Genomic DNA, 72,089 nt, shown 5'->3' with positions numbered 1-72,089 from the left:
AGCATGCAAAAGTGGAAGGAACACAAGAAAATGGGAATTGCAGAAGCTGGTAGCAACGCGCACGCATGGACGACACTTACGCGCGACCAGTGCAACAGACAAGTGACACGCACGCGTGGATGACGCGTACGCGTGACAAAGCGTCACGTGCTGCAGATATCAGAATTCACTAGGGGCGATTTCTGGGCTACTATGGACCCAATTTCAGGCCCGAAAATACTGGTTAGAGGCTGCAGAGTAGAGCTGGAAGGGGGAATCAATCATTCATTCATACTTTCATTCACACATTAGTTAGGTTTAGATATAGTTTTCTAGAGAGAGAGGCTCTCACCTCTCTCTAGGTTTTAGGTTTTTAGGTTTAGCTTTTCTCAAATTCAAATTTCTACCTTGCTTTTATTTAGTTTTCTTCTACTTTTATTTATTCTAGTACCTTAGTTTGTCTACTTCTATCATTGATTCCTTTATGTTGCCAATTTAGCTTATGAATTCTTCTTGTTTCCTTTAATCCTTATTAATGCAAGTTATGTTTTCATGTTTATGATTACTTCTTTCTCCATTTGTTATTATTGTTCCTATTGCAATTGTTGGTCTTAGATTTTGCTATGTCTTATTACTTTTCTATGCTTTTATTTTGTGTCTTCCAAGTGTTTGATAAAATGCTTGGTTGGATTTTAAATTATATTTTTGTATTCTCAGCTTGGATTGAGTATTTAGAGACTCTTGAGTTATCAAAATTCTTTTGTTGATTGGTGATTGAGACTTGCTGGTTGGCTTAGACTTCACTAAATCTAGTCTTTGATTAGGACTTGTGAACTTAAGTTGACTTTGCTCACTTGACTTTCCTTCATTGTTAGAGATTAACTAAGTGAAAGCAAAAGGCAATTACCATCACAATTGATGATGATAATGAGGATAGGAATTCCAATTCTCAATCCTTGCTATGACTTTTCTTAATTGTTAGTTTACTTCCTTGTTGTTTACATTTCTTGTCTCTTATTCCAAAACTCCAAAAATACTTTTCTATAACCAATAATAAACTACACTTCCCTGCAATTCCTTGAGAGACGACCCGAGATTTAAATACTTCGGTTAATTTTATTGGGTTTGCTTAAGTGACATACAATTTAAACATTGACCGAGGATAATTTGTTGGTTTAGAACTATACTTGCAATGCGATAATTTTTGTAAAAATCTTTACCGACAATTTTTCTCCGTCAGGCTTGAGGCAGGCGTTTCCAAAGGAGGAGCACATACTTGAAGTGAAACTCTAAGGAAAACAAAAATGAAAAAGTTGATATGGAGTAAGCATTCAGGTACAAATGATTAACTCAATGAATAGAACATTGAAAGTGAATTGGAAAACACACATGTCCAGTGGTTCTGATTGAGAATGAGTCTGTTTCCAAAGAATAATCATTTGTCCTTTAGGATTATCATCTATTATTCCTTCCTGAACAGGAGCTAGTTCATTCAATGATTCTTCTTGTTCTCTGAACCTGAAATATACCGAAACTATTTCACAACTACACCTCAATCATTCAATAAAAACACAACTTCTGTTGTATAAGAACTTACATAGTTATAATTTTTTCTTCTTTTTTTTCTTTCCTTTTTTCCTTGCATGAAATCCAGGGTCTTTTTTTCCAAAAAAAATTATATGAAATCAGAAGCAGAATATGGTAGCACAAGAATTAAAGAAATGGTAAGAGAAAAAAAATTACATGTTATCAATTGGTTGATTTACATTGCTCTAATAGCTTGTCTATGTTTGAAACACAGCATCATTTTCACTTGCCAACTTTACATGTGGCAATCTAAGGATAAAATAACAATTATTTAGGAAAACTAAAGTAATTACATAAGGTTTTAGGAAATTTTATCAAAGAAAGAATTTCAGACATTGAATCTTACGTTTGCGAAGAATCATAGTGAGCTTCTGTGGAGTGGAGCCCAGTTTCTGGAATATCAGTGATTTTTTTCTGCATCTTGGAAAAGAAAACAATTATTAGGCAAAAAAATATAATAAAATTGGAAAAATAACCCAAAAAGTACCACATACTTTTGTGCAGGCTTATCATTTATTTTCTTCAATCTTGTTTTTTCTTATTTCTTGCATTTTTTCACTTCTGTCGGTACATGCAAAAGATTTTGTTAATAAATAAAATTTTGATAAAAAAAAACATAGCATTACAATGATAGTTTCTGAATCTTACTCATTATGTGATTCAGTTTTTCTTAGGGAGGATGAGTCCTCAGTAAAATTGAACACAATCCTGAAAAAGCAAATAATCCTCAGGCAAATGAACACAATAAAATTGCCTAAATACACCAAAAGGAAACACTTACTTTTTTGCAGACTTTTGATTTTTTTTCTTCAATCTTCTTTTTCTTATTTCCTTGCTTTCTTCACTTCCGACAATACATGTAAAAAATTCTGTTAATAAATAAAATTTTGACGAAAAAATAAATATAGCATTACAATGATATTTTTTTAATCTTACTCATCCTCAGATTCAATTTCTTCTTCGGAAGATGAATCCTCAATAACGTGTTTCCTTTTTTGGATTGCATCCTAGAAAAGAAACCAATCATCAAGCAAATAAACACAATAAAATTGATAAAATACACCGAAAAATAATACGTACTTCTTTGCAGGGTTGTGAATTTTTTTCTTCAATCTTTTTTTCTCTTATTTCCTCACTTTCTTCACTTCTAGCAATACATTTAAAAAATTATGTTAATAAATAAAATTTTGACAAAAAGGAAAAACATAGTATTTCAATGATAGTTTCTGAATCTTACTCATCATCAGATTCACTTTCTTTTTCGGAAAATGAATCCTCAGTAACGTGCTTTCTTTTTTGCGATTCCATCCTGAAAAAGGAAACAATCATCAAGAAAATAAACACAATAAAATGGTCAAAAATACACCGAAAAAGAATACTTACTTCTATGTTATTTTTGGTGTCTCCTCCGAATCATCTTCAGAATTAGAATCGGATTCAGCAACACTTTTACTTTCCAAAGCAATAGTCTTCTTCTTTTCCTTCTTTTCTTCCTTCCTTTTTACTTCTTTTTTATTTTAGTTATCTTCTGAGCTATTCTCTTTTTATGATTTCCTAAAACAGAAAAAATATTTGTTTACACAATATTTTAATAACAAATACACCAAAATTAAGAAGGCATTCTGTTGAGTTACTATGTCATCCTTGATCTCAGCTTGTATTGTTTCAACCAGCAACTCCCTGGTCCAATATTGGACCCACAGTGGTCCAGGAATTGCATCCATCGATCTATTTTTTGTGTCAATTCGTAAAAATATACAATCATTAGAGCAAAAAGGCAGCTATTAACAACATATTTCTTTTTCAATGTGTGCTCTCTGATGTCCTTTATGACAAAGTTGAGCACATAATCACCCCAATTCCATTCACGTATTGTGTCCACGTGAAGAATGGGTAGCATATAAACTGGAGAAAGTTTGCTTACCGTTATCGGCAACAAGAAGGACATCTGAATGTAGAGAATGAATGTCCTCTTGAATTTCAGCCGATTTTCCTCTCCATCATAGAGGTTGATAATTGCAACAAAGTCTTGCCTTGGAAGCTTCTAACAACTTCCGTATTCTCCTCACTAAGTTCTTAAAAGTTGATTTTGGCTAGATAGCGTGGTTCTACAGAAGCAGCAAAAAATATTTCAATAACATAGAAATAATTTGATAATACACCGAAATTTGATTTTCACAATACATTATAAAATGAATTTTTATCAGATACACTCAAGCGAAGGACAGCTATTATATTTTCTGGGATGATGTTGATTATACCATACTGTGTGTCCAGTTTGTTACGGGAGAGATCAAATGAATATGGCAATTCTTTCAAAAGCTTATGTGGCACATTCATAGCAGGGATATGCACCAAACCACCAAATCTCAGTTCTTGAACAATGACTTTCTTGTTATTGTTCATGTTGTGAAAATTATCATGAGTGGATCTTGTAAAACATCTCAAATAATGATTTTTCTGTAAATAAATCAGAATCATATAAACTATATTTATACAAAATAAATTGAGTCGTTCAAACATATATATGCTTACATTATATTTTGGTACTTCTTTTTTTTCGCCATTTTTTTGTAAGGAATAAAAAAATAGTTAATAGGTAACAAGAGCACCAAGTGCACCTCAATTCACATGAAATACACCGAAAGACAAACAAAATACACTCAAATTCAAACCAAAATATACCGCTATTATTTTTTTATTACATCATATAATGTGAGTTCAAAAAGGCATCAAATAAAATGATACTAGAAACACTAGAAAAAAAGTTCTATAGTTTGTTACAACAAATTGATGAACAAAATTCTTGATAAATGGACAAAAACAGTTGCAAATCACTTAAATATGTATAAAATAATATCAGAAGCACAATAACAATATTCTATTGTCTAGTTATAGTATAAGGAGGACAACAGCAACAAGTACACCTCATTTCACATGAAATACACCGAAACACAAACTAGAATACACCGCTATTATTTTTTTATTACATCATACAATGTGAGTTCAAAAAGACATGCATAAAATGATACTAGAAACACTAGAATAAAATTCTATGAGTTGTTACAACAAATCGATGAACAAAATTCCTGATAAATGGACAAAAACAGTTGCAAATCAGTACTCAAATATGTACAAAATAACATCAGAAGCACAACAACAATATTCTCTTAGCTAGTTACAGCATAAAGAGTACAACAGCAATAAGTACACCTCAATTCACACGAAATACACCGAAAGACATACAAAATACATCGAAACACAGACCAAAATACACCGCTATTATTTTTTTGTTACATCATATAATGTGAGTTCAAAAAGACATCCAACTCAATGAAACATGTATAAAATGATGTTAGAAGCATTCAAACATGCACAAAAACAAATTCAAATGCCTGAAACACATGCAAATACAAGTTAAACTATACGACAAACACTACGTAACATTTTTACACCGACCTAACACATTTATCACCAAATGAAGAGTATAATGAGAACAGTAATACGTACTTCAAGGCAAGAACATGAAATGATTGTACCAAAAAAACAGAATTATGACTATGTAGTGTTTTGCGATCGAAATGAGAAAGAGAAAAGTGAGAAAACTAGACGATTAGTGAACAGTACCTTCAATAATCTTTCGTGTTTTCTTTCTGTTTTTATTGTTGATGATTTGAATTTAGCTTTGAAATTTCCTTGACTTTTTTGCAACGATTTTGAGAGATTTTTAAGAGATTTTGAGCCTAGTTTAAATTTTGAGCGTTGTGATTTTGATCCTGGGTGAAGAACCATTTTTCATAATGACATTTGCGCTATTCAATAGTTGGGAGAAGCGCGTGTTTTGAGGCACTCTAATCTCTGAGGTTGGTTTTTGTTGGACTTGGGCCAACTTGGTTGGCCTTGTTTAGCAAAAAAGTTTGTATTTGTAACAGTATTGTATATTTTAAAGAATATTAAGGCAGACAAAAAAGAGTTTTTAACCGATCTTCTAAGAGTGTATTTGATTTGTGTTTTATTTTCAATTTTTATTTTTTATTTTTTTATTTTCAAAATTTTGTAAAAAACAAAAAAAATCAGTAAAATCTTATTTTTTATTTTCACCTTTTTTTTTTCTTTAAAATTTTGAAAACAAAAACACTAAATGAAAATACAAACTATACACACTCTTTTTGTTTTCATATCTTCTATATGCTTAGATGATATTTCAAAATTGTAATAGTTTATATTTTATGTCTTAGTTCAGATTATATACTTGTGAAGCTGATAATAGTTTATGTTGAACTAATAACATCTTTGAACTAACTCACGTAGGATAGGTATTCGAACTGAGTTATTAAATTTTTAGATTTCTCAACATCCCTTTGTAAACAATGAGTGTCTTTCTGCTTCATATATTTTGTTGTAAGCTAATCTAGTAATAATTTCTAGTACTGAAAAGACTTTTAGAAAAAATGTATAAGATTCTTAGGTTAATGAAGAACCAATTTGAATTAGTTCATATACATGAAAAAGTTCAGGAAAATAATGTCTAATATTTTTAAATTGGTGAAATATCTAACTTGAATCTTATCTAAGAAAATAATGAAAATATCTAAAATTCTTAGATTGAATTACAATTAATCTAAGTCAAAATTTAACCGGAAAAACCTAGAACAGATAACAGATGCTTCAAACACCATATTTACTTTAATGCATGACAACATTATCCTACGATCATGAACCTTAACAAGGTGGCCGTGATAACCAGAGGCGTTGGTGCTAATTAATGTTATTATGCATGGAACAAAATACTAGGACTAAGCATAATTCTTACATAAGAGGTAAATTACCCTTTAAATAATAATTTCTTCAAAATTAATCGAACTGTTCGTATTCTATCAGATCACCATGTATCACAATCCTAATAATCTGGATGCTATGCAGATTATATTACACAAGTTTCCATACGAGATCAGGCCTCTAGCTAGAAGTTAGAGAACACTACGCTCTTCCCTCCTGTTATTTTCTCTCTTCTCTTTCACCCCAAAATACAAGTTTGACTAACGTCTCATAATCATTGCAAAGCCTAGAAAGCTGATGACAGCGGAATCCAAAAGCTCCAGCCATCTTGAAAAAGTTCCAGGTCAAGACTTGCACATATTGGGAATTGTTAATCAGGTGCAAATTGTTCTGGTCAACTCATTCACCTTCGAGTTCCGCGCCGAACTCCGCCAGCCGCTGGGTTTCTGCATCCAGATCCCGGATGGTGGCATGGTTAATCATACCGTCATCCTCGCAGGCATGTATCTGTCTACCACCAAACCTGGTAATAAAAAATATGAAGGAAACGAAGTAAAAGATGATATCCACAAGGAAAAAGGGTAAACAAAGATGCAATGAGAAATTAAGGGGAAATAAAAAGTTAAGCTTATGATAAATGGAGGAGTTAGGGTTCCAATACTGATCAACAGAACAATAACACAAGAACAGTAGGACGGGTTCAGACAATGACAAAATGAAAATGAGTTCTGTAACCTAAAAACATATAACTAGGTTTCTCAGAGAAAGATAGAAGTGCTTTGCATATAACTAGGTCTAGATTAATTAGTTTTTCTTGAGATGGAAAATCTATGAAGAATAGTACAGCAATTGAATATGACAAGGTAGTAATATAGATTTACTGGAACACTTAATAGATTGAATATTAGTTCTGTATTTTGCCTTTCATTGGCTCACAAGTAACTTATTAAAGTTGACTTTTGAAAAATAACTTTCTAAAACCCATAACACCTATATTTGGTAAATCAAACTAAAAATAACTTTCAATAAGCACAAACAACAATAATTGTGTTTGGTAAAATAGTTTCTAAAATAAAATTACTATAATAGACATAAATAGAAGAATTTTGATCATAACTAGAATTTGACATCAATAATTTAATTAAGGGCAAATATGAATATCTATTAATATATGAAGTTATATTAAACTTTTTAATTTTGATAAACACAAACCAACTTCGAAAAGCACCTCTTTAAGTGCATTCAAAAGCACCCGCAACTTTCCAAAACTACATGCATAAGCACATAATCTTTTTTATTTACCAATCATAAAATGAGGTGCTTGTGCTTTTAGAAAACAAAAGCACTTCTCCAGAGTTTTACTAAACCAAGCATAGTTAAGGATAAGGTCCTTGAGGGAGACGATCATTTAACAAGAATGAGAGATGATCAACTAACAAAACTTGTGGTGCCTAGGTAGACCATTCCTACTTATGTGACAGCATGACATAGTAAGTAGTTACAACAATGAAGATGATGGACTGGCAGTAAAATCAAATAATATAAAAATGTCTAAATTACCATCTTCCATTCATCAATTCTATGCACTTCTGAGCATCCTTTCGATCCTTGAATTTTACCAAAACAACACCCTGTGGATGATTCTCACATACCTGCAGGTAAAATCAGTATGGGACACGAAGTACAGAGGCAAATTAGACAACTGTATGGGTACAAGTAACAGAACTTCTTTTTTTTGGGGGGGGGATCCAGACAAGTATAAAGTATATAAAATAATAAATTTATAAAATATGAAAATACAGACAAGCTTAGATCAATTACCTTGACTGAGTCCAGAGGACCAAGCTTCGTACACTCGTCTTTAACATCTTCTTCTAGTTCTGAACGCAAATTTTCATCAGCCTGCATAGATTACACAATATCAGCAAAATGTCCAGTATGAGAAACAGCAGAACCAAATTGTAATCCAGATTGGTCAAATTGTAATTAACACTAACAAAAGCAGGAAATCCTGCTGTAAATTATAGCCCCCTATCATTAAAATAATTAATTGATACATAACATAAAATACTACTATCAAACTTTCTAGAAAAACAGAAAACTTGAAAAGAAGTTTATTTAATAATTTCTATTGTCAAAAATTATGGACAGGTAAGCTCACTTGTACAGCAATGTTCTAGTATGCTAATTGCACAAAGAATAAAAGTAAAATGAACTAATGTTTACCCTCATTTCAGCTGGAGTAAACATATAACGAAGGATAACGGTTGCTGGAATTAAAACTTTTCCATCATCACGACCACCTGAGCAATTCAATAAAAACACATGCATCATAAATAAGAAAATGAAGCCTGAAATTGAATTTATAAACTTGAATTGACAAAAAAGTAATAGGAATGCTTCTGGAAAAAATATCTTTTAAATCAATCTCACAATTTGCAATGCATACACTGGAAGACTTAAAAGACTGCAATGTTGATATTATACATTGACATAGTTCACAGTGTGCTGCTTAAGCTCATGGTTGGTAACTAAGATTATAACATAAAAATAGCCACTTTACAATCATAAGCAGCTTTTCAAAGCTTTTGATTATAAGCAGAACACATTCCTTTCAAAGGGTTTTCAAGTTGGACATTCAAATACAAGTTACTTGTAAGTTAATACACCCACATACAAATTGACTTAAAATCAGGAAAGGGAAATTAGGCTAAAATGAAGTTGAACTGGGAAGCACGGAAACCAAATTTCTGAAACATCAACTGAAAGTACTGGGTAAGTAAGCATACCCCATCCAAGCATTTTGTCTTCAACCTTTTTCAATTTCTTCTTCTTTTTATTGTCTACTTGCTTGCTTATAAACTTCTCTCCTGCATATTTAACATAAAGCTCCATCAAGCAACAATAGACACAATAAATAACTAAACTTTTTTATTTGAGACATGCATTTACCACAGCTATGAATGAATTATTATCAGAAAGTGCCGTCTGAAGTACTCAAAATTTAAATGATGCCTTACCTTTTTGCTCAAATTTAGCCTGGCTGACTGACATAGGAATCTTGTCACCAGGACGAAGAGGTGTTCCATCCAAAATTTGGAGTGCTAGAGCAACTGAGGGTTCCTAGTATAGACAAATAAAATTGAAAACCCTTGCATATTTACAAGTAAAAGTCACACACAGAATCCAATCTTGAAAAGAAAATCACATGCCGAACAATAAGGGAAAAAAATTACCTTGAGATAGGTAACCAGGGCGTCTCCCTTTTTCCTTCCTGTCTCTTTATCAACATAAAGCTTCACACGAGGCCTTTTAGTTTCTGGGTCCTATTGTGAACATAATCATGCATTCATATTCACAGACTGTCACCCATCATTTTATTTCTTAGTTTGAATTTTTTAAAGAATGGCCTCTCATAGGATAAATGTCATATTTAACATGCTCTGCTCTTCCAAGTGCCGAAATGCTAATCCTACTGGCATTATATAGTCACTGTACCATTTGTATAATGTCAATAGAGTTTTTGTCATATTCATGTAACAACCTCTTTTAAGATAGTGATAGCCATAAATTGTAGTAAAATTCTAACAGTTTTACCATTTAGTAGACAGTAGATAACATTTAATGAAATTGTACCTCTCTTATAATTCCACACTTGGAAAATACCTCCACGACCTACAATACATTAACCATGTTATTTCTTGCAACAATAATATTCTTAGGAAAATTAGGACCATAGTTAAGGGCTTAAGGCTTACTTCATCAGTGGTAACATCCTCCGGTAATCCAGTGATGTAAACATGCGTATTAATCTTTAGCTCAAACCAACTGTCTGGAGGTTTATTAGCTTCCTGAAACACACAGAGTTCAATTGACATTAGGAACTCATTTGTCTCCAAAAGTGTTCCAAAGAAAATTGACTTTGGGTGAAAACATATGCAATAGAGAGAGCAGAAGCACCTTCTTCTCGGCTGGCTTATCTGAAAGCTTCCTCTTTCCATCTGTTACAACATTAGTGTTGTTTGGATCTTCCTTTAAGGGCTCGGAAGGAGCAGTCAATTTTGAAGTATCTTCAAGCTTTTCGGAGGCATCAGAACCAGTTACTGTTGGAAACACTTCCTCTTCTTCCAAGAAGGTCATCTCTTCAACACCATATGGTTCATTGCTGACAGAAGCATGCTCCTATCACATAACAATAGTATTTAATCCACCAAAAAGGACGAATAGAAGAAATTAGTAGAAAGGAGGATAAGGCATTAACACAAAGAAACCAAAAATGAAAAACTAAACCCTTTCTGGATAAACTGTGCAATAAATAAATAATTGTTGTCCCCTTTGAATCTAGGATAACACAACATCTAGCATACGTTCATTAACAATACAACTCCCGACTCAACAAGCCTTGCTTGCATGGCACAAAGGGAAAAAAATAGCATTCTGTTATACAGAAATCATTTCTTCAGCTTAAACATGCAATGCAACACTCTCAGCACTATAATTAAAAAAGAAAATGAAAAACTTCATGTCATCTCTTTCGCCTAGCCTAGTCTAACCATATAATACAACACAAACAAAAATAATCTTTTTCAGTGCTACTCTTCCGAAAGAAAAGTAAATGTACTTTTCTTTTTAGTGAACATCTTAAGCCCTAATAATTACTATCTGTCAGGGAAATGATTGGAAAGACCCTAACAATTTACTAGAAAGCACAAACAAAAACATAAAATGCCATGCACCTACCTGGGGAACCCAGACTCTAAGATTCTTGTCCCACTTGTACGTTGTCCCGTCATCATCAGTAAACTCTTCTTCACCCTCAGGTGGCGTTGAAGGTCTCTCAGGATCTGCTCCTCCTACACCTTCTACTTGTGCCTCTGCCTCCTTGATCTCATTTTGAAATTTCTCAAACTCATCAACATCATTGGTGGACACTACACAACAATATCAATCTCTAAGATCCAAGAAAAATAACAGCAAAATAGAAAAGCCAAAATCCAACAGAAAGAGAAGGAAAGCTATACCTGCAGTTGAATAAGCAGGTCCCTGCTGGTTAATTTCTGCCCACAACTCAGGAATTGAGGACAACGGCTGCCATTCAGTTCTTCCTTCAGACCACACAAGTGTGTCTTTCAAGAGGTATCCATTTAAGTAGTGTTCTGTTCAAGCCAAGTACATAAGTTTCAACATGGTTAAGTTCTATTCACTTATTACTTTATCCGAAACTCATCCATGAAATCTTTTCATGCTTTAACCCCCCCCCCCCCAAAAAAAAACAAAAACAACACCAAACATAGCCTAAGAGTAAACCTCCCTCAAATTTCTCTCCGACCAAAATAATCTCCAACACATTAGTCCCTGAAAAATGAAAAAGCATAGTTCCTAAAGTTCAATTTAGTCCTTAACCCTCAGAGATATTAGTTCCTAAAAAAGGATTAGTATGATCAAATTTTAGCCGCATTTCAACGAGAATCATAGTGTACAACGTAACGCTGCATTCGCCGCCCAATATCAATAAAATTTTAGGGAACAACCAAACACAGCAAATCAATACAGTTATGCTATTCCAACATGGCCATTCAGACACCAAAATCAACATGCGGCAAAAAGTGAACTCCAGTTGTACATTAATCCAGTGTTGAATCCATATATTGCCTATTCCGAAGGTTAAAGTAAAAAATATATCAAACTAAAATGACATTCCTGAAATCAAAACAAGCTAAGAAATAAATAAAGAACTCACGGAGCAGCTCAGAGCGAGCGTAAGGGCCAAACTGTTGTTGATTATCAGCCGCAACATACCATCCCACTTCAGCAGTACCACCATCTTCACCTTCCCAAACCAGATTCAATGAATTATTATTTGCATAAACCAAAATCAAAATATTGTAACAAAGAAAAAGGATATAATTCGTTAAACTAGATAAAGTAATCTTCTTTTTCTTATATCTATCTATTGCGAAAAGAAGTTACTGGAATAGAGGGTATACCTTGTTGCTGTTGCGGCGGAGGTTGATGCTGTTGGAGGTTGCCGCGGTCGTAGCCGTTTTGAGACGACATCGTTTTGGAGAGTGCGAGTTTTCTCGGGGTTTCTGGGTTTCAATGTTTTGCAGTGGGTTTCTGAGTGTGATTTCTTTCTTCTTTTCTAGTTTCTAGAGAAAAAACTTAAAAAATAATAATAAAGAAAGAAGGAATACCAATTCGTTCAAGGCAAAATGGAAAATGGACATGAAAGCCATAGAACCGAACCCGTAGCTAAACCGATCAGATTTTTCGCTCAACCGGTTGGTTAGAGTTGACTCGGATGATGATTCGGTCATGCTTAAATAATTATTGATTTAATTACTTTGCGGATCCTATAATTTTATCGAATTTTTAATTAATTTTTTTTTAATTAGGTCTCTATATATTTTTTTTTTTTAATTTAGTTCATGTTAACGTTAAACAAAAAAAAAATGTTAGTGAATTATGAAATTACTTGTATACTCCCAGAAACTCAATTAAAAAAAATATAAGGATCTAATTGAAAATTCGGTAAAATTATAAATATTCAATGAAAGATAATTCCTATAATCCCTATTTAATGATTCTATGACATGAAAGATATTTTTATAATCTCTTTTATTTTGTCATTGTCATTCTTTTTTTTATTTATATACAAATTGTACCAAAAATACATTTTTTTTATTTTTTTTTACTTTTAAAATACCTTATCTTAAAAATATACAAAAAAAATAATGGATAAAATAAAACAGAAATAGTAGTAATATGTATATATAAAATTCAGTTTCCATCACTCAAGTATTTATTATGATTAACATAATGAAAGAACTTGCATATGGCATATGGTAACAAGAACCATTATTAAAGTAATAACTAAAAATGTTAACAAAAACTGATTTTTATATAGTTTCTCAAATAAAAGAATCAATTTGACTGACAAAAACCAAAACTGAAGGCATGAATTTTTCCTATGTTCATACTAAAATAAGCAATACATATTTTTTCAAGTATCAACAAAAGACAAGACATATAAGACGACAGTCTGAATTTTTTACGCACATTCTTAGATTAAACCCTGTCACCGACTAGCAATTTTCTGATGTTCACTCCTCTTTCCATCAGAAAGAAATCTCTAAAAACTGCTTACTCTAGCATAAACTGATATTTTATCTCCCTTGAATATGATCTTTGCCATTACAACTCATGCCAAGTGACGCATCAGAAAGAATTAATTTTTTCTTTCTTTCATAATAAGTGCTTATTTTATTTTGTTTTTGTATTTTTTATCAAATTAATTTTTATTTTTAAATATTAATCATTTATTAATTAATCTATATTTTTATTATATTTTTACAAGTATTTATTAAAAAATATAAATTATAAAAATAGATGAAAAATATATTACAAATTTACAATTAATAAAAAAAATTTTAAATGGCCCCTAACAATTATCTCGAAAAACACGAGGTCCTTAATTAAAAAATTATTCTTTTCATCCCGTGAATTTTATTTCTGTGAGACTATTTAGCCTTTCTTTTAATATTTTTTTTCATATTAACGGAATAAGCCTACATAGCATGTTAAACTGTTGATTTATCTGTTAAGAACCAACTAGGATTGACAAATTCTTTTTTGTTAGGAGTCTCGTTGTTTTTGAAGGGTAATTGTTAGTTTTTGGTTATCTTTTTCAAATACATTAACTAAATTAGGAGTGTTAGGGGATAGCAAATTTTGTGATTTGTAGCCTTCAATTAACTATCATTAGTATTTTTAATAGTGTGAGATTACATCTAATGGTGTGAAATTACTCACTTTTCTTTTGTTGATTATGTACTAGCCAAATTTTAATAAAAGTGTTAGCCTCCTAGACTTTAACTAAATTACTATGTAAAACTAAGAAATATTAATAATTGTTAAATTATTTTTACTTATAAAAACTAAATAGAAAGTATATTAGTGATCGATTAACGAGTCACATAAGCATGTTTTGGTGAGAGATTATTAATAGAGAGGCTAACCAGTTTCACGAAGTTAATTATTAGAGGTCGAAATGAAAATTTTTTCTTGGAAACCTCGTAGTTCTTCAAAAAAATTATCAGGAGTTAGGATACATATTCACCCTTAATAAAAAGATATTTTATTTTTTCTTTTAAATTTGTAAACATACTTTAATTTTAATTATGTAATATAATTAAGAAAAACATGTATACCAAAATATATTTTAGCTCGATGATTTGTCTTTATACCAAAATATGATTTGTCTTTATACCAAAGCCCAAATAATTAAAACTCTTAATCCAACAAAGATAGCCCATATTAGAAAAGATCAGTTCAAGAGTTACATCGGTGTCTACCAACCTATTCGGGACATGGATACTACAGCTTGTGCCCACCTCGACTTAAGGGAACTAGTGTAAAACCCGCGCGTAGCGCAGGTTAAATATTGATCTATTATAAAAATTTATTATTATATATCTATTAATAATTATTACTTTTAACATAAAAAATTATTTGTGTATAAAAATTCATTATACAGTATATAAAAATATTTTATTTTATGCTTTCTAGAGACTAAATAAAAATAATTTATATTGTAATCATACAAAGAACAATTACCAATTAAGGAATATTTAGTTATATTATTAAATCCCTAGTATATAGTCTACATTACATACAAATTTTGTACTTAATCTATTTTATTGTATTTATGTATAATTTCTTAACAAAAACATTAATATATATTTATTAAAAGACTTAATTTACAAAAAGATTATATAATTAATCTTTTTTATTATATTAATGTTTAACTTAGCTATTACACCCTATTGTATGGCCCATGCCTCGAACATGTCATGTTGATTCTGTAATATGTTTAAATGGTGATTTAATCCTTTATTAGTTGAGATAGAGTAAGCTTTTTAATCCTTTATTCACTAATTTCAAACATTGAATATTGCATGCAAAATTGTCATTATACATAAATTTATCTATTACTATTGATTGTAATTTGATTGCAAAATTCGCAATATACTTCCTCTTTTCACACTGTCTATTTAATACTTTGAATTTATTCTATTATTTCATACATTATTTTTATTATATACAAACAAATATTGTCATTGTTTGACATTCATATTTGCATTTTTACAATTTTTTTCCGACACTTTAATATGGCATAGTTTAATTACTATTTTATCTTTGGTGGATAACTGCAAAATACAAAATATAATTCTGTGTATAATTTTTAATTTGAATTGTTTTTATTTTAATTAAATGTGCTGCTAATGTTCTTAATTGATTTTTATTTTCCTGGTTTTTTTCTAAGGAGGTGAATAGAAATTTAAAATAAAGAAATCAATTCCAACTTGATTTGTACTTAAAAGTTGAAATAAATAATCTCACTTTCAAAAATAAGATTGCTATTATAGAACTTTTTTTTTATAACTTGTACTATTAAAGAAGTTTTTATAACTATTTTAAATAAAGAACATATTATTAATGTTTAAATAAAGAAAAACGATCAATGTAAATGATAGTTATTTTTACTAATATATTAGATACATGTGTAAAATAATTTTATACTGATGATGTATTAAAATTAAATTCTAAAAAAATAGATTATAAATTTATCAATATTAAAGAAGTTCATATAAAATATTTTAAATTTGTGTTCATATCTTTATTACTCTTATTTATAACTTTTATCCAATAAAAGAAAAATAAATATACATGAGAGAATTTTCAACCACTTATACATGATGTTTCACAAATATGATCATACATAATACCATTCTCAAGTCTCAATCAATTTGTATATTTATAAAATATACAATTTTTATGAGCCAACTATCTTATAGAATTTGAATTGTACTGGAGTTGTTATTAATGAATATTTTTAACATAGCTATGTGGTAATTTTTTATTTACAATGATATAGAAGTGAACTTAAAAAAAAATATACTTTGCTCAAATTCTTCACTTTTTCTTATTCCTTGTTTCTCTTTTATTTTCTTTTTTATTTGATATTTCAATGTTCTTTATTTTTCTTCTTTTTTTTTACATATGCATATACCAAAAGATCAAAGGTCTTTTATGTTGAGTTTTGAACCTTTGACCTCTTCGTAAATTATTCCTAAATTCATAGAATTACATGCTTGAAAAAATGGTATAATAAAATTTTCTAAACCAACTATTGGTCAATTATCTTTGCGATCAATATAAAGTAATGGCTATCACTTTTGTTTTTTTAACAGAATTATGATTTTGCTCCCAAAGAAGAAGAAGAATAACATCATATTTAAAGCCTGGATACCCATTAAAAAAAGTATAAAAAAAAAAGTAAAATCAAAGCCAAAACTCACTGGTACATAGTTTGATAGATATCATACTTGTAAAATATGATAAACTGTACCCAATAAGGTCAACAAAAATATGTCAAAAATAAAAGCGAAGGTGGATTATGATCTAACTTAATTTGACCCTCAATAAACAAATTTGATCTAACTTAATTAGGACTAAAGTTTAGTTTAATACTACTACAGAATTATCAAAACTAATTTGATCCTGAATAAATTTTGATTTCCTCCTCTCGACCCACAAAATTCTTAAACACTAATCTTTAATTAAAAAAAAATTGAGAGTCAACTTACAATGTACTCATTCTAAAAGATTGATAATTTATTACTGATAAATTTTTGGTTGATTACTTTGAAACACCTCTTGTGAATTTCCTTTTGCTTTTTTCACTTTAATAATTGTCCAGCTCAGAATATCAACATCAATAATATCTTTAACATGAGAGTGGATCTCTAATCTTTCAGAAGTTGAAGCATGGTAAACCTTATTAGCTGCCACAAAAAGACTGTAGAAGAGAAAAGAGGAGTTGATTATCCTAAGATATAGATGGACACGAATAAACAAAATAATAACAAAGCAACAGTATCACATGAATACCCTCAACCACTCCTCTAGCCAGTGGTTATATACTTCAGTTGGCAAATTAAAAAAAAAAAGCAACTGCAAAATTAATGCATTTATTCACCAAGATATTCAAGGAATGAAAGTAAAGACAGGATCGAAGTAGCTTTTACAAATATCTCGAAAAAAAATTAATTGAGAAAAAATAGTAAACTAAGTGTCACATTTTTTTCTAATTAATTTCAATAAGCATTATTCTCTATGTTCAGATTAAGTTTCAGTTTTTGTTTACAAATTTTTTACTTTCATCTTTACTAAGTGTAATTTAAAGGAAAACAATAAGAACATATATGATATACAGCATGACATACATATATGTAGTACAAACTTTTATAGTGGTGTTAGAAGTAGGACCAGCAGCGACTTCTGTTTTATGTATTATATTTTAATTTTTTTCCCACAAAATTCTATTTATCGGCTTCTTTCCATTCTATTTCGTCCATCTCATTCATGCTTATAGAATGATGCTCCTTGTTTTGTTTTAAAACTAATGAAGGTCCTCCCCTACTTTGATTGACCATATAGTCCATAATATAACATTTAGGGATTTAAACTGAGAAAGTTTTTGAAAGGACAGAAGAAGAATTTGTTCTAGTGTATCAGGTATATAGCAAGTAATAAAAAATCCTAAAATATCTTCTGGAGGATACACTAAATGTCAACAAAAAAAAGTTTGTTCACTTTCATACAACTTAGGCACCTTTACTTGGTATTACTACTAAACAAAGACATAGTGTTGACACTTAAATTTATGCAAGCCTCCAAAAGATGCCAAGATTTGTGGATAATAGAGTTCTAAGCAACATCTAGTAATAATTAAAAAAAAAAAGCATTCCTTAACTTACCTGAGCAAATCTTAAATCCTAGTCCATAATGATGACTTTTGTAAATCTATTTCTTAAATCTGTCATAAAGGGATTTTCACATGAAAATTCCAAAGCTGCAACATTTCCATACTGATCACAAAGTAACTGGACTTATGCATGTCAACTCAATTTGATTAAAAAAATATCATTAGAATATGATCAATCAGATTAAAGTTCAGCGGCTTGTCTCTGGGAGGCAACTTTCATTATAAATATACTTCACCTTAGACTTGCCTGAAGAATGTCCCTACCTCATCATCAATTGGCATTTTGATTAAAAAAAAAAGCCAAAACCCAGGAAAAATCTCAATGGACATACCTGCATTATACTCAAAACCTCAATTTCATCACCAACTTTTATGATTCCTTGCTCAACCCGCACTATGGCAACTGTTCTTCGTACCTACAACAAAAATAAATTATAAGAAAGTTGAGATAACATTCTGTATATCATATCTTAAATAAAAATATAACTTTTCAATATTCGAGAGCAAGCCAAAGCAAAATTATATAAACTTTCAAAAAATATATAAACAGAGTTGGGAGGCCATGAAAATTTAAATCTAGAGCAGCACAAACAACATCACAGTTTGTAGGTTGAGTCTAATACTCAATATAAGAAGCAAGAAGAAAATACAAACTATTAATCTAAAGAATTCAAAGTTGTCAATTAAGAGTGAAAATACCATAAATCTTTTTAAACTCATGTCAAGTATATTTTTGAGGGACCAAATTTCTAATCTGATGTTTAAGTAACTTAGTAATCCGCTTAAAGTGAAAAGTGCACAAAATCCATAATCTATTTGTTAGTCCTAAATTTAATTTCTGGTGCTTCTAATAACGATGGGATCAAGATATTATTATTATCTTTGCATTCCATGCAGCTTTCCACTCAGGAAGATGAGTCTGAAAGAAAGAAACACAAATATTAGTCACGGAAGGCTATTTGAAAACTAATTTGAACCAAATGATTTATTAGCACAAACGGAATTGGACTTAATTACGCAAAATTGAAAAATTCACGCATTTGTTTGGTTCTGTTCTCAATTATGTTAGATAAATAGTGAAAATAAAAAAAAAGAATATATTTCAATCTTTTCTTCACATAAACCAAGTCTCTACTTTTAAAGTAAAGTCAACAAAAGATTTCATATTTTCTTTTGTTATATCATGCGTTGTTTTAATTCTTCATATATTGTTCTTTAGAAAATAAATTACTAAATAAGAACAAAATATAAAATCAATAATGAAAGATAGAAAATGAAACCAAATACCAATCCTATCCTAAAGTACTGAAAATAGAAAAAAAAAGGGGGGGGGAGGGGAGGGACCAAGTAGATCTCATTGGTTCACATAAATTACTTTTGAATAGTACATAACATGCAAAATGAACATCGTTATACTAAATTATTTTTTAGGTTCTAAGGTAATTTATATCCCAAAAAGTTTTTTTAAAGTGTTACCCTGCTTAGCTTAATGAAAATGCTTATTGACACATCTTGCTACATGTGTTTTTCTACTAGTCACGCTCATCAACAACCTATAACAAAATATAATCAGTTAAACGCAGCTATAGGTAATAACCAAAGTTTTGTTGCAGCAAGATTTGCAATATGCTGAAAAGTTCAAATAATACAAAAAAAAAAAAAACATAGCACATACTTTTATTAATCCTAATTTGTGATTTAAAGAAATTCTAATTTGTGATAAAAAATACATGAGCAACTTTGAACTTATGAAGAACAACCCCTCTTTCAATTCTACAATCAGTATCTTCATATGCTCTCTCCATTAATCCGTACCTGACCCTTCCCCATGCTTCCCATGTCCAAAGCCAATGGTTCATTTCCAACCGGTGCATCAGAATAAACCTGAATATTCATTTATCATGGTATTGGTAAGCTTATATATAGTTGTTAAAATTCAAATTCCTAATCCATATTAAAACAAAACTATTGTTATGTTGTGCCATTTCAATTAGCTAGAGAATATATCTGATAAAGTGTTTTGATGAAATCAAGTTTTAGTGGGTTCAATTTGAAAATTTATACACCCTATATAAAAACAACTATCACTAGATATAATAGTATATGATGGTACATACATGCACCAAAAATAAGATTACTGAGAATGCCAAAGAGCACTTATAACATAAGCAAAAAGAAGGGAACTTTACCAAGTTGGAGCATAATGAATGCCATGAGTGATATTCTCATATGTTGATATGCAGTTCTTAGTTGCTGGATACAAAGCTAATGATGAAGGATTTTTCTGCTCTCTAAGATAATGGAGATTTTGTTTCACTGCACAAAAAGACCCACCTCAATTCTCATCACTCAAACATGCAATAATGGAAAATATGAAATCTTATTAAGATATTCCAAATCTAGATTAAAATAATGCTATAAAAAATAAAAACTTTCAATGGTGATATAAGAAAACAGGAAAAAAAAGGCTAAACCACAATCTTTAAATTTTCGAAAGAATCTACAAATAGATCAAAGTATTGTTTGGAGGGAAAAGCCTCAGAACCAAAGCTGTAGGTCTGTAACAAATTAGTTAAGAGTACCACAAAAAAAGAGCAAATTCCAATGTGCTCATCTGTGATATCCGTTGAAGACGTCAGATATCTAGCGGTCCTTATTACTCCCTTGCCACTCAAGGCTACCAATGTTTCTGCCCTGGAAAAAATGAACCTGACTTTCTATTAAATGAAGATGAAAGTGAATGATTCTTGGTCAATGATTCCTGGCCATAACCTTTGTCTTTGGTGCGACTACCTGCAAATGCATATTATCAAACGACCATAAGCACAATGTACATATTAGTATATCTAAATACCTAAACTTCCAAGTTACCATTTGATAGTTCATGTCTTCAGGGCTAAATTCAGTTTAATTTACAATGATTCAACTTCAGAATAGTAGTAATACTACTTAGCATAATCAAGCAATAAAACTCAAAACACTTCCAAAGAGCATAAAAGTTTTTCAGAAAACCAAAAGTACAATAAATAAACACTTCCATGATGAAGCAAGATAAGCAAAAAAAAAATATTTATCTAAGACAATTCAATAAAATGAGGAATGAAAAATAGTGCCGTTGGATAATTTTGAGTATTTTATTTAGAGAACCATAAAGCATTTTATCTGTGATCCTAAGTGTTAATTGTACAGAGTTATCTTTATTTTAACTATTAGATCAAATAAATATTTAGTGTTAATTGTATAGAGTTATCTTTATTTTAACTTAAAGCAACAGTATTAAGGATGATTTATTTTAACTATTTAGTGTTAATTATAGAGTTATCTTTATTTTAATCATAAAGCAACAATGTTAAGGATGATTTTTTTTAAGCAACAGTGTTATTATGAACTAAGATTCTTCTTCACACAAACAAAAGCATAATGCATCAGTAAATATGAAAGAACCTATCTCTTTAGGACTTTGAGTACTTATTTTTAAAAGTTCACATATAAGAATAGGTTAGTTTTGAAATTTACTAAAAGCTTAAATACAATAATAAAAGAAGTAAGAAAATACCTAACATTATAAATTCTCTTTCCTCAAGGATTTTTCAGTCCTTTTCAAAACTGACAACTTTCTAACCTTAGCTTTAGGTGTCAAAGCAGCAACATTCTTATTCTTCTATAAGAACATCATAACAATCCTTGTTAAGCCTCAGGAGATGCTTTTGGTGCTAAAACACTCCCTCCTCCGCTTATACTTCCTGCCAAAATTAATTATCTGATCAACTATGAGGAAAAAAAAAAGAAAAATAGAAGTAGATTAAACAAAAAAAAACATCATTTTTAACAAATAATTCAGATTCCAACATGCTAGCATATGCAAGATGAATCTGATGAAAATCTTGGAGCTGTACAGCCTTAGCAATTTTTTTTATGGTTTTTCTTGTCCTATTTTTTCTTTCTTTCTTTATGCCAGTGAACATTTCATAAGGAGAAAAGGAAAATTAGATCCATTTACCAAAGGTAAGAAACCGAAAAGAATACTCAATATATATCATAATATATAGTGATCAAATAAAAGAACATACTTCTCCTTATTAACCATCTCCGAATCATAACAACTGATTATAGTGTTTTAATAACACTTTTACTTTAGGTTCATTATCAGTTCATGATTAAAAGCTTCCTCATACAACTTCAAATAAATATTAGCACAAAATAAAAAGGAAAGTAATTACTCTGAGTAAATTTATCAAAACAAAAAATGCACACTGTGTTTCACTTGATAATAAAAGAGATTTCTACCAAAAAGTGTAATTAAGGATCCAGCAAAGATTAAAGATAACACAACTACACAGCTTAGAATTTTAAGATAACACAACTACACAACTTACGATTTTAAGAACTCAGAGGAAAATAAGAGAGATCCTGATCTCAGGCTTCAATCCCACAGAAGACGTTCATACCAGTACCACAAAAGGTCATTCTTCCCCTTGTTGTTTGTTTTTGCTAGAGAGACCAAAAATCACACAAAAATTCATTACAAACATATAATCTAAATTACAATTAGAAAAGTTGTAAACTTTTTACAACACAAACAACAATTCCAGGAAACCAAAAAGGAAAAGATAGGAAGCAAACATGAATTTTAAGTACCTCATTCCTGATTAAATCGAAACCACTCTCGTTGATCTCAGGGTCCAAATCCCCTACGTACAACAGCGTCATAATGATCACATTCACAGCACCTGCTGCCCGGCTGCGAAGGAGCAGTTGTGATGCAGTTCTGCAGTGGATGCGGGTTTGTCGGCACCCTCTTCTCCTTCTCCCTCTATCGTGTTTTCTTCTCTGCTTCGTTCCATCTCTAATGCTTCTCATTTGTTTAATTTTTGATTTTTTTAGTGAAAAATGTGAACAAACAAACATATATATGAGGATGAGAGAGAAAGAATGATTTTGGAAGTGATAAACAGCTGGAAGCCTCAAACAAAAGCTAGAACAAAATTGTTTGAATTTGAACTTCATTAAACTCCCGCCTAATATTCTTCTCTGTTACAGAAGTTTTATTTTTTAGTATTTCATCAATTTTTGTTGCATTACCACTTGTCAAACATTGAGTCTATACACTTGTCGTTGTATGAGATTCAACACTTGTCGAGCACTGATCGTGCCACTTGTCGAGTAAATAACCTGCTACTATTCTCTTATTATATATTAATAGATTAAGCACTCATTTTCTTCAGTTAAATATTTATTAAGTGATGACTTAATCATTACCTTCTACCATAAATACTCTAGTAAAATCAGGTATTCTTCAATCCCAATTTACTTAAACCTGCCTGAAATTTTTGCTGACTTAAGTATCAGAGTCCTTTGCAAGTACCCCCACCATCGTTTTCGAAGCTAATGTGAAGCTCTCTTGGATACCTTCACCACCACCTCCAACCTCATCCATTTCAGGTACACCTTGTAACATTAGCGTGATTATTAGGGACCTAGAGTTCAACCTTTAACAATAGCAGACGACTCACACCAAAATGAATGCAATGCATTTGATTCATGATCACAAAATAGCGATCATAACAATAATGATTGTGCTCTTTCTATCCCTAACAACTCTTTTAAGGATAATGAAGTGGTTTAATAGCCTTTCCTTCAAGTTAGTAACATACTTTGATGATTTGGCAAAGAATTTTTTTTAACTCATTTTTTCATTCAGAAAGACAAAACAAAGCACATTCTGAGTTTTCTTGGGATAAAACAAGAAGCAGGACAATATCTAAGGGCTTGCATGGAAAGATTTAACAAGACATGCTTGAAGATTTAGAGTCTACTAACACAAGCAACCATCATGAGGCTCATTAATGGCCTTAGGGATGGACCTTTCTCACAGTCAATTTCGAAGAGACATCTGACTTCCTTATACAAGGTGCAAGAAAGGGATGAAATACATAAACATAGAAGGAGATTGCTCAAATTAGGAGGCCTTACGAAGGTCGGGAGAATAACTATCAATCTAAAGACAAAGACAAAGACTAGAAGAAAAAAGAGGGAGAAAATCCTGACAGACCAAGAAGATATAATTCTTACACTTCATTAAATGTATTCTTAGTAGATGTTTATCAGGAAACAACACTTAGAAAATTTCCCTACCTCGGCTAATTAGGAACAAGAAAGGAGAAAGTCGGATGGAATACTATAGGTACCATCAGATCTATAGCCACTCCATTAATGAGTGCTGTGATATGAAAAATGTGATTAAAAAATTAGTTAGATAAGATCAGCTAGATAAATACATTATTAGTAAGACATCGGACAATAAAAGATAGCGAAAGCATGAAGATAATGAAAAATCAATAGATCCCACAAGAACCCGAGAACGACATGTCCACATCATTGGAGGAGGTAGCATTACAAAGTCATCTAAAAATAGACATCTAAAAGAAGTCTATCAAGATAGTAACGGAAAATTAGACCGTTTTCAAAACCGCCACAAAATTGATGGAATTGCGGTGGTTTTGGGCTGCAATTTGGCATCGGCTACAAAAACTGCCTAAGATAGCGGCGGTTTAGATATGAACCAGCTACAAATTAGTTTAATGAATTCACTAAAGTCGCGCTTGAGTTCCAGCGAGAGTGAGTTCTCATCTTCTCTTTCACGTGAACACGAGTGAGGAAAGGTGCAAACCACACCTCTACGAATCCTCACTGCTGTGTAGCTCCTCTCTGTCAATTCCAGGTTTTATGTCCTTCCCCTTGCTGTGTCCATCACCGATTTGCTCGTCCTTCCTCTAACACTAGTCCCGTTCTTAGGTTTTCCCAGGCTTATTTGTTCAGATTAATGTTATCAAAAAATCCCTCTTTCAATTTGGTTCATTTTTCTTTCTCCATTAATTGATTTTAATTCCATCCCCTTTTTTCTTCTTGATTTGGTTTTAGTTTACTCTTTCATTTTGTTTTTGTTCTTGTCAAGAACACATGACAAAAAAGGGTAAAGCAAAATCCAGTCCAGCAAGACGCACCGGTACCATTGTGAAGACTTGCCGCTGCAATGCACTGCACCTCCATTCTGCTGGGTCTTTCTTATCTGGTACGTGTATTCTTTGTTTCTTTCGCCTTTACTTTTTCAATTTGGGATAGAATCAACTTTCTTCAATTTGGATTCATTCTGAAGTGTTATGCATTGTTGATTGATTTGTGGAAATAGCATCATGGATTCCATATTATCAATTCCTTGTTTTGGATACTTACTTTCTTTAAATTCATTTACATGGTTAAGGGAAGAAAAAGAAAACAATACATAAAAGAAAACAAAACAGAGCCAAAAAACATAACTAAACAAGGATGGACGAAACTTGTTAAGGAAGTTAAACTAAAAAAAGTTAATTAGGTTCAAAAACCATTCTTGAGTTTTATGTGTATACAAAGTCACTGTAGGGTGTCATTGTATGCAGAATATTACTCATAATTCTGTTCATTCAGTTTCATGCAACTCTTGCTCTTATAATACTTCACGACATTAATCACAACAAAACCAAATAAAATGAATTAAAATAAGCTAATCCTAACCTATTGTAATAAACTCTAAAATAGTGTTGGAGCTAATAATTTAGTGAAAATGTCTATTATTTGTTCTTTAGTCAAACTGATAAAAGCTTCACTTATACACAAATAGTTCTCTCTCTATTATATCTTAGTGATTTCTCTCTATCATGCTATTTTATTGGAAAATTTTAACATATAAAGTTTGATATGTATATAAAAGTCATTTAATTAAAATTCCTTTAGATTGTCACTTCTTATACATTTAAGAGATGTTTAAGACTATGAAAATACAAATTGGATTATATTCTAAATGAGCTAGTTTACGAATTTCAACTTTTAATTTTATTAACAATATATATATATATATCCATTGGTCCATATATCCATTCATGCACGGACTACACAAGTATTCATTGCTTGTGTTGTTGTTGTTAAGTGTTTTGGTGCTTGTGGATGGTGGATTGTTTTATATTTTATTTTATTAATAATATAATAAGTATAGTAGTTAATGGAGAGCAAAGGAGAAAACATGACCAATTTTCTTTTCTAGTAAGACACATCTCACCCTCAAAATAAAAGATTATAAAATCAAATGAACTTTTTTTTTATTTTTCACAAGTTCTTGTCTCAATCAAAGTAAAGTGGCAGATTTGGTCATTAAAATAAATTACATAATGGATAATATGGATATTCCTATCTCTTTCATGCATGAACCACACTTAATTGCAGTAGGATAACATTATTCTTTGTTTTCAAACTATAAAAGGACATTATAAAATATAAGCAATTTGAATATTTACTTTTTCTAGTTTTATGTCTATTATATGCTTTATTATATAAAGCAAAATCTCTATATCTTCAATTGTCATTGTGATTGTGCTAACATAAAAGCATGAATAAATAATTATGTTCTTGTTAAGAATTTGAATGTACTTGTTGATCTACTTATACTACTATTTTGATTTATTATGTGCCTTGTAGTGAAGTTTTTAGTTAGAAAGCTTACATTTAGTAATATATACATATAAATGTGCACCCGAATCTGTTCATTTATTTTTTGTGGTTCTAAAAATAGAAGAAGATGATGACACAAAATTCTGGTAGATATTCAGGTAGTAGATCAACATGTATAAGAACATACTTCTGTTTTAATTTTTTCGATTCTTTTTGGAAAAGGAGAAGAAGGAATTAAATATTATCATTCATGGGGTGGGATAAGGAGATTAGATAGAACATATAATAATTTTATTTTTATCTAATTTAGCAGTTGTTAAACAAACTGGTGGTGCTTGACGAATTATAATCGACTCCTGCTTTCCATATCCTCCCTCTGTTAAACAAACTGTTAAGCAAAATCTCTATACTTTTGATCAAGCAATTCAGGTAAAATTCTGATGTTTGTGTTGAATAATAATATAATATATTGTGTACATATCTTCCTTTTGTTTTGCTTCTTTTTGTATTATAATGAATAAAGAATACATTTAAGAGGCATTGATGGGAGAACTTGCTTTTAGTTTTTATTATATATTAAAATTCAAGGGTTGCATTGAAAATAGCTTCTACATTGAGGTTCAAATTGGCATTATATACTCAACTATATATAAGGCAAATATTGTATGGCTGTATGGGTGACTCCCAATAAAGAGAAAAGAAAAGAAAAGAAAAGATATTGTATGAAGTGAACATGTGTTTCATCATTTAGCTTCTTGTTTTTTGATTTATTTTCTGAAGTTTATAAATTTTTCCTAGTATACTTCATGTGATGTGCAACATGTAACACTCTTACTATCAGAATGTCACACTTTCGGCTGTGTCACCCTAATAGTGAGAAGTATTATGACGATTTTCATATATTTAATAATAAAATAGGAGCCTTTGACTCAAAACCGTATCACTTTTTTTTTGAAAAACCGAAAATACTTTTTCTCAATCAAACATGCATATATAACCCAATTCAAATCACAATCCTCGTATATATACATATACATACAAATCTTCTTCTACAAGTAACTTACAAATATACATGCATACAAATCATTATAACTCCTATCTCTCTTACAAATATAATAATAAAGGCGAGGGAAAATTATAACTGTATATACAATAATATAGAATACAATCTGATGCTCGAAAGAAACTCCTTAAACTCTTCGTCCGTCCTGAAAAGGAAAATCTATAGGGAGTGAGAACATCGTTTTCGCTGGTTCTCAGTAGAGGATTTTTAAGAATTGTCATAAGAGGATACGTATAGAGAAAACTGATTTCAATTGCAGTGATTATCGTTTGTTTTATGAATCTATTCAAACATCAACATATAAATAAATCCGAAAATCTAACTGCATATCTTGAATTTATAAAAATTCCATTCTTGATAAAACACATAACATTCAATATATACCAAAGGATCAATCAATCCAAACTCACCAATCATGGCCTCCGGCCCAAACATAACTAATCACGGCCTCCGGCCCAAACATAACTAATTACGGCCTCCGGTCTAACATAAACACAATCTTGGCCTTTGGCCTAAAACATAAACTGTCACGGCCTCTGACCCAAAGCATAATCAAACCAACACTCCGACCACCATAGTCTGAACCAACAGTCACATTCACAAGTAATAAAATTCAAACACAATCAAGAGCAATTACAGCAAGTATGGCAATTAGCAGTTAAACAGAAATATTCACATAGGCAAACCAAATACAATATGCACACCCAACAATATCACATAGATGCATATGATGCATGCCTGTCCTACTGGTCATGAGCTCACGTGTCGATTATTTTGCTAGAATCCAACACATCCGGTAGCTAACCCGGACATTATCCTCTCTGCTATTTACTTGCTATATGTAACACGCTAATTTTCCTAAGCCTTACCTCATGCCGTAAAGCAAAGGATAACAAAGTGCCACGACAGTTCTACTTATACAATATATATATATATATATATATATATATATATATATAGAGAGAGAGAGAGAGAGAGAGAGAAGGAAATAATAATAATAATAATAATACGAGAAGCCTGATGAAGAACTACAGCTCAAAACAGAATCAGAAAAGCACAAAGCGTTTACACGATAACCCAAAGCATAATGGTACAGGATATTAGAAAAGACATAATACAATAATAATCAAGATAGCTATATGTAAGTATGATAGTCATAATATCTCTAGCCATAACCCGTAGAGTTTAGGCCGACTAGTTACATACAGACGATATAGAATTTTTAAGTTAAAACAACTTATACAACTTATCTCTCAAAGTCAAGCCTCTAAGGCAACAAAGATATAAAAGTGAGAGTATATCTTTGACAAAGTAAACCAAAATGCAAAAGAGAGCAAAAAATCCTCTACTCCGTCACCATCTCGCAACTCATCGAGGTGGGTCACGACCTGCATCTGAAAAAAACAACAAAATGTGATATGGGAACCAGATGTTCTCAGTATGGTAACAGTGCCCAATATATAAGATATAAGGTTCTAGGATGCCAAAGGCAATCCTAGAACTTCACATCGGTACAGATATTCAAGTTTAACGAAATAAATAATTCAAACCATAAATTAGGGTATTCTAACTTAAGGGATTTCTAACTATCACTAAAACATCGTCGTCCCACAGCCTTCACCAACTTATCCGCCATAAGATCCCATCGCCACCGCCTACTGAGCCTCCTCAATCCTAGCAAAAAACACAAGTAACACAAAAAAGTAAAGCACAAGTAAAGTATATATACAGAAAGTAGAACAATTAGCAAGTAGACATGTAATGCATTTAGGCACAACAGAAATAAATCAAGCAAACAAGCATATAGGTGAAGCATATGATGAATGCCTATCCTATTTGGCTCGTGATATCACTTGTCGGTTCAAAATGCCAACCCGACACATTTTTGGGATGTCGCCTTTCTGCCACGACCAGGGTTATAGTACCCTGCTCACTCTTTCTTACGCTCCGCGAGTTATAGTGCTCGGCACACTCTTTTGGGTTATAGCGTCCGAGTTTACTTTGGAGGCAGAGAAGGTTATACGAGCGGGAGACTGCCTCAGTCCTCACATCTCAACGTAGGCGGGAGACTACCTCGACCCCTACGGCAGCACCGCTACCTCGACAAGCAAGAGATTGCACAGCCCTTGCCCGAGGCACATAGTGACTCAACAAATCAATGCATTTCACGTGAGCGGGAGACTGTCACAGCTCTCACATCCAAACGTAGGCAGGAGACTGTCACAGCCCCCTGTGATGGAGAATAATGCATATCACAATCACATACTCAATCTCGGAGATCATTGCTCATAGCACAAGTCTGCTTATACTCATCTTATTAACCATAATCATTCATGTTTCTTAATTCATCGTCACCTCAACACTCTGCCAAGACACTCAAGCTATTTCATCCACAGAACTCCCAAGCCTAATTCATCGTCTTCTAAACTTATAATAGAAACTCATCAATTTAATTTACTAACTCATCTCTAATAGTCTTAGGGCCTAATTACTAGATAAAAATCTTAAATGATAATTAAAAAAATTTATAAAGCTAGAGAATCCTTGAAAAAGTGAAGAAAATAAATTTTCAGCAAAACAGGAGCCGTGCGTAGGCACACCCCTGTCGTGCGTACAAACATTGAAGAAAATGCATTCGCGTACGCGTGCCAATGTGCCGCGTACGCATCCAGGTAAAATTGGACCATGCCACGTACGCATGCATACGCCACGTACGTGGGAGTGCTGGGCAGAGACCACTACCAGCGTCGCATGCATGTGCCGCGTATGCATGCTGAACCAGACTTTGAAAAATTTAAAGCTGCAGAATTTTAGATTTTTTGCACCGAACTTCAAACGCTCATAACTTCCTCTATAAAACTCCATTTTCCTCAAACTTTATATCATTTTAAAACTCTTGAAATCATCTTTAATTTAAAAAAATCATTCAATTTCAATGTCTGAGGCTCAAGTTATGATCCGCCAACGTTCACCAAAAATAGGTTTTTACCAAAAATGACAATTCTCTAATTTTTCCAAAACTTCTAAAACCAAACCAAACAAAACACAATCAACACAACTCAAATATTCATAGTAAACACTTCCCAACCATTTCTCAAGCATGTAGCTATCAAACCATCAAATCCTCCTAATTTCTTTAATGTCTTCTCAATATAACCATCTTAAACATAATCAATAATTCCAACATCAAACAATTTACAAATACACCATTCTATACCATCACAAACTTTGTTTATCAACTTATCATCATAAATTCTCTAATTTCTCATCATCTATCAACAACAACATCATCAATCATCAACACATCAACAATTACCCATTATTAACATCATAATTCATCCAATCATCACAATCATCATAATTATCAATATTCATACTCCACCATATACAACTCCTTCAACCTTCATCAAAATAATCATTAACCATAACATTTACATGCAATTAATCATACAACCGCATCATTTAGTCTTATCTTAAAGGTCACTAGCCTAAGTGTCTCGAAACATTACATATTACATAAAGGAAACCGATACCATACCTTGGCCGATTCCCAATATGCACAAAACACCAAAATCCTCAACCAAGTTTAATGAGCTCAGCCACCAAGTCCACTTCCAAGCAACCAATTCACCAATACACTTAACACAACCAATTTAAGCTAGCAAATACACAAAATTTCACAAATCAAACCTAGGGTTTCATATATACACAAAAACACAAGGGATTCGAATATGCTCACCTTACCCAACTTTAATTGGAACAAAATCCAATAGCAATCAAGTGCTAGATTGGTGTGCCACTTGAGAAGGCACGCCCAAGTTAAAGTGTTCAGAATGCTTTTCCAGTATGCCACGCCCTTCATACGCCCAAAATGTGCTTCAGGAAAAATGGCCCAGCGTGTCACGCCGAGTGCACGTCCAACGCACACCCAATTTGAGTCTTGGAAGGATTTGCAGGTGTGTGGCTTTTGGCACGCCAGCCACACACCATAGTGCACACCCACTTGGTTAAGTTTTGCTCCCTCGGAAGTTGGCCTAGCGTGCCACTTCCCAGGCACGCCATATTACACTCCTGTTAGTGAGAGGAGTTGGTTCTAGGGCATGTCATGCCACAATGCATGCTAGTGTTGCTGAATGCTTGAGACACCTGAAAATGTTGCCTGGCATGCCACGCAAGAAGAGACACGTCCAGGGGCATGCCGATGAGGTCTTGTGAGGGCGTGTGGCTTTTGGCATCTAGGATTGAAGACTATTGGAGGTGCCTTATGGAAAAATTGCCCAGTGTGCCACGCCAGAGACACGTCCAGGGCCACGCCAATATTGGTGAGAGTTTTGCTCCCTCTGGAGATGTTGCCCGGCGTGCCACTTCCGAGGCATGCCATAGTGCACACCAGTGTTGATGAGAATTGACTCGAGGGTGTGCCACGCCACACTTGGTCTTGTATAATGCTTGAGGTTGGGTGGCTTTTGGCACGCCAGCCACACACCATAGTGCACGTGCTTGCTCTAGGTGCTTCAAAGGCTCTGGTGCAGAATTCAAAATCTACAAACTAACTGGCAAGTGCACTATAGTAATACCTCAAGTGAATGAGGGTTGATCCCATGAGGATTGATGGACCAAGCAACTATAGTCGAATGACCCACTTAGTCAAGCAAGCAGAAAATGGTGTTTTGAGGATCAAAAGCATCAAACAGTAATTTAGAGAGTAAGAACGCAAACAATGAAATTATGTGAAAAGTATTGGTGCACGTGTACGCAAACCCCACACTGTTTGTACAGTAGCAGTACCAGCAAGTGCACTGGGTCGTCCAAGTAATACATGAGCGAGTCAGGGTCGATCCAACGAGAATTGTGGTTTGAAGCAAGTAATGGTTGTCTTGCAAGTCTTAGTCAGGCGGAATCAGAATGATTTGGATTATATTATGTAAATCTTGAATGATTATATGTCATAAATACTTGGATGTTAGGTAGAAATAAGGATAGAAATAGAATTAAGAGTTGGAGTTACTTTGTCTTTCTGAATGAACTCTGGTATTACTGTCTTCCTTGCTTGTGAATGATCTTCTTCTATGGCAGGCTGTAAGTGATCAAAGCCATTGCCCGTGATCATTCAATCTGACGAAGGGTGAAGCTCTAGCAAGACATTCTCTTGGCGATCCTACTCAAAACGCCACAGACAAGGACGAATCTTCCTGATCAAAGAATGCTGCTTCTTTGGATTCTAGCTTATACCACGTAGACCCTAATCTCCCTAGAAATCGGCTGAACTGGTGTCTCAAGAAGTCCCAAACGAAGTCGTGGATTAACCGTCTGAGAGATGTATAAACATAGCTGTTGGCTCGTGCTTTCCTTCCAAGTATTCACACGAACCCAAGTAGACGCAGGTGTTTGTCAGGCACGTTCGTCTTAATGTGATGAACATAGCTAATTTGTCAGATCATCCTATTCACCACGATGAATATCGGATATACATCTTAGAGATAGATCAAACACGGATCAAAGAAGAAATAATAATACTTTTATTAATTCATAGGACTTAGCAGGGCTCCTCCCCTTAACCTAGGAGGTTTAGAAACTCATACTGAAGTAAAAAAAATGATAAAAAATGTATGATGTTAAAAAGTGTCTCCAATAAGGTCTTAAATTACATAGATCAAATCCTTTAAATACTAAACAAATGACTAGTAAAAGTAAAACAGTCTGTTTTCCAGTATTATCACCGGATACATTCATGCCACAGACACTTTACCTGGGTGAACCTTTTCAGATTGTGACTCAACTTTGCTAGGGTCCCCAGATAGAGGTGTCCAGAGTTCTTAAGCACACTCTTTTTACTTTGGACCATGACTTTAACCGCTCAGTCTCAAGCTTTTCACTTGACACCTTCACGCCACAAGCTCATGGTTAGGGACAGCTTGTTTTAGCCGCTTAGGCCAGGGTTTTATTCCTTTGGGCCCTCCTAACCACTGATGCTCAAAGCCTTGGGTCCTTTTACCCTTGCTTTTTGGTTTAAAGGGTTACTGGCTTTTTCAACCTGCCCTCCTTTTCCTGCATTTTTGGGTAGTAATGGATTTTTTTTATTTATTTTTTTGTCTTTCTCTTTTTCGCCCTTTTTTTCTTTCTTGCATGCATATAATTTTTTTTCTTTTGCAACATGCTTTTTCTTTTGCTTTTTTTTTTGCTTTTTCTTGCTTCAAGAATCAATTTTCAAATTTTTCAGATTATCAATAATATTTTTCCTTTTTCCTTATTCTTTCCAGAGCCAACATTCTAAAATTTCAACTTCAAATATGCACTGTTTAATCATACATTCAGAAAACAAAAGCAAATGACACCACATCAAACTAATTAAACTAAGCTTATTTTAAACTTGAAATTCATGCATCTCTCAGTTCTTTTCAATAAAATTTTTTTTATTTAAGCAAGGTGAGAGATATACGGAACATTTTACAACTTAAAGACATCAAATGCAAATGACCATGTAACTTAGAACAAGAAAACAGATAAATAAACAGACAAAAAACAGGAAAATAATAAAGGAAAGGAATAAAAAAAGAGAACGAGTCCACCTTTAATGGTGGCGTCTGGTGCTCTTCCTTGAGGATCTAATGTGCTACTTGATCTCTTCTATGTCATCCTTTTACCTTTGTTGCTCTTTCCTTATAGCCCTTTGGTCTTTTCTAATGGTTCTTTGATCTTCTCTGATTTCATTGAGGGTGGTGGCATGTCCTTAATGCTCCATCCTCAATTGCTCCATGTAGTGCTCAATTCTCCAAGAGAAGTTTGCCATTGATCCCAATAGCTTTGGAGAGGAAAATACATCCCTTGAGGCATCTCAGGGATCTCATACTGAGGCGGCTGTACAGGCCCTTGTGCATGCTCTCTAGTTTGCTTCATTCGCTTCTTAGTGATGGGCTTATCCTCCCCAATGGAGATATCTCCATTTATGACAATTCCAGTTGAATTACATAAGTGACAGATGAGATGTGGGAATGCTAATCTTGCATTGGTGTGAGGCTTCTCAGCTACCTTGTACAGTTCTTGAGGAATCACCTCATGAACTTCCACCTCCGTTCCAATCATGATGCAATGAATCATGATGGCTCTGTCAACAGTCACCTCTGACCGGTTGCTAGTAGGGATGATGGATCTTTGGATGAACTCCAACCATCCTCTAGCTATGGGCTTAAGGTCAACCCTTCTTAACTGAATGGGCTTGCCTTGGGAATCCTTTTTTCACTGTGCGCCTTCTACACAGATATCTGAGAGCACTTGATCTAATCTCTGATCATGGTTGACTCTCCTAGTGTAAGGATGAGGATCTCCTTGCAATAGAGGCAAGTTGAACGACAACCTCACACATTCCGGGCTGAAATCTAATATTCTTCCTCGGACCATGGTGATCTAATTCCTTGGATTTAGGTTCACACTAGTGTCATGGTTTTTGGTAACCCATGCATTAGCATAGAACTCTTGCACCATGAGAATCCCAACCTCTTGGATGGGATTGGTTAGGACTTCCCAACCTCTTCTCCGGATTTCTCTTCGAATTTCCAGATACTCATTCTTCTTGAGCATGAGAGGGACCTTAAGGATTGGTGCGCAGAAATTGTGATTACACTTTAATTATGTAAAATTCATCGCTCTTTCTTTCTCTGGTAATGGCGCCAAAAACATGATGCCAATACCATGGTTCACAACTTCACACAACTAACCAGCAAGTGCACTGGGTCGTCCAAGTAATACCTTACGTGAGTAAGGGTCGAATCCCACGGAGATTGTTGGTATGAAGCAAGCTATGGTCACCTTGTAAATCTCAGTCAGGCAGATATAAATTGATAATGGTGTTTTCGAAACATAGAATAAAGGATAGAAACACTTATGTAAATCATTGGTGAGAATTTCAGATAAGAGAATAGAGATGCTTTCGTTCTTCTGAACCTCTGCTTTCCTGCTATCTTCATCCACTTAGTCTTACTCCTTTCCATGGCTGGCTTTATGTGATACATCACCATTGTCAATGGCTACTTTCGGTCTTCTCTCGGGAAAATGATCCAAATACTCTGTCACGGCACGGCTAATCGTCTGGAGGCATCACCCTTGTCAATGGTTTCATCTTATCCTCTCAGTGAAAATGGTCAACGCACCCTGTCACGGCACGGCTATTCATCTGTCGGTTCTCGATCATGCTGGAATAGGATTTACTATCCTTTTGCGTCTGTCACTACGCCCAGCAATCGCGAGTTTGGAGCTCGTCACAGTCATTCAATCATTGAATCCTACTCGGAATACCACAGACAAGGGTTAGACCTTCCGGATTCTCTTGAATGCCGCCATCATTCTAGCTTACACCACGAAGATTCCGATTAAGAGATCTAAAAGATACTCATTCAATCTAATGTAGAATGGAAGTTGTTGTCAGGCACGCGTTCATAGGGAATGATGATGATTGTCACGTTCATCACATTCAGGTTGAAGTGCGAATGAATATCTTAGAAGCGAAATAAGATGAATTGAATAGAAAACAGTAGTACTTTGCATTAATCTTTGAGGAACAGCAGAGCTCCACACCTTAATCTATGGAGTGTAGAAACTCTACCGTTAAAATTACATAAGTGAAGGTCCAGGCATGGCCCAATGGCCAGCCCCTCTGATCTAAGAACCAGGCGTCCAAAGATGACTAATACAATGATAAAAGGTCCTATTTATAATAAACTAGTCACTAGGGTTTACAGGAGTAAGTAATTGATGCATAAATCCACTTCCGGGGCCCACTTGGTGTGTGCTTGGGATGAGCTTGAGTGTTGCTCGTGTAGAGGTCCTTCTTGGAGTTGAACGCCAGTTTTTGTGCCAGTTTGGGCGTTCAACTCTGGTTTTGGATCCTTTTCTGGCGCTAGACGCCAGAATTGGGCAGAGAGCTGGCGTTGAACGCCAGGTTTCGTCATCTATTCTTGGCCAAAGTATGGACTATTATATATTGCTGGAAAGCTCTGGATGTCTACGTTCCAACGCAATTGGAAGCGCGCCATTTAGAGTTCTGTAGCTCCAGAAAATCCACTTTGAGTGCAGGGAGGTCAGAATCCAACAGCATCAGCAGTCCTTCTTCAACCTCTGAATCTGATTTTTGCTCAAGTCCCTCAATTTCAGTCAGAAAATACCTGAAATCACAGAAAAACACACAAACTCATAGTAAAGTCCAGAAATGTGAATTTAACATAAAAACTAATGAAAACATCCCTAAAAGTAACTAGATCCTACTAAAAACATACTAAAAACAATGCCAAAAAGCGTATAAATTATCCGCTCATCACAACACCAAACTTAAATTGTTGCTTGTCCCCAAGCAACTGAAAATCAAATAGGATAAAAAGAAGAGAATATACTATAAATTCCAAACTATCAATGAAACAGAGCTTCAATCATATGAGCGGGACTTATAGCTTTTTGCCTCTTGAATAGTTTTGGCATCTCACTTTATCCATTGAAGTTCAGAATGATTGGCATCTATAGGAACTCAGAGTTCAGATAGTGTTATTGATTCTCCTAGTTCAGTATGATGATTCTTGAACACAGCTATTTTATGAGTCTTGGCCGTGGCCCTAAGCACTTTGTTTTCCAGTATTACCACCGGATACATAAATGCCACAGACACATAATTGGGTGAACCTTTTCAGATTGTGACTCAGCTTTGCTAAAGTCCCCAATTAGAGGTGTCCAGGGTTCTTAAGCACACTCTTTTTTTTTTTTTGCTTTGGACCTTGACTTTAACCACTCAGTCTCAAGTTTTCACTTGACACCTACACGCCACAAGCACATGGTTAGGGACAGCTTGGTTTAGCCGCTTAGACCAGGATTTTATTCCTTTAGGCCCTCCTATCCACTGATGCTCAAAGCTTTGGGATCCTTTTTATTTGCCCTTGCCTTTTGGTTTTAAGGGTTATTGGCTTTTTGCTCTTACCTCTTGGTTTTAAGAGCTTTTGACTTTTTCTGCTTGCTTTTTCTTTTTCTTTCTATTTTTTTCGCTATTTTTTTCTGCAAGCTTTGTTCTTTGCTGCTTTTTCTTGCTTCAAGAATCATTTTTATGATTTTTCTGATTATCAAATAACATGTCTCCTAGTCATCATACTTTCAAGAGCCAACATATTTAACATTCTTAAACAGCAACTTCAAAAGATATATGCACTGTTCAAGCATACATTCAGAAAACAAGAAGCATTGTCACCACATCAATATAATTAAACTAAGTTCAAGGATAAATTCGAAACTTATGTACTTCTTGTTCTTTTGAATTAAATCATTTTTCATTTAAGAGAGGTGATGGATTCATAGGACATTCATAACTTTCAGACATAGTTACTAACTACTAATGATCATGTAATGAAGACACAAACATAGATAAGCACATAACATAGAAAATGAAAAACAGAAGAAATAAGAACAAGGAATGAATCCACCTTAGTAATGGTGGCGTTTCCTTCTTGAGGAACCAATGATGTCCTTGAGCTCTTCTATGTCTCTTCCTTGTCTTTGTTGCTCCTCCCTCATTGCTTTTTGATCTTCTCTTATTTCATGGAGCATGATGGAGTGCTCTTGATGTTCCACCCTTAGTTGTCCCATATTGGAACTCAATTCTCCTAGGGAGGTGTTGATTTTCTCCCAATAATTTTGTGGAGGAAAGTGCAATTGAGGCATCTCCGGGATCTCATGGTAATGAGCTTCTTGCGCCTCTTGAGCTCCATGAATGGGCTCTTTTGCTTGCTCCATCTTCTTCTTAGTGATGGGCTTGTCCTCTTTAATGAGGATATCTCCCTCTATGTCAATCCCAGCCGAATTGCATAGGTGGCAAATGAGGTGAGGAAAGGCTAACCTTGCCATAGTGGAGGACTTGTCAGCCACCTTGTAGAGTTCTTGAGGTATAATCTCATGAACTTCCACCTCTTCTCCAATCATGATGCTATGGATCATGATGGCCCGGTCTATAGTAACTTCAGACCGGTTGCTAGTGGAAATGATTGAGCATTGAATGAACTCCAACCATCCTCTAGCTATAGGCTTGAGGTCCAATCTTCTTAGTTGAACCGGCTTGCCTTTGGAGTCAATCTTTCATTGAGCTCCTTCTACACATATGTCCATGAGGACTTGGTCCAACCTTTGATCAAAGTTGACTCTCCTTGTGTAGGGGCGTGCGTTCTCTTCCATGTTTGGCAAGTTGAACGCCAACCTCACATTTTCCGGACTAAAATCTAAGTATTTCCCCCGAACCATTGTAACATAGTTCTTTGGATCCGGGTTCTTACTTTGATCATGGTTCTTGGTGATCCATGCATTGGCATAGAACTCTTGAACTATTAGGATGCCGACTTATTGGATGGGATTTGTTAGAACTTCCCAACCTTTTCTTTGAATTTCATGTCGGATCTTCGGATACTCATTTCTTTTGAGTTTGAAAGGGACCTCGGGAATCACCTTCTTCTTGGCCACAACATCATAGAAGTGGTCTTGATGGGCTTTGGAGATGAACCTTCCATCTCCCATGACTCGGATGTGGAAGCTTTTGTCTTCCCTTTCCCCTTTCTAGAGGATTCTCCGGTCTTAGGTGCCATCAATGGTAACGGAAAAACAAAAAGCTTATGCTTTTACCACACCAAACTTAGAATGTTGCTCGCCCTCGAGCAAAAGAAGAAAGAATAGATGAAGAAGAAGAAGAAATGGAGGAGAGGGAGAGTGGGAAGTGTTTCGGCCAAGAAGGGTGTAGAGGGGTGTGTTGTGTGAATTTGATGAAGAATGGAGGGCTTTATATAGGGAAGGGAGGGGGGTTAAGGTTCGGCCATATGGGTGGGTTTGGGTGGGAAATTGGTTTTGAATTTTGAAGGTAGGTGGAGTTTATGAGGTAGGTTTATGGGAAAGATTGGATGGATGTGAGTGGTGAAGAGGTGATGGGGAAGAGAGATTGAGGTGATTGGTGAAGGGTTTTTGGGGAAGAGTGTTTATGGGATTGTGGGAAAGAGAGTGGTGAGGGATGAGAAGAAGTCAGTGGAGGTAGGTGGGGATCCTGTGGGGTCCACAGATCCTGAGATGATCCTGTGGGGTCCACAGATCCTGAGGTGTCAAGGATTTACATCCCTGCACCCATTAGGCATGTAAAATGCCTTTGCACACAACTCTGGGCGTTCAGCGCCAGGTTGGTGCCCATTTTGGGCGTTCAACGCCCATTTGTTGCCATTTCTGGCGTTGAACGCCAGAACCATGCTTGTTCTGGGTGTTCAGCGCCAGGATGCTGCCCATTTTGGGCGTTCAGCGCCAGAACCATGCTCTGTTCTGGCGTTAAACACCAGGCAGGTGCTTCCTCCAGGGTGTGATTTTTCTTCTACTGTTTTTTATTCTATTTCCAATTTTTATATTTATTTTGTGACTCCACATGATCATGAACCTAATAAAACATGAAAAACAAAAACAAAATTAGATAAATAAACATTGGGTTGCCTTCCAACAAGCGCTTCTTTAATGTCAATAGCTTGACAGTGGGCTCTCATGGAGCCTCACAGATGTTCAGAGAATTGTTGAGACTCTCCAACACCAAACTTAGAGTTTGGATATAGGAGTTCAACACCAAACTTAGAGTTTGGTTGTGGCCTCCCAACACCAAACTTAGAGTTTGACTGTGGGGGCTTGGGTTGACTCTGCTTTGAGAGAAGCTTTTCATGCTTCCTCTCCATGGTTGCAGAGGGAGGTCCTTGAGTTTTAAACACAAGGGAGTCCTCATTCCATTGAAGGACTAGTTCACCTCTGTCAACATCAATCACAGCTCTTGCTGTGGCCAGGAAAGGTCTTCCTAGGATGATGGATTCATCCTCTTCCTTTCCAGTATCCAGGACTATGAAATCAGCAGGGATGTAAAGGCCTTCAACCTTTACTAACACGTCCTCTACTTGTCCATATGCCTGTTTTCTTGAATTGTCTGCCATCTCTAATGAGATTTTAGCAGCTTGCACCCCATAAATTCCCAATTTCTCTATTACAGAGAGGGACATGAGGTTTATTCCTGAACCAAGGTCACACAGAGCCTTAAAGATCATGGTGCCTATGGTACAAGGTATTATGAACTTTCCAGGATCCTGTCTCTTCTGAGGCAATGTCAGTTGATCCAGATCACTTAGTTCATTGATGAACAAGGGAGGTTCATCTTCCCAAGTTTCAATACCAAATAATTTGGCATTCAGCTTCATGATTGCACCAAGGAACTTGGCAGCTTGCTCTTCAGTAACATCCTTATTCTCTTCAGAAGAGGAATACTCATCAGAGCTCATGAATGGCATAAGGAGGTTCAATGAAATCTCTATGGTCTCTAGATGAGCCTCAGAGTCCTTTGGTTCCTCAGAGGGAAGCTCCTTATTGATCACTGGACATCCCAGGAGGTCTTCCTCCTTGGGATTCACGTCCTCCTCTCCCTCATTGGGTTCGGCCATTTTGGTTATGTCAATGGCCTTGCACTCTCCTTTTGGATTCTCTTCTGTATTGCTTGGGAGAGTACTAGGAGGGATTTCAGTGATCCTTTTACTCAGCTGGCCCACTTGTGCTTCTAAATTTCTAATGGAAGACCTTGTTTCATTCATGAAACTCACAGTGGCCTTAGATAGATCAGAGACTAAGTTTGCTAAGCTAGATGAATTCTGCTCAGAATTCTCTGTCTGTTGCTGAGTGGATGATGGAAAAGGCTTGCTATTGCTAAACCTGTTTCTTCCACCATTATTAAAGCCTTGTTGAGGCTTTTGATCCTTCCATGAGAAATTTGGATGATTTCTCCATGATGAGTTATAGGTGTTTCCATAAGGTTCACCTAAGTAATTCACCTCTGCTATTGCAGGGTTCTCAGGATCATAAGCTTCTTCTTCAGAAGATGCCTCTTGAGTACTGTTGGATGCAGCTTGCATTCCATTCAGACTCTGGGAAATCATATTGACTTGCTGAGTCAATATTTTGTTCTGAGCCAATATGGCATTCAGAGTATCAACTTCAAGAACTCCCTTCTTCATAGGTGTCCCATTACTCACAGGATTCCTCTCAGAAGTGTACATGAACTGGTTATTAGCAACCATGTCAATGAGTTCTTGAGCTTCTGCAGGCGTTTTCTTTAGGTGAATGGATCCACCTGCAGAAGTATCCAATGACATCTTTGATAACTCAGATAAACCATCATAGAATATATCCAGGATGGTCCATTCTGAAAGCATGTCAGAAGGATACTTTTTGGTCAGCTGTTTGTATCTTTCCCAAGCTTCATAGAGGGATTCACCATCTTTTTATTTGAAGGTTTGAACATCCACTCTAAGCTTGCTCAGCTTTTGAGGAGGAAAGAACTTGGCTAAGAAAGCCGTGACCAGCTTATCCCAAGAGTTCAGGCTGTCTTTAGGTTGAGAGTCCAACCATATTCTAGCTCTGTCTCTTACAGCAAAAAGGAAAAGCATGAGCCTGTAGACTTCATGATCTACTCCATTAGTCTTAACAGTATCACATATCTGCAAGAATTCAGTTAAGAACTGAAAAGGATCTTCAGATGGAAGTCCATGAAACTTGCAGTTCTGCTGCATCAGAGAAACTTGAGGTTTCAGCTCAAAGTTGTTTGCTCCAATGGCAGGAATGGAGATGCTTCTTCCATGTAAATTGGAATTTGGTGCAGTAAAGTCACCAAGCATTCTCCTTGCATTGTTGTTGGGTTCGGCTGCCATCTCCTTTACTTGTTCGAAATTTTCAATCAAGTTATCTCTAGATTGTTGTAATTTGGCTTCTCTTAGTTTCCTCTTCAGAGTCCTTTCAGGTTCTGGATCAGCTTCAACAAGAATGTCTTTTTCTCTGTCCCTGCTCATAAGAAAGAGAAGAGAAAAAGAAAAAAAGAGGAATCCTCTATGTCACAGTAAAGAGGTTCCTTATTGTTAGTAGAAGAAAAGAAGAAGAAAATCTGAACTCAGAGAGAGAGAGAGGGTTCGGATTTTTGGTGATGTGAGGAAGAGATGTTAGTAGATGAATAAATAAATAGAAGGAGATGAGGGAGAAGGATTTTCGAAAATAATTTTTGAAAAAGAGTTAGTGATTTTCGAAAATAGTTTTGAAAAAGGTTAGTAGTTTTTCGAAAATTCAAATAAAAAAAATTATTAGTTAATTAAAACGAAATTTTTGAAAAAGGGGGGGAGATATTTTCGAAAATTAGAGAGAGAGAGTTAGTTAGGTGGTTTTGAAAAAGATAAGAAACAAACAAAAAGTTAGTTAGTTAGTTGAAACAAATTTTGAAAAGATAAGAGGTTAGGAAGTTAGAAAAGATATTTTTGAAATCATATTTTGAAAAAGATAAGATAAGAAGATATTTTTGAAAAGATATGATTGAAATTAGTTTTTGAAAAATATTTGATTTTTAAGATCACAATTAATGACTTGATTCACAAGAAATCATAAGATATGATTCTAGAACTTAAAGTTTGAATCTTTCTTAACAAGCAAGTAACAAACTTGAAATTTTTGAATCAAAACATTAATTGTTATTGTTATTTTCGAAAATTTGATATAAAAATAAGAAAAATATTTTTGAAAAATATTTTTGGAATTTTCGAAAATAACTAAGAATTTTGAAAAAGATTTGATTTTTGAAAAAGATAAGATTTTCAAATTGAAAATTTGATTTGACTCATAAGAAACAACTAGATTTTAAAAGTTTTGAAAAAGTCAATTCAAATTTTTGAATTTGATGAGGAGAAAAAGGGAAAGATATTTTTTTGATTTTTGAAATTTTTATGAAAAACATGAAAATGATGCAATGCATGAAAATTTTTAGATCAAAACAATGAATGCATGCAAGAATGCTATGAATGTCAAGATGAACACCAAGAACACTTTGAAGATCATGATGAACATCAAGAACATTTTTTTGAAAATTTTTATATGCAAAGAAAACATGTAAGACACCAAACTTAGAAATCTTTCATGTTTAGACTCTAACAAACGAAAAATGCACATGAAAAACAACTAAAGATGCAAAACAAGAAAACATCAAGATCAAACAAGAAGACTTACCAAGAACAACTTGAAGATCATGAAGAACACTATGAATGCATGAAATTTTTCGAAAAATGCAACATGCACATGCAATTGACACCAAACTTATAACATGACTCAAGACTCAAACAAGAAACACAAAAATATTTTTGATTTTTATGATTTTCTAATTTTTTTGGATTTTTCGAAAATTATTTGAAAGAGAAAAATAAGGATTCCAAAATTTTTAATATGAATTCCAGGAATCTTGCATTCTTAGTCTAAAGCTTCAGTTCAGGAATTAGACATGGCTCACTAGCCAGCCAAGCTTTCAATGAAAGCTCCGGTCCAAAACACTAGACATGGCCAATGGCCAGCCAAGCTTCAGCATGTAAATCAGGAACAGCAGCAGGTGGATTAACAACAACTAGCTTGCTCTTGATAACAAATTGCAAGCCTCAGTCCAAATGAATTTAGACATGGCTTTACAGCCAGCCAGGCTTCACATGCTTCATGAAACACTAGAATTCACTCTTAAAAATTTTGAATAAAAATATATTTTTGAAAACATTTTTTTTTATTTTTTTTCGAAAACAAAGGATAAATTTTTGAAAGATTTTTTTTTGAAAAGAAAACAAAAAGGAAATTACCTAATCTGAGCAACAAGATGAACCGTTAGTTGTCCAAACTCGAACAATCCCCAGCAACGGCGCCAAAAACTTGGTGCGCAGAAATTGTGATTACACTTTAATTATGTAAAATTTATCGCTCTTTCTTTCCCTGGTAATGGAGCCAAAAACATGATGCTAATACCATGGTTCACAACTTCACACAACTAACCAGCAAGTGCACTGGATCGTCCAAGTAATACCTTACGTGAGTAAGGGTCGAATCCCACGGAGATTGTTGGTATGAAGCAAGCTATGGTCACCTTGTAAATCTCAGTCAGGCAGATATAAATTGATAATGGTGTTTTCGAAACATAGAATAAAGGATAGAAACACTTATGTAAATCATTGGTGAGAATTTCAGATAAGAGAATAGAGATGCTTTCGTTCCTCTGAACCTCTGCTTTCCTGCTATCTTCATCCACTCAGTCTTACTCCTTTCCATGGCTGGCTTTATGTGATACATCACCATTGTCAATGGCTACTTTCGGTCTTCTCTCGGGAAAATGATCCAAATACTCTGTCACGGCACGACTAATCGTCTGGAGGCATCACCCTTGTCAATGGTTTCATCTTATCCTCTCAGTGAAAATGGTCAACGCACCCTGTCACGGCACGGCTATTCATCTGTCGGTTCTCGATCATGCTGGAATAGGATTTACTATCCTTTTGCGTCTGTCACTACGCCCAGCAATCGCGAGTTTGGAGCTCGTCACAGTCATTCAATCATTGAATCCTACTCGGAATACCACAGACAAGGTTTAGACCTTCCGGATTCTCTTGAATGCCGCCATCATTCTAGCTTACACCACGAAGATTCCGATTAAGAGATCTAAGAGATACTCATTCAATCTAATGTAGAACAGAAGTGGTTGTCAGGCACGCGTTCATAGGGAATGATGATGATTGTCACGTTCATCACATTCAGGTTGAAGTGCGAATGAATATCTTAGAAGCAAAATAAGATGAATTGAATAGAAAACAGTAGTACTTTGCATTAATCTTTGAGGAACAGCAGAGCTCCACACCTTAATCTATGGAGTGTAGAAACTCTACCGTTAAAATTACATAAGTGAAAGGTCCAGGCATGGCCGAATGGCCAGCCCCTCTGATCTAAGAACCAGGCGTCCAAAGATGACTAATACAATGATAAAAGGTTCTATTTATAATAAACTAGTCACTAGGATTTACATGAGTAAGTAATTGATGCATAAATCCACTTCCGGGGCCCACTTGGTGTGTGTTTGGGCTGAGCCTGAGTGTTGCACGTGTAGAGGTCCTTCTTGGAGTTGAACGCCAGTTTTTGTGCCAGTTTGGGCGTTCAACTCTGGTTTTGGATCCTTTTCTGGCGCTGGACGCCAGAATTGGGCAGAGAGCTAGCGTTGAACGCCAGTTTGCGTCATTTATTCTTGGCCAAAGTATGGACTATTATATATTTCTGGAAAGCCCTGGATGTCTACTTTCCAACGCAATTGGAAGCGCGCCATTTTGAGTTCTGTAGCTCTAGAAAATCCACTTTGAGTTCAGGGAGGTCAGAATCCAACAGCATCAGCAGTCCTTCTTCAACCTCTGAATCTGATTTTTGCTCAAGTCCCTCAATTTTAGTCAGAAAATACCTGAAATCATAGAAAAACACAAACTCATAGTAAAGTCCAGAAATGTGAATTTAACATAAAAACTAATGAAAACATCCCTAAAAGTAACTAGATCCTACTAAAAACATACTAAAAATAATGCCAAAAAGCATATAAATTATCTGCTCATCAAGGATCACTTTCTTCTCAGCCACTACTTCATAGAAGTGGTCTTGGTGATGAATCTCTCCATCTCCCAAGATTCAGAGGGATTGGCTACTGCCTTTCCTTTCCTCTTTCTAGAGGAGTCTCCAACCTTAGGTGCCATGAATGGTAATGGAAAGAAAAAAAGCTATGCTCTTTCAACACCAACTTAAAACTTTGCTCGTCCTCGAGCAAAAATAGAAGAATGGAGAAGAAGAAGAAGAAAATAGAGAAAGGAAGAGAGAGGGCTCGGTCTTGTGGGGTGGAGAAGGTATGAGAAGTGTGTGTATGTAGGGGAATGAAGAGGGGTATTTATAGGAGTGGGAAGGGCTTGGGTTTGGCCACAGGGTGGGTTGGGGGGGGGGAATTTGATTTTTGAAGTGGGTGGGGGTAGGTGGGAGTTATGATGGTTTGGGAAAATGAAATGAATATGATTGGGCTAGGGTTTTTGGGGAAGTGTGAAAGTAGGTGGGGTTAAGTGGGGTAGGTAGGGTAGTGAAGATTCTGTGGGACCTACAATTCTTGAGAGGCTAGGGAATTCCAGATTCCTTACTTTTCCGCATTGGCGTTTGAACGCCCAGGGGCTGCTCCCTGGCTGGCATTTAACGTCAGCAATGCTTCCCTCTTGGGGTGTTGAACGCACACCTAGGAGGGCTTCCTCACTGGCGTTCAACTTTAACACTCTTTTTGGAGTGTTCTATTTTCACTGCTGTGAATTTTGTCTCTGGACTGATGCACATGATCATGACTCTAAGACTGAAAGAAAAACAAAAATGAAAATAAAATAAAAAGTTGAGTAAAGTTGGATTGCCTCCCAACAAGCACTCTTTTAAAGTCACTAGCTTGACCTTTAGCTCCTTTATGGAGGAGAGTATGGGCTCGCCCTTGATAGTGAATTTTCTACCTGTCCTCTTGACGCGGCAGAAATTTACAGATTAAGAATTATTAAGAAAAATGGCGTTGCAAGTACAGCTCTTAACCAGCAAAAATACACTTGTCAATTTAGAAAAGAGTTGTCACAAATTTTAGAAATAAAATACTGGGAGTATGAGTCCCAGGTCGTCTCCCAACGAGTTTCAGGAAGATGTGCTATTTTACTAATCAGAGGTTTTCCAAAATGGTTTTTTTTAGTTTGATAAACAGGAAATTAAATTAGAGAATTTATGTAATTTAAATAAAATCTCGACCGGGAGAAGATTAATCGGAAGTTCTATCCTTGTTGGAATTTTCTCAAGATCAATCAATAATTAGTAGTTGTTTCCACTTAGTTAACCCTCAACGAATGAGGGAAAATCAAGTTAAAAGTTAACTTCTATTCACAAGTCCTAATCCTCTCCCTTGGGAAGGATTAGAGTTAGTGACTAACAAGCCAACCAACAACGAACCAATTATAATTGAACTCTTGAGTATTCCAACTCAAGGTTCTCCTTTTAATCAACTCCCAATCAAGTGGGAAAACTACTCCATTATCATAAATGTAGACTTTACAAAATAAAAAGGGAAAATAAAAAAAGACATGATAAACAATAATCAAAGAGATCAATTAAAATAAAAATAGTCTTGCATTAATGAACTCTAAAAGTAATCCAATGTTAACTCTGGACAGATTAAGGATATGAAAGAGTAAGTAAAAAGTAAGTAAACAAACTAGAATGACCAAGTCCGGAGGTAGACTCTTCTCAATAACCGAAGCCAAAATCTTCAAATCCTCAATTATGAGTATAGAGAAAAAAACCTAGGGGAAGAGTGAAAATCAGATCTAAAAACTAAAAATTATGCGGAATGAATGTCGTCCTTTGTCTCTGCATGTTCCCTGGCTCTAATCTGCGTATCTGGGCTGAAAACTGGGTTAGAACGCGGCCCAGAATTCACGCTAGCGACTTCTGTAAATTCTGCAGATCGCGCACGCCACGCGATCGCGTCGTCCACGCGTTCGCGTCATCCGCCATTTTTCCGTGCCACGCGTGCGCGTTGTCCACGCATTCGCGTCACTTGTGCAGCTTCCAATCCACGCGGTCGCGTCAGGCACGCGAGCGTGTCACTGCGATTTTCTCCAATTCGCGCGGTCGCGTGAGCCATGTGTCCGCGTCACTTCTCGCTGGTCATCTCCTCAACTTCTTGTGTTCCTTCCATCTTTGCAAGCTTCCTCTTCATTCTCTAAGCCATTCTTGCCCTATGAAACCTGAAACACTTAACACACGGATCACGGCATCGAATGGTATAAAGGAGGATAAAATAAAAAAATATACAATTAAAAGATCTTTAGGAAGCAAGTTTTCAATCATAGAACATTTTTAGGAAGGATTTGTAAATACATGCAAATCATATGAATAAGTGGGTGAAGACTTGATAAAACCACACAATTAAACACAATATAAATCATAAAATAGTGGTTTATCACCTCTCATGAATGAGCTCTACATGCTCCAGAGATAGGACACGACTCACTGTATATGGTAGGACTGGATTCTTAGTGAAGACAACTCTCATGCTAGGTGAAAAGCCTTCAGTTGGGACTTTCTTGTCCCTCCAGCCTTTAGGTACTTTCTTCTTAGTACCTTTGTGCTTAGAGCTTGTTGAAGGCTGCCCAACACCAAACTTAGAATTGATGTCTGGAGGCTCTGCAGAGCTCTACACAGAAAGAGAGGGTTGGCACACTAGGTGTTGCACTGTTATCTCTCTTTTAAAAGGAGAATTAGGATGAGGCATCTTGAATAAGATGTGATCCTCCCCTAACTTTAGGGTTAGTTCTCCCTTAGCCACATCAATGATATCATTAGCTGTAGTTAGGAAAGGTCTTCCAAGGATGACACAGTCATCCTCATCCTCTCCTATGTCCAAGACAGTGAAGTTTGCAGGAATGTAATGGTTTTCAACTTTAACCAAGACATCCTCCACTAAGTCATATGGCTTCTTCATGGTCTTGTCTGCCGTCTCTAAAGAGACATGTGTAGCTTGTACCTCAAGGATTCCCAGCTTCTCTATTACAGAGAGTGGCATGAGGTTGATGCTTGACCCTAGGTCACATAGAGCCTTTTCAAAGGTCATAGTGCCTATGGTGCAAGGAATCAGAAAGCGTCCAAGATCTGGAAGCTTCTGAGGTAGCTCTTGCTGAACCAAAGCATGGAGTTCTTTGGTAAGCAGTGGAGGTTCTTCCTCCAGAGGCTTTGTACCAAATAACTTGGTATTTAGCTTCATTAGAGCTCCTAGAAAATGAGCAACTTGCTCTTCTCTGGTGTCTTCATCCTCACTTGAGGATGAGTAGTCATCAGAACTTATGCACTGCAGAAGTGCATTCAAAGGAACCTCAATAGTCTTTATGGTTTCCTTTGATTCTGGGCTAGAGGGTTCTTGAGTGGGCTTTGAGCACTCAAAAGGTGTGCTTTGGTTAGCGTTCAACGCCAACTCTGTTAGCTTATTGGGTGTTGAATGCCCTTGCTGTCCATCCTGACTGGCGTTTAACGCCAGTCCCTCTAGCATTCTGGGCATTGAACGCCCAGTGAGGGGTTCCTCACTGGCGTTCAGCGCCAGAATGGCTACCTGGTTGGGCATTGAACGCCCAGCCAGTGAACGCCAGCTTTTCTGCCAGGATGGGCGTTAAACGCCCAGTGAGGGCTTCCTCACTGGCGTTTAACGCCAGGCTTGCTGCCATTGTGGGCGTTGAACGCCCAGTGAAGGCTTCTTCACTGGCGTTCAACCCCTTCCCACTCTCCTTCAATTCGGCCTCAACCTCCATGGTTATGGACTTGCACTCTTTTCTAGGATTAACTTCTGTATTACTGGGAAGAGTTTCATGAGGCATCTCAGGGATCTTCTTGCTCAGTTGACCAACTCGTACCTCCAAGTTTCTAATGGAGGACCTTTTTTCATTAATGAAACTATGAGTGGTCTTAGTGAGGCTGGAGACTAGAGTGACTAAGTCAAAAAGGCTCTGCTTAGAGGTCTCTATATTCCCTTGAGAAGATGGGAATGGTGGTCTGTTATTGAACCTATTCTAGTTCTTACCATCTTGGTTGTTATTGAAACCTTGCTGAGGTTTCTGTTGATCCTTCCATGAAAGGTTAGGATGATTTCTCCATGAAGGGTTGTAAGTGTTTCCATAGGGTTCTCCTATGTAATTCACCTCCTCCATGGTGGGTTGATCAGGATCATAAGCTTCTTCTTCAAGAGAAGCTTCCTGAGTACTGCCAGCTGCAGTTTGCATCCCAGTTAGATGTTGAGAGATCATGTTGACCTGTTGGGTTAAGATCTTATTCTGAGAGATTCCATGGTTTACAGGATTTCTTTCAAAAGTGTACATGAACTGGTTGTTAGCAACCATTTCAATGAGTTCTCTAGCTTCTGCAAGCGTTTTCTTCAAGTGAAGAGATCTACCTGCAGAGCTGTCCAATGAAATTTTGGACATCTCAGACAAATCATCATAGAACACGCCTATGAGGGACCATTCTGAGAGCATGTCAGGAGGACATCTCCTGATCAGTTGCTTGTATCTTTTCCAAGCTTCATAGAGGGATTCACCTTCTCTTTGTCTGAAGGTTTGAACTTTCACTCTAATCTTGCTCATCCTTTGATGAGGAAAGAACTTAGCCAGAAAAGCATTAACTAGTTTTTCCCAATAGTCAAGACTCTCTCTAGGCTGGGCATCCAGCCAGAACTTAGCTCTGTCTCTTAAGGCAAAGGGAAAGAGCATTAGCTTGAAGACTTCAGGATTAACTCCATTAGTCTTTATAGTATCATAGATATGTAAGAATTATGCTAAGAACTGATGTGGATCTTCCAGTGGAAGTCCATGAAATTTGCAGTTCTGCTGCAGAAGAGAGACTAACTGAGGCTTAAGCTCAAAATTGTTAGCTCCAATGGCAGGTACATCAATGCTTCTACCATAAAAGTCAGAGATAGGCATGGTGAAGTCACCAAGGACCTTTCTAGGCTCCTGTTGTGGTTCGGCTATGTCCCCTGTTTCTTGTTCAAAACTTTCTGAAAGGACTCTTCCGGAGTGTTGTGCTTTAGCTAGTTGTAAACGCCTCTTTAGAGTCTTCTCAGGTTCAAGATCAGGAGTCAAGAGGGATTCTTTATCCCTGTTCCTGATCATAAACAAGAAGATAAAAAAATAAAAAATAAATAAATAAAAGAGGTATAAGAAAAAATACCTTGGAAATAGTATATAAGAGTAAATAAAAGAGGAAAGAATAAAAGAAAGAAGAAGAAAAGAAATCACAAGAAAGCTTTTTGTACCACTTGGATAAAAGAGCTTCAAGTGAGATGTGAGGAAAAAAGGAAAGAAGATAAAGAATTCTAGGTAAAGAGAGGGAAGTAGAGTTCGAATAAATAGAGATGAGAAGAGAAGAAGTATAAATAGAAAAAGTAAATAAGAATTAAAATAATTTTTTTATTTTTTAATTAATTAGTTTTCGAAAATTATGGTTAATAATTTAATAATATTTTAAAATTTAAATGTTGACTTTCGAAAAATAGAAGGGAGAGAAGAGAGAAATTTTTGAAATTTAAGAGAGAAGAGAGTTAGTTAGGTGGTTTTGAAAAATAAGAGAGAGAAGAAGAGAGATGATTTTCGAAAATTAAGGAAGAGAAGAGTTAGTTAGGAAGTTTTGAAAAAGATGAGAGAGAAGATAAGATATTAATTGAGAAAAAATAAAAATAAAAATAAAAATAAAAGATAAGATGAGAAAAGATTTGAATTTTAAAAATAAGATAAGAAATTAAAAAGTTTTTGAAAAAGATATGATTTGAATTTTGAAAAAGAGAAGATAATATTTTTAAATTTTGAAAAAGATATGATAAGTTTTGAAAAAGATAAGATTTTGGATATGATTTTTTATTTTGAAAAATTTGATTTTTGAAAACTTAACAACTAAAATATGATAAGATAAAATTTTAAAAATTGAAATCTGAATTTTTATTAGTATTTTTGAAAATTATAGTTAAAATTAGTTAGAAAAGATATTTTTTATTTTTTTGAATTTTATGATGAAAGAGAAAAACACACAAGACTCAAGAACACCTTGAAGACTCACAAGAACACGAAGAACAAAATTTAAAGACTCAAAGAACTCAAGAACATAAAAAGAACACCAAACTTAAAATATTTAGAAAACCAAAACAAAATTTTCGAAAAACACAATAAAATAAACAAGAAAATACCAAACTTAAAAATTGAAACAAGATTTGAACAAAGAAAAATTATTTTTGAAAAGTTTTTAAAAAGAAGGACTCAAAGAAACAACAATTACCAAGAACATGAACACAACGCTCTAGCCAATTGAACTACAAAAATGAAAATATTTTTGAAAAAGGTTTTTAAATTTTTGAAAAATTGAAGAAGGAAAAAATAAAAATAAAAGACTCAAATCAAAGTTAGACTCAATAAGAACATAAATTGAACAAAGAAAAGAAAAATATTTTTGAAAGATTTTTAGAAAGAAAGACTTAAAGAAAACACAAGACTCAACAAGAACATTAACACTGTGACTCAAACAATAAAGCAGAGGATGCCAAAAATAAACTATATATAAAAAATGTTTTTGAAAAAGGGTTTTAAAATTTTTGTAATTGAAAAACAAAAAACCGGAAAGACTCAAACAAAATCAAAGATCAAACAAAGAAAAGAAAAATATTTTTTTTGAAAAAGCTTTTAATGAATTTTCGAAAATTTTAGAAAAGAAAATAAAATAAAAGACTCAATTAAAACAATGTAAAATAAACTATCTGATCTAGGGAGCAAGACAATCCTTCAGTTTATCCAAACTCAACAATCCCCGGTAACGGCGCCAAAAACTTGGTGCACATGTACGCAAACCCCACACTGTTCATACAGCAGCAGTACCAGCAAGTGTACTGGGTCGTCCAAGTAATACCTGAGCGAGTCAGGGTTGATCCCACGAGAATTGTGGTTTGAAGCAATCAATGGTTGTCTTGCAGGTCTTAGTCAGGCGGAATCAGAAGGAGTTGGATTATATTATGTAAATCTTGAATGACTATATGTCATAAATAATTGGAAGTTAGGTAGAAATAAGGATAGGAATAGAGTTGAGAGTCGGAGTTGCTTTGTCTTTCTAAATGAACTCTGGTATTACTGTCTTCCTTGCTTGTGAATGATCTTCTTCTATGGCAGGCTGTAAGTGATCAAAGCCATTGTCCGTGGTCATTGATCTCCTCTGCTACAGGTCAAACGCCATTGCCCGTGGTCATTCAATCTAACGGAGGGTGAAGCTCTAGCAAGTCATTCTCTTGGCGATCCTACTCAAAACGCCACAGACAAGGTCGAATCTTTCGGATCAGAGACTGCTTCTTTGGATTCTAGCCTATACCACGGAGACCCTAATCTCACTGGAAATCAGCTGAATTGGTGTCTCGAGAAGTCCCCAACGAAGTCGTGGATTAACCGTATGAGAAATGTATAAACATAGCTGTTGGCTCGTGTTTTCCTTCCAAGTATTCACACAAACCCAAGTAGACGCGGGTGTCTGTTAGGCACGTTCGTCTTAATGTGATGAACAGAGCTAATTTTTCAGATCATCCTATTCACCATGATGAATATCGGATATACATTTTAGAGATTGATCAAACACGGATCGAAGAAGAAATAGTAATACTTTTATTAATTCATAGGACTCAACAGGACTCCTCCCCTCAACCTAAGAGGTTTAGAAACTCATACTAAAGTAAAAACAATGATAAAACGTGTATGATGGTAAAAAGTGTCTCCAAGAAGGTCTTAAATTACATAGATCAAATCCTTTAAATACTACACAAATGACTAGTAAGGGTAAAACAGTTTATTTAGTGCTAAAATCCACTTCTGGGGCCCACTTTGTGAGTGTTTGGGCTGAGTTTTGATGAAATCCACGTGTTTAGGCTTCCTTGGGCGTTGAACTCCAGTCCTGGCACTTTTTGGGTGTTGGACTCCAGCTTGGAATTCCTTTCTGGTGCTGGACGCCAGAACTAGTCAGATGGCTGGCATTGAACGCCAGTTTTGGGCCTTCTAATCCGAAGCAAAGTATGGATTATTATATATTGCTGGAAAGCTCTGGAAGTCAGCTTTCCATAGCCATTGAGAATGCTCCATTTGGACTTCTGTAACTTCAGGAAAGCTCTTCCGAATGCAGGCAGGTCAGATTTGGACAACATCTACAGTGCTTTCTCTGTCTCTGAATCAGACTTCTGCTCCAACTCCTCAATTTCATCCAGAAAATACCTGAAATTTTCCAAAAACACAAAAAGTTATAGTAGAATCAAAAAATGTGAATTTAACACTAAAATATATAAAAACTCAATAGAAACTAGACAAAAACTACTAAAAATTATATGAAAATGATGTCAAAAAGCGTATAAAATATCCGCTCATCAAGTATGTGAGAAGATAGCTAAGATTTCAGAGTTATTTATTTTTTCGGATTAAGATTTCTTACCAATTATTTTAATCATGCAAGATTCATTTCATGGCAAACTGTAATTGACTAAACCCTAATTCCTTAATGATTTAGTCTCCTCTAATCTAATCAACTGCCAATTCCTTGGTCACTTAATATAAATTACAGGGTTAGGTTCAATTATAGTATATTGGCCACAAAACCCTAATTACCCAAATATAAGAGGATTATATGTCACGTATCTCATTAAGTCCAAGCAATTAGTGGTTTAGGAAGAATTTACTTTCAAGCTATTATTCAAGTGAGATAACTTTTCCAAGAATCAACAAGAATTCATGTAGAATGAGAATTATTTTCCAATATAATCAAATTCATGAGATGAAGAACGAAAGTAATCCTTGAAATTAAATCAATTTTCCCATCGGTGCTAGCAACCTATACGGGACCCTTCCGATCTTTTTTCTCCCGCTACCACCGACGCTACTCAATATCAGACTCTTCAGTTCAGACCAAGAATTTACTCACCGGATACGCAACAAAATGCCATTCTCACACTCAAATATAACCCCATTATCACTATTTTCATTTGGCAATTTGGATACACACTTACAACTAAATATTCACTACTACTAGACATTTTGACTTATTTTCGGAAGAAATAGGTAGAGAAGTAGTAAAATATTTGTGGAGAATACAAAGGGTTGCACATCCTTTTATAACTGTTGAAAATTTGTCTTTACGTATTTCATTTACAATGTAAATGTCATAATTATTTACGTATCTCATTTACAGTGTAAATGAGATAAAATTACACGTATTTTCTTTATACTATAAATAATATATACACTTCATTTTTATCAACGAGATAAGTGATCCGATGTATTTTGATCAAAACACTACAAATTATTTATTTTGGTAAATAAAATATTTATTTTATTTATTTAATAAAAAAACCGGAATATACACAATACACTCATCTTGAATAAAACTCATATACGCAACCGAAGCAACACGTGGCGCCTAAGTGAGGCACGGTAACAAAAAACCAGCACCGTTAGTCAGGTACCGCACCCAAAATCAGTTGGCGCGAAACTCCACGCCAACACGCAGTGCCACTCACCCTCTCCACATTCACCTTTCTCAAACAAACTAGGGTTCAAGCATCGAAAATCTTCACATAAAAAACCTCGTGAACTTTTTCTGTTTCTGTAAAAATGGTTTCGAAGGGTGACGGGGCGGAAGTCGGCGAAAACAAGAAGCAGAAGAAGAGAAAGAACAATGAAGGAGAAACCGAAAGGCAACGACGTCGTCGAGAGAAAGAAGAATCTAAAGAGAAGGAAAAACTTTCTTTGCAAAAGCAAGCCGATATCATGTACAAGTTTCTCAATAGAACCAAAACTAGCGATCGAAATGACCAACACTTCAATACAAAGATCGAAACTCCGTTTGATTCAGCTACACTATCGATGGATGCTACCCTTCATTCTGGTCCTGAATTTTCCAGTGAGGACATTCGCAAGTGAGTTTTTTTAGAATTTATTTTATCTAAGATAATTTATGTTTGGTAATTACTTTAGACGCAAGGAAAGTAAATCAATTTTGTAGGATAAAATTAATTTTGAGAGCTAGAAATCAAACAACATCATAACTAGTAAAATCATCTTTACCTCTTCGCTGAATCAATTCTAAGCCTTCCATTGTATGGGTTTGCAGGGCACAGATTTCGATGTGGCGTGATTTGAGTAAATCGGTTCGATCAAAGAGGAGTCAGAGGTGGGGTATACGATTGAAACCTAAGTTTGAACTTTATAAGGAGCTTAAGCTTCGACCTACTGTAAGAGTGGCTCATTATGGTGACTTGATATTGGAGGAGCATGCAGAACGTTCTCTTCTTGATGTGAAGATGAACCAGCATGGGAAACAGTTATTTCAGTTTGATCATAGTCCAAGACCTGCCTTTTATGGTATTTGGGACAAGAAAAGGTGACGTAATGACGTTCTTCTACTTCCTTATTGGATTTCAGTTCCTCTATTAGAACCTTTCCTGTAAGTAACTTGGAATAGAAACATATTCAGGCCTTTCTACAAATGAGTATTCTTTTTCTTCATTTTTTCCTTACCTCTTATCTTTCTTTACATTTCTATGGTATCTTTTTTCTATGGAATATACTTACTTTGCTATAAAGAAGTGTTATCTGATGAGTGGTGTTATTAATGTTGTCCATCACATGTTTGTTGCTATATATATTGCCACATCTAGAGAAATTGGAGCCGAGACTCCTTGATTACTTTTATTGATTTTGAAATTGCTTATACGCACGTTATTTCCAGTCAAGTTGTTGGACCACGCCATCCTTTTAGGAAGGATTCCATCTTGGATTATGATGTCGACAGCGACGAGGAATGGAAAGAGGTACTTAAAATCCTTGTATTCAATTTAAATAAATGTATGGTGGATGTTATTTTCTGATTCTTTCTTTTCTAGGTGGATCCTGGTGAAAGCCTGTCAGGTTATGACCAAGATGAAGAGGAATGTTCAACATCTGATTATGAAATTTGTGGTGGGTATTTTGTTCCTGATGGATATCTCTCAGAAGATGAGGTACAGTATTGGTGCTTATATTGTTGCATTTGCTATTTGAATTTTCTCATTTCAGTCATTGGAAGTACGTAAGGGACTTTCTCACAAAAAAATAAAAGTATGAGTGATTTTTGGTGTGTTGCATTTATGCATATTTACTTGCCAATTCCAAGGGCAATCATACCTTCAGTACCTGAACTAACAACCTGAACTGTTTTTTAGTCAACCTATTTATTATATGTAGGGTGCACATGTGGATAAAATGGAAACAAATGTTGACATTGATGGAGCTGAGAACTTACCAAAAGGCAAGGATGATGTAGAGAGGGATGAGTTCTGTGCTTTGCTTCAACAACAGAAGAATCTAAATAATTTGATAAAGATTGCTCTTGGAAAAAATAAGCCATTGATTATAACAAATTTCATGCATGAGATGAGATCGGGTCAAGATAATGGTACTATTAAGTCAGAGCAGATTTGGTTGCAATACTTGAGTTTTCATGTAATTTCTGCCATAGATATATCTGTGAATCATTTTCAAGATGAGGACCAAAAACGCTCCAGCGGAGGCAGTGTCGCTCCGGTATGTGATGATGATGCTATTCCGGAATCGAATCTTCCTCTCATTGTAAGTTGTGCATTTTTTAATTGTACCAGTATCCTTGGGAAGCTGCATGGTTTGAGAAGGCTTAAGATCAACATTTCTTTATAATGATAATTAGGAATTTAGGATTTGAGTTAGTGTTATTTTCAGAGGCTTTAGTCACAATCATCTTATGTTTCCCGTAATTGGTTTGTTACGATAGCCCATCCCTTTTTGTCTTGCTCTTTTGAATTTGCAGCTAATCTGTGGAGCTGCATTCAAATATATCAGCATATAGTGATATTTTCTTTTCAGGTGGCTGCCATTCAGACTTATCCTAGGAGCTTAAGTAAAGTGTTGAAGTCTTTGAAACGAAGATTTCCTTCTGCCTCAAAACATTTACTGAAGGATAAAGTGTGTGAGATATCAAACTATGTTGATAACTGTTTGCAGGTTTGTGACAGTGGAGATTCCAAATTCTTGTGAGTACTGCTAATTTTTATAATGTGAATAATCCAAATGATAATAGATTGGATTCTGAGAAAAGGGAAAATATTCAAGGACTAATAAATGGATACGGCTGTCAAATGATAAATGCTGACATTAGACTTGCTACTGAATATTAGCCTATAGTGGATTCATCATGTTTGAAATTTTAACATCGAATGACACCTGTACAGTTATGAACCCATCCTAGGTGTGTTAAGTAGGATTGTTCCCTGAAGGATAAAACCTTGCATCTATTGTGGGTTTCCATGAACTTAACCCCAACGATAAATTTTGGAGTTGATGACCTATAGTGGCTAAATACAGTGTGGCAGTGATAAGTTTGGAATTGTTTGTAGATTATTTTTATGAACATGATTCAGATGAACCAAAAGCCACCTATTGTGGTTATTAGAATTGTCAACAAAATCTGGCAAATTGGATTTGCCATCTCTTGATCATATTTGCAGTCAGGAAAAGGAATTCTTATGTTGTCTTTAACTCGAAGATTAGATATTTTTAATGTATGTACAGTTTTCACCAGACGGAATCTTCTGATAAGATTAGTCCAAAGCATTTTAAGAGTAACTTTTTCCAAACCCTTGTTCTCATAAAGTCAAAAAAAGTTAACATTGCATAATTAAGCACTGATTGCTTGTGTTAGGGTTAATATATCAAACCAGATCATATTTCATCCTTTTCTGTTAGTCATTAAAATGGTCTTGTGTAAGGATTTTGCTGGAAAATAACTTTGGTAAACATCATCTGATTTCAAGAAAATCTTGATAAAAAGATTTTTAATAAGAATTGTTTATGCATCAACATGAATTTATAAATTTGTAAATATGGTTTTAGAGGGGAAAAAGAAAAGCAAAAAGACTAAACAAACAACAATAACAACAACAATAACAAAGCCTTGTCCCACTAAGTGGGGTCGGCTACATGAATCAAACGACGCCATTGTGCTCTGTCTTGTATCATGTCTACAGAGAGACCATTTACATGTAGATCTCGTTTGACCACCTCATGGATGGTCTTCTTAGGTCTTCCTCTGCCTTTCGCCCTTTGTCCATCATCCATCTCATCTACTCTCCTGACTGGATGTTCTATCGGTCTTCTTCTCACATGTCCAAACCACCTGAGACGCGATTCAACCATTTTTTCCACAATGGGTGCTACTCCAACTCTCTCCCTTATATCTTCATTCCTTATTTTATCCAATCGCGTATGACCACTCATCCATCTCAACATCTTTATCTCTGCCACACTCAGCTTATGTTCGTGCTCCCCTTTAGCCGCCCAACACTCCGTACCATACAACATAGCTGGTCTTATAGCGGTGCGATAGAATTTACCTTTAAGTTTTAAAGGCACTTTTTTGTCGCATATAAAACCAGATGCACTCCGCCATTTTGACCAACCTGCTTAGATTCTATGATTTATATCCTGTTCAATCTCTCCATTATCCTGTATGATGTACTCAAGATATTTAAAACTTTTAACTTTTCGTAGGATGTTTTCTCCAATCTTCACCTCTATATTGGGTTTTTTCCCTTTTCAAACTGAACTTACATTTCATATATTCCGTCTTGCTACGGCTAAACGAACAACAAAAAGACTAAACAAACAACAAAAAAAAAACTCTAATACCTATATTTATTTTAGTGATGTTTATTGCTTTTGCAAATGCTTAGAAAAATTAAAACATGCTCAAAATATGTGTTTTAAAAGCTTTTCAAGAAGCTTATACAAACAACTGCAAAATACTAGAATGGTTCTTATTTGAACAGCAACATAGCACATAAGTGTCTATTTTGTGCATCATTCTTAAATTATTGTCATACCCCTTTGAATTTGATTTTGATTTTTTTAATAAAAGCCAACTCTATCTTGATCGAGTATGACTAGGACCGCGTTCGTAGCTATGTTGAATTTATGGTTTCATTTTTGACCAGGTGAAGAAAGAAGTTCTAGTTAAGCTTGGTCTAGGTAATTTTCATTGTCTCAAGCACTTGACTATTGACATCAATTCTTTCTGCAGATGTTTTTCTTAACTAAATTTTTTGGTTGCACTGATAGATCAGGGTTGTTCAAAATCGGAATCAAGGAGCAGGACTGTGCATTCTTCAAGAAGTTGCTTTCCATCTACTAGTGACATCCTGAAACCTGGTGAAATTCTAATCCTATCATCCCAATAATCAGGTTATGTTATTCATGAATTAGTGCAGAGTTATTCTTGTAATCTAGAAGGTCCTTTTTCAATAGGATATGATTGGTTTGGGATATTAAACTCGCCTTGAGGATGATACTCCTGTCCTTTAACATTGTTTTCTTTTCTATGGGGCATGAAATATAGATGGTAAGCATATAAGTGTAGGGAATGCATGAGATCTTATCTAATTATCAAAAATGAGAAGAAAAATTATATTAAAACCCTAAATCCTAAATGTAATGACATGTTTGGCATAAATGAGGTTTTAGAGACTTGTACTGTTATTACTATTTTTGAATTGGCCACATGATGGCTGAAACCTGAAAGTATACTTTACAATGGGCTGGTAGTTAACTATTTAACAGATATTTAATTTCTTTTGTTGTTATATTATTAACTGTAAATTTTGCAGGAGAGTTTCTACTGGTTCCTTTAACAAACAATGATTACACGGCAGTTTTAACCCCTTTTTGTTGATATATTTTAATAACTTTTAGAGTTTGCAGTAGAGTTTCTACAGGATCCTTTAACGAATATTACCTTGCAGGTGATAATAAGAAAAAACAGACCTAGTAACTCAACTGCAAAAGAATGGAGATTGAGCATATTTTTAGAGAAGCAAATGTGGGTGGTTGACATTTTGACTATAACAGCTATTTTAAGAATAGCTAAGGATTTCTTTTTGTATATAGGGAAACATCCTTTCTTTGAATTCACTGATGTCACTAACTAGTAATTCTCCTCTGTATTGCTCTATGTTGTATTTTTTGGGATGTATAGCTAGATGTATAGTGATTAGGCCAGTTTAGTTGCAGAATACTAGTTGTCCTTTAGCTTTTTGTATGATACTTCCAATACTATTCCCGTTTCACAAAGGCACAAGTAAGATGGTTTTAGCTTTATTTGTTGTATTTATAGGTGTCACTAATTCTTTTCAAGTTTTAGACCTTATATAGGATGTCTTCTACTATTTTAGGTTTTAAAGAAAGGTAAATCGTAGTAATCTTTAGCAAGCATGAATGAACTTTCATCTTAAAGCGTGGGTGCTATTATCAGCTTATGTACTACACCATGGCTTACAAAAAGGGAGGAAAAATGACAGTGTAACGTGTTGCATCACTATTTCCTTCTTATGGTATTCGAGAACTCCTTTTAGTATTGACCAAAGTGCATATCGATATTTGAGCTTTTGGTTTTGTTTATTTGTTCTTAGAGTTTGATGATGGAGCATTATTATAAATCTCCCCCTAAGCATTCTTCTTAAATCTTAATACTTCAAAGAAGTAAAAGGAAAATGAATTGTGTGTCTTAAAATATCAAAAAGGTTATTACTTCTTCATATATTACTATATTAGTAATTGAGAGGAAAAACAATTTAGATAAATTTAAATAACATAAGGTTTGGATGTACTATTTTATGTTTGATAATAATTGATAAAAAATAAAATAAACATAGTGATTCTTAAGTACTTTTAGCTGTCAATAATGATCATTACAAGTTACAATGTTGGTTCCCCGTGATCGTTTCATTACAATAAATTCACATTGGTCTCATCGAAGAACCAACATATTATCCATTACCCTTAAAACCATAACGGAAGAAGAAAACTTTGCTGTATTATCAATTGCAATAAAACAATAATGGCCTCTTCTTTTGCTTCTGCGGCATCAACCACTCCTTCAGCTATTATTTCTCCCAATTACATTTGCAAATGCTCTTCATCATCTTCGTGTATGCTCTCTTTCCACCTTTCTCATAAAACCATGTTACCATTGTTCACCAAGGTATAATCTCTCCTATATTACTGCCACCAATTATATTTAATGGGGGTGTTACGTTATTTTTTGACAAACAAATTGAAAAGGAATGAATATTATAATATAGATTATAGTCAATTTAACTCCATCTTCAATTGGTGGCAGATTATAGTTAATTTAGTTCCATCTTCAATTGTAGGTACCACCACCTAGTCGGATCGTATTGCCTAGAGTTAAGGTCGAACCTGATGATGTTAGTATCTTTCATTGGCCCTCAATTGAAAATGCGCTTTCGGAGGCATTATATCACCTCTTGAACAAGCTTTTGGGCTCCATTTTTGTCTCCAAAATTACAACGATCGATAGTTCCTCAAATGCTACGGTTGATAACAAAACCATTTCAGAGGTAGCAAGGAGTGTAGACAATGATGCCAAGACAAGATCAAGTGAAGGAGTTTTGGCAACTGAAGAATCAATCTCTAATTTTATAACTCATGTTGCTAGCCTTGTCAAGTAAAATTAAATTTATAAAGCGTATTTTAAGTTTGGTACTTGAATAACTATTAGCTTTAAAACATGGTTGGACGAAAATAATGAAATTTTGTGCAGGTTGGTTGATTCAAGACACATTGTAGAATTACAATTGAAGAAGCTTGACTGTGAAGTAATAATAAGGAAACAGGAGGCTATGCCTCAACCACAAGCTCCTACCGAGGTTGCCATGTTGAATTGCCACCACACACCTTCGCCACCACCGGTAGTGTGACCTATCCCACATGATCCAACCTTCCTGGTGAATCTATGATAGCACTAGAATAGATTTATAACTATCTATCAATGCAGAAGATAGATTAATTGATTCTTGAAAACCAATTATTGTAAAAAGTGAAACAACAGTATCTTAGCTTCTCATCCTCACGCAAACATCAGAATCTTACCAAATTTAAGAGGAGTTTCCAATGCACATTCCTTGAATTCATCGTTAGCCACTTGAGTAAATGTTGTTTCCTTTTGTAATTTTAAGAGGTTTTGTTTTTTGCTTTTGTTTGTTTGTTTATTTTTTTTTAAACACACTCCAGTCCCTTCATAAATTTCCATATTATCTGTAAGTAGGGGTGCACAGACCCGGCCCGGCCCGAAGGCCCGGCCCGGTCTCGAATACTTTAGGGACTAATTTGGTGTGATTTCATCGGGTCTAGGGTCGGGTACGGGTCTCAAAAATAGACCTGGTTATTATTTTGGGTCGGGTCCGTGCCATAGCTCGGGTCACCCGAAGTCGGCCCGGTGGCCCGGTCATCATACACAATTAATATTTTGTGTTATTAGTGATAGATCATGACTATTCTTATGTGGAATTTAAGTATTGTAAACCTTAATATTTTGTGTTATTAGTCATTATAAGACTATAAATTAATATTTTATGTTTAGAATGCATAAGACTTTAGACTAATACATAAGATTGTGTTATTTGTATTGATTTAAATATTTGGTATTATTAGACAATATTAGTATTGATTGTGGTTATGCTTTAATTTTGAAGAAGGGTTGGTTCTTGTTATATTTTTCTAAGTGAATTTTACCATGTTAACTAATAGTTGGAGTCTTGGAAATTTGAATTTTTTTACATGCTAGCTTACAAGAAGATATCAACGTAATGTAATGTTAACGGCCCGGTTTTTACCCGGTTTTCACCCGGTATAATTGTGGCCCGAAAGTGTATTGGTTTCATCGGGTCTAGGACCGGGTTCGGGTCTAATAAATAGACCCGGTGTATATTTCGGGTCGGGTCTGGGTCACATCAAACCCGGCTTCACCCGGCCCATGTGCACCCTTATCTGTAAGGGATGTCACTCGTACGGGTTGTGAGGGGGTTGAGAATTGGCCGGTCTTGATGGCGACGGGTGGGACTCTTGGAGCAGCGGGGGGTGGTACCTGAGAAGATACTCCAACGCTCAAATCAGAATGGATCCAAGAGGTAGGTGAGAGTTGAGAATGTGTAACATACTTGAGGGGGTCTCTGACTCCCCTTTATATAGCTTGAGGTAGTTATCTTATCTTATGTTGTTTAGCTAAGAGAGGAATTTGAATTTGAATGTTGGGTTAGGATATTGGTGGTTATTGATTTGCTTTGGGCCGTAAGGGTGGCCCAACCTAGGATAACCGGGTTTGGTAACCGTTCCGAGGAAGGACCCCGAGATCAGGTCCAGAACAGTTGCCCCCGGAGCGAGAGAGTGAGGGTGCTCAATCTCCGTCGCTAGAGCTTTGGTCTAGCCGTGTAGCTGTGAACTCGGCGCTGAGGGCATCGTTCGGGTTCTGCGAGCAAGGTCGGAAAACCGTGGAGTGCCTTGGACGTCCCATCGCCTGTCCGTTGCTTTTTCCGAAGGATAGTTTCGCCAGTTGCAGTTTTCTAGGTGTTATAGTGACGCTTTTAATGCCAGGGTTTTTTGGACTCTCTTTCCAACTTTGTCCTTTGAGCCTTCATGTTTTACTTGAAAAGTTGGGGGTTTTGTATGTAACCGTCTCTTTGTTATGTACCTCTTTGCTTCATGACTCCCTCTTCTTCTTCCATTTTCGCTGATTTTCATACCTTCTTTCTGCTGCTTGCATTTTGGCTGGTCTCATCCGTGCGTTGTGCGTTTGCTTGTCTGTTTTTCGTGTTGTTCCTTCTTTCTTTGTTTACTTCAAACAACCAGGTTAGTATTTTGCTCTATACCTTCCTTCTTTGCTTACTTGTTTGTTTTTTCTATGTTTTGCTTCCGATTGTTCTTGTTTCTGCGTTTCTCTAATTTTGGGTTCTTTATCTGACTGGGAGTGGTACAGAATCAAGGAGTGTGTGCCACTATTTTTGTTGTAGTCTTGTGATAAGTAGGAGGGGAAGATGTTTGTCTTTTGGGGCATCCTTTGCGTGTGTTTAGTTTATGATTTTCTTCTCATTTGGTCAGTAGAGCTGCTGGTGGTGCCCTCCCCCTTTTTTAGGTATGGCACGACGGAGGAGTGAGGGCCCTAGGGCTTCCATTGTCCGGGTCGACGGTGTTCCGAACGCGTATTACTGGGTGACCTCCGATGTGTGGGGGACGCTGTCACGGGTGATGGAGGTGAACCTCTAGAGGCTCTGTGATGAAGGAGCTATTTGCGAGGGTGGTGAGGTGGAGTGTCAATATGAGCTCGTGCTCCCCATGGTGGATGAGACGGTATGCTATATAAATCCTGACTCCCCCGAGTTGCCGATTGGATGTGTGTCTACGAATCTCTGTTCACGTGACTGAGGGTGCGGCTCTCTTTCTCGGATTTTATACAAGTGCTGCTTAATCGGTGTTTGGTCTCAGTTGCATCCTAATAGTTGGGTGGCCATCCAGACTTTTGAGTTGGTCTATGATTACTTGGAGCTTCCTACTCGGGTGGAGGTGTTTTTATTCTTCTTTTTATGTACCCTTCCGACCAAGGAGGAAAACCATAAAAAGAGTTACATGTCGTTCCGGACTCAATTGAACCAAAAACTTTTTGGGTTATTTGAAGATTCTTTTCACGGGTTTAAAGGGGAGTACTTTAAAGTGCTCTCTGCTCGGGGGCACCATCCCTTTTGGTTGACCATGGAGGGGGAATGTTGGTTTGCGACGTACTGGAATTTCGGGGCCGGTGCGTCCTACTTGACGCGTGTCACTTACGAGGGGATGTCTCTCGAGAATTAAGACGTTACTGATGTGTTGTCGTCGGTTTTTGGGAAACGGCTGTTGAACCCTCTAGACGTCATGGGTGATCCGGTAACGTGCCAGACTTATATTGGTGTGTGTTTAACTGCTTTCTTTAGTACATCTTTGCTTCCCAAGTTTGAGACTTATGTTCTCTTCTTTTCCCTTTTTCAGTCCAGATGGCTGTCAAGTTGACCAACTTGGCGAGATTGATGGCTGCCATATCCCAGGAAGAGGGCGGGGAGGCTTCGCTGTCGACACCTTAGTCTCGGCCTCAGGCGAACTCTCGAATTGTCTCTTAGGACCTGGTCTCGACTGGGGCAGCTAGTGTCGCTTCACCTGGGCTAATTGCTGCTGAGGTTGAGGAAGATGTTGTCGTGGTTTCCCCTGTTGAGGCGAGTAGGAAGCGGAAGAGGGCGGTAGAAGGGAGTAGCGGTGAAAATGTGGAAGAGGAGGGGTCGGTGCCGTCCGTGATGGACTGAAGTTTTGATGCTCCTGCCTTTATTGATCAACACCTTCTTCCAAGCACAGAGGAGTTTTTCTATGATTATGATGTTGCCAGCCAGGCAAAGTTGGTGTATCGAGCCCTCCTTTGTTTTGCTGTTATCGTCCGTAAGGCGGAGCCGGTGCTGAATCAGGTGGGGCTTTTGGACGGTAAGCTTTGCCAAGCTCATTCGGACATTGGTAAGAAGAAGGAAAAGCTAGAGGCATCCGAGAGGGCTTGTTTGAAGGCTGTGAAAGATGCCGAGGATGCAGGTGCCGAGCTACTCCGCCTCTCTAGAGTAGAGACTTCGCTTCTCTTCTCAACTTTCCAGTGAGCGCAAGCGGTCCTTGGACGCCGAGTCTAAGTGAGTGAGTGATTTCAGGTTTTGAAGGCAAATATTAGATTGAAGGAATGAAGAAAAAGGATGTAAAAGTGGAGAATTCATGAAGAAATGAAGTTTTGAAAATCTACCATGCGAGACGTACGCGTGACCCACGAGTACGCGTGACCAGAATTTGCAATATGACGCGTACGCGTGACCCATGCGTACGTGTGACAAGCAGCACATGACCAACTTAATGAAACACGCTGGGGGAAATTTCTGGGCCTTCAGAAGCCCAATCCAACTCATTTCTAGAGCTATTTGATGCATAATTCAAGAGGGAACAAGGGAAAAGCAATTAAGAGTAGTTTTAGAAACATGCTTTAGGTTATATTCTAGAGAGAGAAGCTCTCTCTTCTCTCTAGAATTAGGGTAAAATTAGGTTAGATTTCCCTTAGATTTAGTTTCCATTGACTCTAGTTGTCACTAAATAAATTAGTGAGTGGCTAGGACTTATGGACTAGGATCAATTAAGCTCATTTGACTTTCCTCTAATTTTGGGGATGACAAAGTGGGAATGATCCTTGTAATTATCATGTTGTGGTTAGTGACAAAGATAGAGATCCCTAACCATTAACCCTTGCTAAGACCTTTTAACTATTTGAGTTTCCTTTACTTTCTTGCTATTTACATTTCTTGTCCCTTATTTCAAAACCCCAAAAATATTACCTCATAACCAATAACATGAACACTTCCCTGCAATTCCTTGAGAGACGACCCGAGGTTTAAATACTCTCGGTTTTTATTGGGTTTGTATTGTGACAAACAAAATTTAACTTTGATTGAGGGTTAATTATTGGTTTAGACTATGCTTGAAACAAAATTCCTTTGAGAAATTCTAGACCGATATTAATCCCACATCAATGATAGCGGACAGGTCATTGATCGTCTTCCTCCCTAGGATGATGTTGTAAGCGGTGGAATCTTTAAGGACCACAAATTCAAAGACTATGGTTTTTCTCTGGCTTCCGGTTCTAATGGTTACTAGTAATACAATGGAACCGTCCGGTTTGACGAAATTGTCCCCGAGTCCAGTCACCCCGTTGTGATGGCTTTGCAGATTTATGTTTTGGAGGCCTATCTTATCGAAGGCTCCTCTGCAGAGGATGATAGAGTCAGCTCCAGTGTCGACCAATATTCTTTTCACCAGTCCGGTCCCAACTCTTGCTGAGATGATTCCGGCTAGGTGTCGTGCTGGTATTCATCAGGGGAGAACGTAACCGCCACTAGAAAGGAAGGGGTTGATGCTTGGTATTTTAAGGCTAGGACTCTTAGATTCTTTTCTAGAGCTGATTTTCACTTTTCTGGTGCGTCTTTTCCCGTGATCATGTTTACTATTATGGTGGGGTTGGCCTCAGAGCTTTCTTGGAGTATATGTCGTATTGTCCTGGGGTTGTGTCCTTCCCGTTCTTGTGATCTTTCTCTTTTGATTTTCTTGGGTTCTCGGATGATTTTGGTGAACTCAGAGAGTTTGCCGCTCGGATGGCTTATTCCAGGGCGTCCTTCAAATCAAAGCAATCTTCAATCTTATGTTCATATCCTCGGTGGTAATCGCAATATAAACTCTAGTTGCTGCCTGTCTGTTCCTTCAATTGTCATGCCTTTGGGAGGATGCCTCGCTCCGCTATATGGTGATAGATCTCCATGATTGGGGCTGGCAGAGGGGCGTAGTTTGTTAATTTTTCCACCCTAGGTGGCTGGTTGGTGGGGGCGGGCTTGAAGTGTTCCTTTGGGGTTTCTTTGAGTGGGGGGTTGCTTCGTGGTGCCGTTTACTAGTGGCCACGACTTGGCTTACCTCTCTGTCATTTATGTATTCCCTTGCCACATTTTAGATCCCATGCATTGTCGATACCGGTTTGATTGTTAGGTGCTTCTGAAAGTCTTGGTTCATGAGTCCGTTGGTCAGGCAGAGACTGGCCATAGAATTTGTGACCCCGTCGACCCTTAGGCACTCGTCGTTGAATATGTTGAGGTACTTCCTCGTGGGTTTGTCTTGGCGTTAGCTGACTTCCAGCCAGCTGATCGGGTATTTTGCCTTTGCAATACTAGTAGTAAATTGTGACATGAACTTGCTGGAGATGTCGTCGTAACTGGCAATTGATCCATTTGGGAGAGCGTTGAACCACTTGATTGTGGGGCCAGCTAGGGTTACCGGAAAGGCTCTACATTGAACCTCATTGGCAGTTCCTTCCAGGTTAATCTTGGCGTCGAAGACCGTTAGGTGTTCTTGGGGATCTTTGATGCTGTCGTACTTCATGTCGGTGGATTTGTCAAAACCCTTTGGTAGTTTGGCCCTTAGGATCCTTTCGGTGAATGGGGTGGTGGTGCACGAAATTGTAATGTCAATGTTCACATTACTCTCTTACAACTTCGCACAACTAACCAGCAAGTGCACTGGGTCGTCCAAGTAATACCTTACGTGAGTAAGGGTCGATCCCACGGAGATTGTTGGCTTGAAGCAAGCTATGGTTATCTCGTAACTCTTAGTCAGGATATAATATCAATAATAATTCTTAATTTGAATTGTAAAAAGTAAGGGCAGAACACAAATTATACTTGTATGCAGTAATGGAGAATATGTTGGAGTTTTGGAGATGCTTTGTCTTCTGAAATTCTGCTTTCCTCTGTTTTCTGATTCACGCACGCAAGTCCTCCTATGGCAAGCTGTGTGTTGGTGGATCACCATTGTCAATGGCTACCATCCATCCTTCCAGTGAAAAGGGTCCAGGTGCACTGTCACCGCACGGCTAATCATCTGCAGGTTCTCAATCGTACCGGAATAGGATTTACTATCCTTTTGCGTCTGTCACTACGCCCAGCACTCGCGAGTTTGAAGCTCGTCACAGTCATTCAATCCCTGAATCCTACTCAGAATACCACATACAAGGTTTAGACTTTCCGGATTCTCTTGAATGCTGCCATCAATCTAGCTTATACCATGAAGATTCTGATTAAGAGATCCAAGAGATATTCATTCATTCTACGGTGAACGGGAGTGATTGTCAGGCACGCGTTCGTGGGGGAATAATTATGATTGTCACGTTCATCACATTCATGTTGAAGTGCGAATGAATATCTTAGATAGGAACACGCATGTTTGAATAGAAAACAGAAACACTTGCATTAATTCTTCGAGACACAGCAGAGCTCCTCACCCCCAACAATGGAGTTTAGAAACTCATGCCGTCAAAGAGTACAAAATTCAGATCTAAAAATGTCATGAGATACAAAATAAATCTCTAAAAGTTGTTTAAATACTAAACTAGTAACCTAGGTTTACAGAAAATGAGTAAACTATGATAGATAGTGCAGAAATCCACTTCTGGGGCCCACTTGGTGTGTGCTGGGGCTGAGACTAAAGCTTCTCACGTGCCTGGGCTGTTTTGGGCGTTCAACGCCAGGCTGTAACCTGTTTCTGGCGTTGAACTCCAACTTGTAACATGTTTCTGGCGCTGGACGCCAGACTGCAACATGGAACTGGCATTGAACGCCAGTTTACGTCATCTATCCTTGAGCAAAGTATGGACTATTATATATTGCTGGAAATCCCTGGATGTCTACTTTCCAATGCAATTGGAAGCGCGTCAATTGGACTCCTGTAGCTCCAGAAATTCCATTCCGAGTGCAGAGAGGTTAGGATCCAACAGCATCAGCAGTCCTTTTTCAGCCTGAATCAGATTTTTGCTCAGCTCCCTCAATTTCAGCCAGAAAATACCTGAAATTACAGAAAAACACACAAAATCATAGTAAAGTCCAGAAATATGAATTTTTCCTAGAAACTTATGAAAATAAACTAAAAACTAACTAAAATATACTAAAAACTATATGAAATTAACCCCAAGAAGCGTATAAAATATCCGCTCATCACAACACCAAACTTGAACTGTTGCTTGTCCCCAAGCAACTAGACAAATAAAATAGACTACAAATGAGTCAAGAAACAATAATATCTCAGAGTTTTTTTTTGAGTGAAGCTCAGATTCTAATTAGATGAGCGGGACTAGTAGCTTTTTGCTTCCGAACAGTTTTGGCACCTCACTTTATCCATTGAAGCTCAGAGTGATTGGCATCTATAGGAACTTAGAATTCAGATAGTGTTATTGATTCTCCTATTTCAGTATGATGGTTCTTGAACACAGCTACTTTATGAGTCTTGGCCGTGGCCCTAAGCACTTTGTTTTCCAGTATTACCACCGGATACATAAATGCCACAGACACATAATTGGGTGAACCTTTCCAGATTGTGACTCAGCTTTGCTAAAGTCCCCAATTAGAGGTGTCCAGGGTTCTTAAGCACACTCTTCTTTTGCTTTGGACCTTGACTTTAACCGCTCAGTCTCAAGTTTTCACTTGACACCTTCACGCCACAAGCACATGGTTAAGGACAGCTTGGTTTAGCCGCTTAGGCCAGGATTTTATTCCTTTAGGCCCTCCTATCCACTGATGCTCAAAGCCTTGGGATCCTTTTTATTTACCCTTGCCTTTTGGTTTTAAGGGCTATTGGCTTTTTGCTCTTGCCTTTTGGTTTTAAGAGCTTTGGCTTTTTCTGCTTGCTTTTTCTTTTTTTCTTTCTCTAATTTTTTTTTCTGCAAGCTTTTGTATTCAATGCTTTTTCTTGCTTCAAGAATCATTTTTATGATTTTTCAGAGTATTAATAACATGTCTCATGTTCATCATTCTTTCAAGAGCCAACATATTTAACAGTCTTAAACATCAAATTCAAAAGACATATGCACTGTTCAACCATTCATTCAGAAGATAAAAAGTATTGCCACCACATATAAATAATTAAAATTTTTCTTATTAAAAACTCGAAAATTATTGACTCCTTATTCTAAAGAAAACCTTCTATTTTATTCATGTTTAATGATGATGAGAAAAATAAATTATAGCTTAATTGGAGATAAAATCAAAAATATAGATACTAATTACTACTATATGACTCCTAAGGTAAAAATCAAATAAAAAAATTATCACAGGATTAAGGTTAAGATCAGAACTCAACAACCTTGACTTTGGGAAGCGGATGCCTCTTTAGTCTGTGGGGTGCTTGGCCCTTCAAAAGATAGTTTCTGACGCTTTAGTTCTCTTAATTCACGCCCTTGCACCTGTTGTTCTCTGAGCAGTTTGCAAAGCATGCTGTTTTGATTTTGCTGTTCTTCCTTCAATTGGTCCATGGTTTCTTGCAACTTAGTGACAGATGCCTCAAGATGCTCCCAGTATTCAAATTGAGGGAGTTCTGGTAGGAATTCTTGCGCCCTCCTCTTGATGGGGTCATCCTGCATTTGTTGTTTTTCCATTGTGATTTTAGTGATTGGTTGCTCCACTGAGATATACTC

General features: G+C 35.8%; 2 protein-coding genes and 2 long non-coding RNA genes across 10 annotated transcripts; 2 read left to right on the top strand and 2 right to left on the bottom strand.

The window, feature by feature from the left end:
• Nucleotides 1–6,391: 6,391 nt before the first annotated feature.
• Nucleotides 6,392–12,581, bottom strand: LOC112776374 (uncharacterized). 2 transcript variants are annotated; one of them, XM_025820522.3, is made up of 14 exons: nt 12,333–12,581; nt 12,086–12,175; nt 11,367–11,501; nt 11,086–11,276; nt 10,306–10,527; nt 10,104–10,196; nt 9,982–10,020; nt 9,582–9,671; nt 9,366–9,468; nt 9,135–9,215; nt 8,572–8,648; nt 8,167–8,247; nt 7,906–7,997; nt 6,392–6,868 (listed from the first exon to the last, which is right to left on the bottom strand). In XM_025820522.3, exons 1-14 carry the CDS (start codon nt 12,400–12,402, stop codon nt 6,745–6,747), a joined length of 1,488 nt encoding a protein of 495 aa, XP_025676307.1. In that variant the 5' UTR covers nt 12,403–12,581; the 3' UTR covers nt 6,392–6,744. The 2 variants fall into 2 exon arrangements, with proteins under 2 accessions (XP_025676307.1, XP_025676308.1); XM_025820523.3 differs by having other exon boundaries at nt 12,086–12,169; nt 12,333–12,533.
• Nucleotides 12,582–16,636: 4,055 nt separating this feature from the next.
• LOC112776214 (uncharacterized) lies at nt 16,637–23,065 on the bottom strand. 4 transcript variants are annotated; one of them, XR_003189870.3, is made up of 7 exons: nt 22,814–23,065; nt 22,552–22,666; nt 21,798–21,918; nt 20,758–20,968; nt 20,365–20,491; nt 18,508–20,059; nt 16,637–17,206 (listed from the first exon to the last, which is right to left on the bottom strand). It is a non-coding gene; the product is annotated as an uncharacterized lncRNA (long non-coding RNA). The 4 variants fall into 4 exon arrangements; XR_003189867.3 differs by having other exon boundaries at nt 16,637–19,094; nt 19,652–20,059; nt 22,814–23,064; XR_003189868.3 differs by having other exon boundaries at nt 16,637–20,059; nt 21,732–21,918; nt 22,814–23,064.
• A 1,427-nt stretch (nt 23,066–24,492) lies between these two features.
• LOC112776215 (uncharacterized) lies at nt 24,493–27,383 on the top strand. The gene is made up of 2 exons (XR_011876938.1): nt 24,493–25,247; nt 26,970–27,383. It is a non-coding gene; the product is annotated as an uncharacterized lncRNA (long non-coding RNA).
• Nucleotides 27,384–55,588: 28,205 nt separating this feature from the next.
• Nucleotides 55,589–61,348, top strand: LOC112775967 (chromatin assembly factor 1 subunit FAS1). Of its 3 annotated transcripts, none has more exons than XR_011876937.1 (9): nt 55,589–56,094; nt 56,289–56,558; nt 56,907–56,988; nt 57,061–57,177; nt 57,401–57,784; nt 58,055–58,221; nt 60,181–60,214; nt 60,305–60,394; nt 60,985–61,348. XR_011876937.1 is itself a non-coding variant. In XM_025819896.3 (9 exons), exons 1-9 carry the CDS (start codon nt 55,790–55,792, stop codon nt 61,008–61,010), a joined length of 1,446 nt encoding a protein of 481 aa, XP_025675681.1. In that variant the 5' UTR covers nt 55,589–55,789; the 3' UTR covers nt 61,011–61,348. The 3 variants fall into 3 exon arrangements, 2 of the variants coding, with proteins under 2 accessions (XP_025675681.1, XP_025675680.1); XM_025819896.3 differs by having other exon boundaries at nt 58,055–58,192; XM_025819895.3 differs by lacking the exon at nt 60,985–61,348 and having other exon boundaries at nt 58,055–58,192; nt 60,305–60,564.
• Nucleotides 61,349–72,089: the final 10,741 nt, after the last annotated feature.

The sequence above is a fragment of the Arachis hypogaea genome, chromosome 19, assembly GCF_003086295.3.
Source record: "Arachis hypogaea cultivar Tifrunner chromosome 19, arahy.Tifrunner.gnm2.J5K5, whole genome shotgun sequence".
Classification (NCBI taxonomy): domain Eukaryota; kingdom Viridiplantae; phylum Streptophyta; class Magnoliopsida; order Fabales; family Fabaceae; genus Arachis; species Arachis hypogaea.
The sequence above is the reverse complement of the archived record's forward strand: the minus strand, read 5'-3'. Positions and strand labels throughout refer to the sequence as shown.

Coding starts and splice junctions, on each gene's coding strand:
- LOC112775967 (XM_025819895.3), top strand. CDS start 55,790: ATGGTTTCGAAGGGTGACGGGGCGGAAGTCGGCGAAAACAAGAAGCAG. Junction 56,989..57,060: donor GCGACGAGGAATGGAAAGAG/GTACTTAAAATC, acceptor TTTCTTTTCTAG/GTGGATCCTGGTGAAAGCCT. Junction 57,785..58,054: donor AATCGAATCTTCCTCTCATT/GTAAGTTGTGCA, acceptor TTTTCTTTTCAG/GTGGCTGCCATTCAGACTTA.
- LOC112776374 (XM_025820522.3), bottom strand. CDS start 12,402: ATGTCGTCTCAAAACGGCTACGACCGCGGCAACCTCCAACAGCATCAA. Junction 10,528..11,085: donor TTAGAGTCTGGGTTCCCCAG/GTAGGTGCATGG, acceptor GTTATGTGATAG/GAGCATGCTTCTGTCAGCAA. Junction 6,869..7,905: donor GAATTGATGAATGGAAGATG/GTAATTTAGACA, acceptor TTTTATTACCAG/GTTTGGTGGTAGACAGATAC.